Genomic DNA, 72,089 nt, shown 5'->3' with positions numbered 1-72,089 from the left:
CTTTGTTATGTCTTTGTGGCATATCTTCCTTTTGCAATCTTTGGGCCTCAATATAGTTTGTCTTCCTCCAAGTATTTACCGTTGGATGTGTGTATTGCATTCCACTCTCTTGTTGAGAAATACACAATTTATGGAGGACCACAATCTATATTGGCCCTCTAAGCTTTTCGCCCATTTTGGCAATCGATGCCAATGGGGGAGAAGTTTCAGAGAGTTTTGTGGAGAAGTTTTGGTTTATGTTTCCTTAGCTTTTGCATCTCATTCGCATGCATTATTGGTTGTTGCAGTGCATGGTGATGCATAATTCCTTGTACAAACTCTCTTGAAAGTGATTGTCATCAATTACCAAAATGGGGGAGATTGAAAGAACATGCGGTGCCCCCATGTTTGGTTTTGGTAATTGATGACAATCTCTATGGACTAATGGTTGCCTTGAGTTATATTTGAAGGTTTTGTCCATAGGCTTTTCTTGGAGTACATGTGTTGGTTTCAAGAAGAGTTTGTGTTGACCAAGGTGCTATTAAGGAATTATCCAAAGCTTGGTCATGTGAGAGTTGAGCTTATTGCAAGCATGTCTTGAAGAAGAAGATTGTGTGATCATTCATGTTTACCTTCAAGACATCATCCAAATGAAGAGAGTTGGAAAGATTCAAGGTTGATCAAGACTAAGTCAAGAGTGAATCAAGTTGATCAACTCACAAAGCGTAGAAGATGTACCGAGAGGGATCAAGTGATCCCATGGTTTGGTAAGCATTGTCCATTGTGTACTAACCCATGGTCTATATGAGAGTTCTACGTGGGGTTGGGTACGTGTTCATGGGCTTGTGTCAAGAGGAAGATATCACTCAACCCATGGAGAGGATGACATCAAGTGGTGATCGTCATCAAGATTGTCGTGTGCAAGTTCAAGTGGATCATCACGAAGAGATCAAGTGCTTGAAGCTTGCCGTCCATTGTGGTGACAATGGACTTGTGAAGATGTGCCGAAGAGTGGCTCACCCATAGTGGACTATGGGGGAGCAATCATCTAGTCTTCATCGAGCCAGCGCAATCAAGAAAGGTGTTCCAACTTGAGGGTGTCAAGATCGTCATCATCTAGCTCAAGTGGACCATGTGCAAGGCAAAGGTTTGCCCTTGATAGGTTTTCTATTTTACCGGTCTCATGGTGGTAGTTTGGAGACCGGGTTATAGGATCGTTTGTCGTACTATCAAGGGGGGATCTCATGTTGGTAGCTTGATCGTATCGTTAGTAGAGAGCTCAAACCATTGCATCCTTGCATCATCTTTCTTGGTGCTTGTTTGGTTCTCTTTGTGAGTCTTAGAGCTTATGGTCATCTTGATGACAAGCTTGAGTTCATCGAAAACGGAGTTCGCATGCATCTTCTATGATGTTTTCGGTGTTGGAGGTTTTACTGGTCTTTTCCGAGGAAGGGTTCTCACCATTTTCTTATGGGCCTTTTCTCATTTGCTTCTTATTGATATTTCTTTGAAGATTGTGTTAGCCCTTGTCGCTAGCTTTCCAACAAACTTGGTTTCATCGAATTCGGAGTCCGTTTGCAAAAGTTGTGGCAGTTTTGGTGTTCTGAAAAGGCTGCAGCGGTACTACCGCGAATTGGAGCGGATGTAATTTTTTACTATCGCTCCAGAGCAGTACTACCGTGGCTTCTACAGCGGTAGTATCGCTCCAGACCAAAAACTCGTCCCAAGTCTTGCGGTGGTAGATCCGGATGTATTTTTTTAGTACCGCTCGCAAGCAGTAGTACCGCTACCATTTGCGGTAGTACCGTGAGGTCGAGCGGTAGTACCGTGAGGACGAGCGGTAGTACCGCTCCGGCGGTTCTTCTGGCCTTTTGCCTCCTCGCTGTTGTTTTTCAAAGGGGTACTTCCGCCCTAGCGGTAGTACCGCTCTGTGCGGGCTGTGAGCATAACGGTTGGATTTTTTCCCCACCTATAAAAGGGGGTCTTCTTCCCCAATGAACCTTATCCTTTTAGCTCGTGTTCTTCCCCCATTGTTGACCTTCTTCGATCTTGCTAACTCTCAGTCCCTCCAATGATTCTTGCTAGTTCTTGAGGGAAAAGAGAGGAGATCTAGATCCACGTTTCCACCAATCACTTTCTCCTCTAAGTGAGGGGAACCCCTTGGATCTAGATCTTGGAGTTCTTCGTGTTCTTCTTTCGTTCTTCCTCTCATTTTCTTCCCTAGCATTAGTTGCTTTGGTGGGATTGGGAGAGAAGGACTTGGGCACTCCGTGTTCCCTTGCCATTGCATTTGGTGCATCGGTTTGAGTTCTCCACTGTGATACGTGGAAGTAAAGTTTGAGAAGCTTATTACTCTTGGGTGTTTGGGCACCCTAGAGCTTGTTCCTCTTGGGTGCCTTGGCGCCCTAGACGGTTGGTGGTGTTCGGAGCTCAATCATTGTGGTGTAAAACTCCGGGCAAGCGTCGGGGTCTCTAATTAGGTTGTGGAGATCGCCCCGAGCAATTTGACGGGTACCGGTGACCGCCCCCAAGGGTTGCCAAAGTGTACGGGTTCGGTGACCGCCCCCAAGGGTTGCCATTTGTACGGGTTCGGTGACCGCCCTCAAGGGTCCCTTAGTGGAATCACGGCATCTTACATTGTGCGAGGGCATGAGGAGATTACGGTGGCCCTAGTGGCTTCTTGGGGAGCATTGTGCCTCCACACCGCTCCAAACGGAGATTAGCATCCACAAGGGTGTGAACTTCGGGATACATCGTCGTCTCCGCGTGCCTCGATTATCTCTTACCCGAGCTCTTTACTTATGCTCTTTACTTTGTGATAGCCATATTGTTTCCTATCATGTATCTTGCTATCACATAGTTGTTTATTTTGCTTAGTATAAGTAGTTGGTGCACATAGGTGAGCCTAGTTGTTGTAGGTTCTGTGTTTGACAAATTAACCGCTAGGTTTATTCCGCATTTGTTCAAGCCTAAACCGTAATTATTTTAAAACGCCTATTCACCCCCCTCTAGGCGACATCCACGATCTTTCAGTAACTCCTACTTGTCGTAGAAATTCCTTGTCTCTATAATATAGGGGGAGCTTTGATCCTAGTATTCGTGTGCCGTGCAGTCCAAAGCACTCATCCAGGTGGCACACATCTAGGGGGAGCCCGTCTATATTCTAGAGAGGAGGGGTTTGCATTTATATTATTTTCCTTGTGCAAATCCCGTATTGTCATCAGTCCACCAACAAGGGGGAGATTGTAAGGGCATATTTATCCCTAAGTGTGTTGGTGATTGATGACAACGCATTTGCGGACTAATCGTGTTCCTTGAGTATTCCAGACACTTCATTGCTAGGCACAAGACGGTTGGGTGCCCCTCGAAGACTGATGAAGACGGCGTCTTTTCTACGTTTCTTTTTGGTGGATTTGAGTCATAGGAAAGCCGTACTATTAAGAGGGGGTCCGCGTTGGAAAGGTTTGGGTGGAATCATCACGTACACGTCTCCTTCTTGTCCCCTCCTTTTTCCTTGGAGCTTCCTCCGTTTTCTTGCCTCCCTTGTCTGGCTGCTGTGGTTGGTTGCGGTAGTACTGCTCCCAGGAAAACGGTAGTACCGTAGGCATCTGCGGTAGTACCGCAGGTGCCCACGGTAGTACCGCTCCCCTGGAGCCGCACTACCGCTGCCCACCAGGCTAGTGCCGCCCCTTTGCGGTAGTAGGGGCGGATGTAATTTTTTACATGCGCACCTACCGCGGTAGTACCGTTTTCGCCGAGCGGTAGTACCGCGCTATGTAGCCAGGAAGTAGTACCGCCCCTCGGCGGTACTACTGTGTCGGGTTTTTGCTACTTCCGTTTCTTTGCGGAAGTAGGCACGGAAGTTCCCTTCCCCCTGGCTGGGGGTTTTTGCCTTGCGGTAGTACCGCATGGGGGGCGCGGTAGTACCGCGCGTGCGGAAGTACCGCCCCCAGCTCCTACGTGTCTGTTTATCTTTACTGTCGCTGGGGTTGCGGCAGTACCGTGGGTCGGTACGGTAGTACCGCACAGCCATGCGGTAGTACCGCTTGGTTGCAAGCAGTAGTACTGCGCGGCCTTGCGGTAGTACCGCTGGCCAGGCGCGGTAGTGCATATTGAGATTCGGTATCACTTCATCCGGGATCACATTAGGCGAGGAGAGATCGAGCTCAACTATGTCAACACTCATGATAACCTTGCAGATATCTTCATGAAGCCCTTGGATGAAGCAAGATTTCGCGAGTTAAGGCATGAGCCAAATATCATTGATTCGAGCAATGTTGCTTGAACCCTTGCACACCCCACCATACTCAATGTGTTGTCCTGTTTATATGTAGGCATGGACATAGGGGGAGTGATGTTCTCTCAATGAACTCTCCCTCCCCCCCATTATGCATAAATCGATCAAGTCTTTCACATTAGCCATGTTTGATTGTACTTGTGCTTCAAAGACGAGTTTTGGTCATGGACCCAAGGATAATTCTTCGCGGTGCCATACCAATTGACTCAAACATAGGTGGCTACGGCCACCGCCCTCTCTTTGGAGAGGTGGTGTCTCGTGGTTGTTTCGTTTGTCGTGTGCCTTTCTGGCTTTGTGTGTTGCGTGGTCTTGTGGTGTCGTGTTGGCTCGGAGTGTTTGTGCAAAGACCCAGTTTTTTGTGTGCTCGAAACGTGCATCTTCTTGAGCCCACGGTACTACCGCGGCTGGCCACGGTACTACCACTTTGGGAGGCACGGTACTACCGCGCCACAGCACGGTACTACCGCTCAGGTGCGGTACTTCGGAAGTACCGCGCCGGGCGGTACTACCGCGTTGGGGCACGGTACTACCGCGCCGTCGAGGGAGCGTGGGGGTTATGACTCGGGCAGTGGAGTTCCAACTCCCCATACCCATTCATTTGTCTCTCTCCCCACGCCTCTCTCTCTCTCGCTCAAGAACGGCGCCGGAGGCCCTCACCGGATCTCCGTCTCTAGACACTCTCCTCGGATTCCGACCGGTGGGATCGTTCCCCACCACTTCCTCTTGCCATGGACCAAGGTTTTTCCCCAAATCCCTCTTTTTCTTGGTTGTTCTCTTGCTTCTAGGTTTTTGGGGAGAAACTTGTTGTTCTTGAGATTTTAGGCCAAATCTATGCAAGAGTAGGGTGTAGGAGAGTCGGGATGCGTAGGAATCATACTTGATATGTTGTCTTATGGTAGCTTTGTCCATCCGTAGTACCGCCGCGGTTTCGCGGGCTTTTCTCAGATTTGAACTCGTTCAGATCTGACGCCGTGCGGTACTACCGTGTCTGATCTGCGGTACTACCGCTCTTGCGGTACTACCGCCCGACAGGTGCGGTACTACCGTGCTAGCTTGTGCGGTACTACCGCTCAGCAGTACTACTAACTTAGCTTCACAACACTTGGCAGTACTACCGTAGGGATCAAATCTCTCTCTAGGCATTTATCATGTGTGCTTTCTGCTTGTTTCTCTTGCTTGGTTGTGGTCTTTGCATTAATCTCTCTTGGTTGTTGTGGGTGTTTTGCGTTTTTGTGTCTCAGGTGGTGGCTCTCGCCATTCCAATCCTAGTCGTGACACTGGCTCCAAGCGTCTGCGCAACCCCCAAGATGAAGCCCCAGAGGGCTCCAATGCCCCCAAGCGCAATGTCAAGATCACTTCCAGCAAGCAAAAGGAACCTGCTAAGGGCATGGACGAGATTTCTGTCTCTGGGTATGTTGAACGCCGGAGGATCAATCCCTATGTGACTCCTGGGGCTGTGCTCAGAGGCACCGAGATGTTCTGGAACAAGCAACAGGTTCTCATCTATCTGGATGTGATCAAGAGCAAGCAGAATACCTTCATGGATGTCAAGTGGATAGACATGCATCACATGCGGAAGGACAAGTTTCGTGATTATTTTGGAGAGGCTCTGGACTTGGTGGAGCAGTTTGCTATTGAGCCGGTGATATCCTTTCACCTTGACTATGACCCTGAGCTCATCTGTCAGTTCTTTGCCTCAGTGTACTTTCATCCCGGGGAGGAGCGGAGGATGACTTGGATGACCAACGGTCGTCAGCTGTCTGCTACATGGAAAGAGTTCATGTATCTGCTACACATTCCTGATGACGGGCTTCACACCCCCGTTGGCGTTCGCCCCCATGCCAACTCTGAGTCTGCCAATAAGAACCTGCTTCAGCCTTTCCTTGTTGAGAAGGTGCCCCCCAATGGCAAGTCAACTTGGGTGTTAAACTCCTTTCTGGATATAATGCATCGCATCTTCCGCAACACTCTGTTCCCACGCATTGGCGACAAGGACAAGGTCCATGCATATCTAGTGGACATGTTGCTCCTGTGTGCAGAGGCACGTTCTTCTCAGACTCAGCCACTTGATGTCTCACACATCATGTGGTGTGAGCTTCGGTTTGCGGTGTTCACTCGCAAGGTACCTATCTATGGACCGTACCTGTTTCGGCTGCTCTCCACCACTTGGGAGAAGATGTACCCTGGTGATGAGTTCCTTGCTCCAGACTGGATTCGCCATGAGTCCATCAGCCTCCGCGTCAAGCCCAACTGGGCCAACACCACTACCCGTGCTGAGGCCTCTTCTGCTAGGAGGGCTGCTAGTGAGGAGGAGGCTGCTGCTGAGAATGTTGCTGAGGACCGTGCTGCTAGGTCCACCACTCCTTCCTCTGAGCCGTCATGGACCAAGAAGCTAAAGGACAAGATGAAGACTCTCTTCTGCATGCAGGCAAAGGGACAATACAGGGCTCACGTGGCAGACAAGGAGAGTCGCCGCCGTGACAAGAAGATTATGAGGCTCTTTGGAGAGGATGTGTCTGGCGGGTCTGAGGACGTCATCACACCTGAGGCTGCCTGGATGTCAAAGCAGGGATACAAGTGGACCAATTCAGAGGATGACTTCGAGGAGACTATCCCCGCCGCTGAGTCTGACGAGGAGCACGAGGAGCAGTGGGACGACTTCTCTGCCTGAGCCACCCCGTGTATGTAGGTGTCCTCTCTGCCTTTTTGGCGTCTCGATGCCAAAGGGGGAGAGAGTGTAGGGATTTGCGTTGTGTCGTTCTTGGTGCGTTTATTTGCTTTGTCTTTTGGACCTCGTTTGTGCTTGTTTGCTCTTGTTTGGGTTGTGCTTTCGAGACCTTTCCTCATATGGTGTAAGACATATGCACTTTATCTATCGTAGTTAACTTATGTTTGTGCTATCTTGTCTAGTGATAGATATGCCTTGTCTCTATAATATAGGGGGAGCTTTGATCCTAGTATTCGTGTGTCGTGCAGTCCAAAGCACTCATCCAGGTGGCACACATCTAGGGGGAGCCCGTCTATATTCTAGAGAGGAGGGGTTTGCATTTACTTAATATTATTTTCCTTGTGCAAATCCCGTATTGTCATCAGTCCACCAACAAGGGGGAGATTGTAAGGGCATATTTATCCCTAAGTGTGTTGGTGATTGATGACAACGCATTTGCGGACTAATTGTGTGCCTTGAGTATTCCAGACACTTCATTGCTAGGCACAAGACGGTTGGGTGCCCCTCGAAGACTGATGAAGACGGCGTCTTTTCTACGTTTCTTTTTGGTGGATTTGAGTCGTAGGAAAGCCGTACTATTAAGAGGGGTCCGCGTTGGAAAGGTTTGGGTGGAATCATCACGTACACGTCTCCTTCTTGTCCCCTCCTTTTTCCTTGGAGCTTCCTCCGTTTTCTTGCCTCCCTTGTCTGGCTGCTGTGGTTGGTCGCGGTAGTACTGCTCCCAGGAAAACGGTAGTACCGTAGGCATCTGCGGTAGTACCGCAGGTGCCCACGGTAGTACCGCTCCCCTGGAGCCGCACTACCGCTGCCCACCAGGCTAGTGCCGCCCCTTTGCGGTAGTAGGGGCGGATGTAATTTTTTACATCCGCACCTACCGCGGTAGTACCGTTTTCGCCGAGCGGTAGTACCGCGCTATGCAGCCAGGCAGTAGTACCACCCCTCGGCGGTACTACTATGTCGGGTTTTTGCTACTTCCGTTTCTTTGCGGAAGTAGGCACGGAAGTTCCCTTCCCCCTGGCTGGGGGTTTTTGCCTTGCGGTAGTACCGCATGGGGGCGCGGTAGTACTGCGCGTGCAGAAGTACCGCCCCCAGCTCCTGCGCGTCTGTTTATCTTTACTGTCGCTGGGGTTGCGGCAGTACCGTGGGTCGGTACGGTAGTACCGCACAGCCGTGCGGTAGTACCGCTTGGTTGCAAGCAGTAGTACCGCGCGGCCTTGCGGTAGTACCGCTGGCCAGGCGCGGTAGTACCGCTGGCCGCGGGCTGGTTGGTGGGTAACGGTTGGATCCTTGTCCCACACTATATAAGGGGTCCCCTTCTTCCCCGTTGACTTACCTCTTCCACCCCCAAGATCCATTATTGCTCTAAGCTCCATTATCGCCCGATCTCACTCCCTAGCCGACCAAACTTGTTGATTTGCTCGGGAGTGGTTGAGAAGGCCTCGATCTACACTTCCACCAAGAGATATTTGATTCCCCCCACTAATCCCTTGTGGATCTTGTTACTCTTGGGTGTTTGAGCATCCTAGACGGTTGAGGTCACCGCGAAGCCATAGTCCATTGTGGTGAAGCTTCGTGGTGTCGTTGGGAGCCTCCAATTGAGTTGTGGAGATTGCCCCAACCTAGTTTGTAAAGGTTCGGTCGCCGCCTCCAAGGGCACCAATAGTGGAATCACGGCATCTCGCATTGTGTGAGGGCGTGAGGAGAATACGGTGGCCCTAGTGGCTTCTTGGGGAGCATTGTGCCTCCACACCGCTCCAACGGAGACATACTTCCTCTCAAAGGGAAGGAACTTCGGCAACACATCCTCGTCTCCACCGTCTCCACTCTTGGTTATCTCATGCCTTTACTTGTGCAAGCTTATTTGTTTCATTTATCTTGTTTGCTTGTGTTCCTATCCTTGTTGCATCATATAGGTTGCTCATCTAGTTGCATATCTAGACAACCTACTTTGATGCAAAGTTTAAATTGTTAAAGAAAAGCTAAAATTGTTAGTTGCCTATTCACCCCCCCTCTAGTCAACCATATCGATCCTTTCAACTCTGCAGAGGTTTGCGCACTTTTCCCCACAAGACTCGATCGTCTCCCTTGAAATTCTTGCACTGCCTGTCGTTTGAGAACAGGATGACCGAGACATAGTCTTTCGAAAGTATTCCCCCTTAACCCACGGATAGGCCGGTACGCCTACTCATTCTACATCTACTAGCCCATCCCGGAAGGGGTCACACTAACTACTCAACTAAGCCAGAGCCCATATTGGCTTGTGGCTGCACACGTAAGCTTCTATACATGAGAATACGATTGATCTCTTTGAGCTTGGGCGGCCGAGCACTAGTGGTGCACCACCATGGATTAACCATGCATGCTCCCACTGTACTTCGCCACCATTCAAACCAAATACCGCCCAGGTAGTTCATTTACAAGTCTTGGTCCTCATTACTACTTTTTCACTCATGTCTCACCATGTTCGCTTCCCAAACCACGTCTACATTTAGCAAGGCAAAAATAAACTTACACGGTGGTGACAAGGATGTATAGATCAGACCTATCTTAAATGAACTACTAGGTAACGACATAGCCATCCGACAACAATAAATCCTACCATGCAATCCTACCTCAAAGGACTAAGTGCATAATTAAAACATAGGTAATGGGAAGAATGGTCAAATGTGAACTTGACTTGATACTGGTGGTTAAATTCTAGAGATCGATAGTACTCGGCTTTGCACTCCGGACAGTCTATCGTCAAAGTAAAATAACATACATGAGCAATCATTCCAGAGAGCAATAACATGCAACACAAAAGACTCGGAAAACCAAATGGAAATCCCACACACATAACTTGCATGCAAATAATTCTAGGTGCTAACAAGAAGTGACATAAGGTGCAAAACCGTGATGTGATCCATCGTGCATACTTGGCATAGTAATAAAACTATCATGGAGAGATACTAATCGTGTGAAAAGTATAGTGACAAAGGTCTAGATGATAGGGTTTGGCTACGGTGACACGTGCAAAAAGAATCACATCAATCGGAGCTACAGTTTAGGAGATATGGCCAATTGAAGTTTGAATTCAAACCTGAATAAATTCAAATTTATAATTTTCCAAAAGTTTTCAAAGTTGGTTCTCTGGATAAAGCTATTCGGTACGAACAATTTGCCGTTGGTTTCATTGAATTTGGACCTACGGGTAAAAAGTTGTGGCTATTCTAAGTTTATGGACTAATCTGCTAATTACAGGGACTAAACAGTGAAGAAAACTATCGCAAACAGGTCCCTGACACGTGGCAAATTTCTACTAGCCAAAAGGTGTTCGCTGCAGAAGCTTACACAACGAACGACCGCTATCTAAGCAAAACAGCTACCGCGGTTTAATACAACAAAACCGAGATCGGTTTAACTAAACCGCACGATTTATTAAAAACCGGAGTTAACCGATCTAACACTAATAAAAATCGAACAGGGCAAACGGCTGCTTACCGACGACGACAGGAGACGGCGGCGCGGGTGTCGGGCGGCGGACGGGCGGAGGCTCCGGCGGTCCTCAGCGGCGGCGAAGTGGTCGGGGAGGTCGGGCGCGGCGTGGGCGGCGTGCTGGTGGGGTTGGTGGGTGGTGGGGTCGCCGGCGACGAGCGGAGGGAGGTGGCGGAGCTCCGGTGCTCCGGCGAGAGCGCGGATCGTCCAGGCAGCAGCTCCGGTGACCTAGAGGCAAAACCATCATGTCAAAATGGAGTGCGCGGATGTGGGCATTCGAGTGACGAAGAGAATTGGGGCCGGGGTGCTGCACGGGCAATGGAATCGACGGTGAGGCGGCTCGGCTCCGGCGAGATCCGAATGGGCGGGGCGGCGGCTACAGGCGATGTGGGGAGCAGAGGAGGGGCGGGATCGGACGAGGGCGTCTCGGTGCATTTATAGGCGCAGGCAGGGCGTCGGGGACCAGCGGATAAGCCTCATCCGTGGGGCTTCATCGGCGGTTGCGGGCGGGCGCGCTCGCGGCTTGTCCCGTGCGGCGCGGCGAGGCCCACCAGTCAGCGGGTGTGGGCCGGGCGACTGAGCGAGAGGTGAGGGCGATCGATCGGCGCGAAGCCCCCTTCGGGCGCTGGAGCAGGCCATGGGCCAAAACTGGCCATGGGCCGGTGGCTCCGTGAGCGCGCGCGTGTGTGTGCGAGCGTGTGTTTCTTTTTTTTAACATAAAACATATGTGGCCCAAAACAAATTCAAATGAATTTCAAAAAATTCCACATAAATTTATAAAATCACTATTGAAAATATATAGAATAATGAACATTAATTGCAGCACAGATAATTTTGAAAATAATTTTCTAATGCAATAAATGCACTTTAGGCCAATATAATAAATTCCAAATAAACTCCAAAAACTTCAAATGTTACTATAATGAATCTTCCAACTCATTTATGTTTGAGGAAGTCATTTTATCCCCTCTCCTTTATTTTATTTGAGTGAAAAAAATAACATTTGAACATTCGAGAAAGCTCCAACATGCGATAAATCATGAGATGCAAATGATTTCAAATATTATTTTAAAATAACGTCTATTGGTTTCATAATCCATTTCTTCTTTTCGATAATTGAAGGAGTCATATTTCCTTCTCTCTTTATTTGATTTGAATGAATGGAAATGTTTTTGAAACTCAAAACGGAAAACTTTCCAAAAGTGAACCAAATGAAATTCAAAAGTGCTCCTCATCACTCTCCACTCTATTTCATTTTTTTGAAGAAGTCCTGTTAGCTTCTCTCATGAAAATCCTTGAGTGGCATAAAGTTTCTGATTTGAAATATTCTCAAATGGAATTCAAATCATTTTCAAATTCTTTTTTATTTCTTCAAATGAAAGAAGTCATATTATCTTCACTCTAGATTCTTGCGATGAGATGACTTTGAATTCATGGAGATCGAGAAAAATGCAAGATGAAAGTTTGGGAAAGTTCTTTTTTCCCTCTCATTCAACTTTCAAAAAATAAAAATTCTATTTTCACTCAATTTCACACAACAATTAAACAAAGAATCATAATAATTTATTTAATATAACATTTCAAAATTTAGAATTTTGAGATGTTACATTATTATGCCGGGCGAAGATGTCTGGCCGTGTGCTTAAATCTAATACCTGCTGTTAGACCAAGAGAGCCGTCACTGTTTGTCCCTAACGCATGCATGTCACGGAACAATGACCACTTTGGAGCTTCAAACTTCTGTTTTTTTTAATGGGAGCTTCAATTATGAGGGTGCAGACTGCAGAGGCAGCTGCGCTGCTGCGAATAAACAACTGGCGCCAAGCAGCCGACATAAAAGTCGTCGAAGGTGGGAGCTTCTATTAGGCGCGCTATGCCCTTTTGTGACGGCCCATTCGCAGGGCAGAACGCATCCTGTTTTTATTTTATTAGTATTTTATTAATAATTTGAGATTAAAAAAGTTCGAATTTGGAAAAATCTTCGTGGATCAAAAAATAAAATTCATGATATTGAAAAAATGTTCGCATATTCGAAAAATGTTCATGAATTTGAAATTTTTTTTGAGAATTCAAAAAATGTTCAGAAAAAGCAAAAAGAATTGTGAGTTACAGAAAAAAGTCTTACGATTCAAAAATATTTAGCTAATTCAAAAATCTTTATTACTTTCTAAATATGTTCATCAAAAAGTTGTCATGAATTTTTTAAAAATTCAAAATTCAAAATTTTATGCCAATCAATAAAAAGTTCACTAATTTTTCAAACTAAAATTGTGAATTTACAAAATATTCACTATTTAGTAATAAAATGTTCACAAATTCAAAAAAAAGTTCATTGATTTTATTGATGATAGAAAAACAGAAAAAGGAAAGGGAAATGAACAGAAAAAATAACACTAAAAAGAAAAGAAATAAAGAAAATGAAAGAGCAAAAAAGACCCGAAAGGAAAAAAAATGGTCTGGGAAGGACCACAAATAGAAAAGGAGCTAATTGGGCCGGCATGAAATGTGTAGAGGGGATGAGGGTATGCGTCAGGTCGCTAACCAGGGGCACCCCTATATCTCGCTTATAGTGAGATGTAGGGAAGTCTCGCGTCAAGCCGAGCGCTAGATGGACTGGCCTAGGCGCGCGGGAGATCACAACCAAAAAATTTTCTTTTTTGTTTTCTTTTGAAATTTATTTTTTCCTCTAATTTATACTTCCAAATATTCTAAATAACTATATTACAAAAAATACATAAACCATTTAAAAAATGTTAATCAAGAAGTTGAAAAATGTTTAATATGTATAGAGAAAATGTTTGTCATGTATACAAAAAATTTTCAGTGTGTGTAAAAAAGTTGAACATGTATTTAAAAAATGTTAATCCAGGCATTTGAAAAGAAAATGTTAAACAAGTATTTCAAATATGTTAATCAAGCATTTGAAAAATATTAAAGGCGTATAAAATGTTGACCATGTATTAAAAAATGTAAATCAAGGGTTTTCATGAATTCCTTTGCTGTTGTACATAAAATCTTCTACCACTATATCATTCAATGGGCTATCCAATTTATTAGTTTGTGTTACAAAGCTAAATCACCATAATAAGAACTTACACTAATCCTAAAATAGTGGATATCCTCTTTAAATCTACAAAATATGTAAACCACATGTCGAAGCCAATCAACCACTCATACATACTGTCTCATAAATTAGCCCAATCCAGCAATTGAACTTGAAGAAGTGACTAGCATAAATATTGACCAACACGAGCTATCAATTGTCTATACTACAATATGAGATTAATAGGTTGTGCTCTCTATGTTGCCCGCAAACCAAAACCAACCAAGTCTCATCTATCAGCCAAATTGAATGATAAAACTTTAATTTGTTGTATAATTGTATCAGTACTCAAATCATGCAAAATAATTCTACATGATCAGCAATCGAATATACCTAGATCTTGGCCGTGAGGTAAATGAGGTTGCCCAACTGGGACTCGCCGTCCAGGCCGGGAGGCTTCATCCTAGTCCCGCAGTAGCCCGCCAGCAGTGAGAACGACACCCAAATGTGCAACCACCACTTTGGTCCTGGAGAACATGTATGGCATGAGCAAGATGTGGGCATAGAAGTGACGTGAGCTAGAGAACACAAACAAGCGTCGGGCGGGAGGAGGGGTAGCGGCTCGCCACATGGCTAGAGTTGCACACATTGAGGACTAGGGAGGTGGGATGGCGCCGAATTGATAGTCGGCGAGCGGTAGGCATGGCGAGGAAGGACAATGTCCGCTCTTATTCTTCAGTGAACAAGAGGTATGTGAGGGGATTCGGGTGGGGGCAAACTGGCGAAGTGGTAGATGTGTGAGGCAGACGCGCGGCTCCATCCTACCGGTAAGGGCTCAAACCCTAGCGCCGAGGTAGGGCGAGAATGGAGTAAAGGGAATGAAATGAATAAAATTCCTAGCGGAAATATCACTCAAATTGTTTTGAGAGGAACCACTTGATTTGTGTTGTTTTTTATCGGAAATGCCCCTTACGCCTTCATATAATACACGCTATGTTGTTATATAGCATCCAATCTGGACAATCAATCCGGTCTGACGGACGGCCCATTTTCGGTAGAGGCATCGTAAAAAGACTCATCGTAGAATGGAAGACCGTGTAGATGAAAGATCATTGTTGTTTGTTTTCCCGCGCCATGTCAGGCACTGGCCAGATCCTTGAGAGTGAATTTGTCTGGTACTCCCTCTGTTCCTTTTTAGTTCGCATATAAGATTTGGTCAAAGTCAAACTTTGTAAAGTTTGACTAGCTTTGTAGAAAAAGACATCAACATTCACACTATGAAATCAATACCATTAGATGCATGATGAAATTAATTTTCATAACATATAACTTTAGTATTGTAGATGTTAATTTTTTTATAAAGTTTAACTTTGACCAAATCTTATATGCAGACTAAAAAAAGGAGTACCTAATTTCTGAAAACTACGTTAAATTAGGAGAATCCTGAAGTGGACAGGATCGGGCAGACATGTCTCGCCGTTCATGGGGGCAGCGATTTGCTCTTCTGTCTTGAGCCATGGCGACTCTGCTGCAGCAGAGTGTACTAGCATAAGCCGGCGAGACGTCTTGACAAACGGCCAGTAGGTGATGGCCATGCTTTCCATTGCCGGACTGTTCATAAGGCTGACCTAGCCCAGCCAGTTGCTTAATTTTTGTGCTGAAGAGGTATCAGCGTATGCTAAAATCTGAAGATACTGCTGTTAGACCAGGAGAGCCGTCACCATCCTTAGGCCTTGTACAATGAGAAATGCTTAGAGAGGTGCTTAGAAAAATAAACCGAATTTTTCTGAAGCACCGGTGCCTATTTCTACAGGAGAGACGCTTAGTTAAGCGTCTATCCTGTATAAATAAGCATCAGTGCTTAAGGAAATCCTGGGTTATTTCTCTAAGCACCCATCTTAAGCACCTTTCATTGTACAAGGCCTTAGCGCATGTGACGAAACATCAACACACAATAGTTTGATACGGGTCTCCGTTGCGTGCACAAGCAGCAGGGGGGAAAGCGAATAACAAAATTGTTTTCTTTTTTGAGACAAACGAATAACAAATTTTTTTAGGGGGACCAACTTTTTGAGGGGTATCACCAAGTTTTATTGATCAAACTCCACATGGAGTGGCATTACAATCGGATCATGGGGTTGCAACAACCAAACATGTCTTCCCTGATCTAAAGAGTTTGAAAACTTGGCTAACCTATCGGCGTCGCGATTAACCGCTCGGCCTTCAAAAGTAAAAGTGCAGTTAAACAAAAGAGCCCTATTATTTATCTCTGATAAAATGGCTCCGTGTACACCATTGGCGCCATTATTGATCTCACCCACAATCTGCTTCGAGTCAGACGCCACAACAAAGTTCTGTAGCATCAGATCATCTGCCAAGGAGAGAGCCTCCCTGCAAGCAATTGCTTCCATAGTTGTAGCATTGCTTAATCCCTCGATGACCAGCGAGGAGCTTCCAACATAATTCCCATTAGCATCTCTGCACACGGCCGAGGCAGCTCCTCTGCTCTGGTTTCTTGCAATGCTAGCATCAACATGAATTTTCATGAAGCCCGGTGGGGGTGCTTTGGGTCGCTGTGCACCCGCCCCATTGACTTCCTGCTGAATGACCTTTTTAACTGAAAGGATATCAAGTTCTCTAATAAAACTGCATATAAACAAGTGAGTAGCTGAAGGACTCTGGAAAATTTCATCATGTATTGCTTTCCTCCTCGCCCACCAAATTGCCCACATGGTTACCGATAGCTTCACGGATGTTGCATGCGATAGCGTGTCTTTCATTGTGAATAACCACTGCTTAGCGCTAGGCTCGGTCGTTTCGCATAGATGTTCCGCCAGCTCCCCATCAACCAAAGCCCCGCATCTTGCCATCGAGCACTCGAGTAACGAGTGTCGCCATGAGTCCTCCGCACCGCAAAAGCTGCAAGCACTCGTTGTTGCCATATTCCTCTTCGCCCTCACATCTTCAGTTGGGATGGAGTGGTGTGCTAATCTCCACAAAAACATACGTATCTTCCCAGGTACTTGAGTTCCCCAGAGGAGTTTCCAAGATTTCTCATCTCTGTCAGTGCTTGATGAGCCCGCACTCCCATCCATCCACATGCCTCTTCTGTATTTTGTGTTCACCAACATCCTGTAGGCCGACCTGATGGTAAAACTTCCATTTCTTTCAAAGTTCCAAGCCCAGCTATCCGGGATATTTAAAGTGCAGATTGGAATTTGGACAATAGCTTGGATATCTATTGGTAGGCAAACTTCCTCCAACCTCTCCCAATTCCATGTAGCTGTTGTATGGTCGATCAAGGCAGAAACAAGATCGGGGGGGGGGGGGGGGGGGGGGTGGCAGATCTCCTCCCGTATGGCTTCATCATCACATCCCTGGGGATCCAATTGTCCACCCAGATATTGGTTGTCTCACCATTTCCGATGCGTCTAATCAGCCCAAGTTTGAGTATGTCCCGTCCCTCGATAATAGAGCGCCAAATTTGGCTGGGGTGACTTCCAAGTTCTGCTGATAAGATACACCCATTGGGAAAATAAATGCTCTTCAAGTTAGATTAAAAAGGAGCAGACACAAGTCCTTGCAGATGGGGGCCCGGTTAGGTGTATAGTTGGGCTGGGATTTTTTTGGCATCAAGGGCAAATTCCATTTGTCCATGTAGTTACTCAAGCAAAAACAAATGGAATAATTCTACACGATCCACAAGGAACATACCTAGATTTTGGCCGTGAGGTGGATGAGGTCGCCCAACTGGGGTTTGCCGTCTAGGCCGGGAGGCTTCATCCTAGTACCGCTGTAGCGCGCCAGCAATGAGAACATCACCTAGATGCGCAACCACTTTGCTCCCGGATGATATGCATGGTCAGAGCAAGTTGCGACCATGGAGGAGAGGTGAGCTAGAATACGCAAACAAGCACATGGTAAGGGGGGAAGACGTATCGAGTCACCACATGGTTAGAGGTGCACACATTGAGGATTGGGAGGTGGGATCATTGGCGGAGCTTAGTGTAGTGTTGGGGGGGGTGGCCCCCCCAATCTTGCATAATTCTCTGAAGAAAAATAAATAAAGGGCTTAGCTGGAAGAAATGCTAGTATTTTGCCTCCTTAAATGTTAATATTTTGTGTTCCACCCCCTCAAGAATTCTAGTGTAGCTCCGCCCTTTATTTATGGAGGCACTGAATTGATAGGCGACGGCCGTGGGATGGCACTGAATTGATAGTCGACGGGCGACGGCTGTGGCGAAGAAGGACGATGTCTGCTCTTATTCTTCCGTGATGAGGAGGTGCGAGTGCGAGATGGGATTCGGAGGAGGACGACATGGTATACGTGTGAGGCAAACGCGCGGCTCCATCCTGCTAATGAGGGCTCAAACCGTAGCGCCATCATAGGAGGGAACTTAAGAGCCGGAAATGAAATGAATAAAATTCCTACCAAAAATACCACTCGAATTGTTTTGGGAGAGAACCCTTGATTCGTTTGAATTTTATTTTTTAAACAAAAAATGTCCCTTGGGCCTTCATATAATACACGCTACGAGGGTGTATAGCTTTTGATGGACGGCCCATATTCGCGAGAGGCACCGTAGATGAAAGATCGTTGTTAAAGCTATCGCGTACGCACCCTAGCCAGTCGCCGCCTTAAAAAATCTAGGGTTTTCAGCCTCCCGCCGGCACCGTCGCTGGTCCTTCCCGTCTCCGGTGGTCTTAGGGCCATGGAGACGGAGTGGATCTCGGCCCTTGCCAGTGGGAGGGCTCCGTTTTTTTAAAAAAAATCGAGCTTTGTTAGGGTTTATGTCCTGTTCAGAAAGGCGAGACGACGGCTGCTTTTTGAAGATGGAATAAAGGTCTCATCGCCTAGCCCCCGTTCCGGTGATGCGTCTAGCATCGTCGATGGGCGTGTGGAGGTGTGTCTCTGACGGATCTGTCTTTGGTGGATTTGCTCGGATTTGTTCGTCGTTCGTCTTCGTTCGTGTGTCTTCAGGTTGGATCCTTTTGATCTACACTCTTCATCCACGGCGGTTGCTGTTCTGGTGCGTTGGTTCTATGTGGCCTTAGCACGACGACTTTCCGACTGTCTACCGCAACAAGGTTTGCCCGGCTCTGACGAGGGAGGCGTGATGACAGCGGCGCGCCTTCGACTCGCTTCAGTGCTTGTAGTCGTCGCTAGGTGGTCTACGAATCTATATGTAATTTTTATTATTATCAGTGTTCGTTGTACTACTATGATTGAACATGAATAGATTGAAAAAAATTCCTGCAAAAAAAAGATGAAAGATCGTTGTTGTTTGTTTTCCCGCGCCATGTCAGGCACTGGCCCAATCCTTGAGACTCAATTTGTTTGATACTCAAATCTGAAAACTAGGATAAATCTAGGAGAATCCTGATTTGGACAGGATCAGGAAGACATATCTCGGCCGTACCTTGGGGCAGCGATTTGCTCTTCTGTCTTAAGCCACGGACGATGGCCATGCTTTCCATTACCTTTCTGTTCATAAGGATGGCGTAGCCCAGCCAGTTGCTTAATTCTTGTGCGGAAGAGGCATCAGCGTATGCAAAAATCTGAAGATCCTGTTGTTATTGTTAGACCAGGAGAGCCGTCATCATCCTTGGCGCATGTGATGGAACTGCGGTGCACAATAGTTTGATGATACGGGTCTCCGTTGCGTGCACAAGCAGCACGGCTGCTGCAGCAAACTTCGAATAAACAATTGAGCTGGATGCCATTCTATGAGCTATAAAAAGTGTGATGGGGAGCTCCCGACCCAGCGACCAAGCTCCTTCGGCGGCGGCCACTCCGGCGCCGCCGCACACCTCCAGTCCTGCCTCTCCCCAGCCTCGGACGCCCCTGCCACCGCCCCCGTCTGTCGTGCCCGCAGGTATCCAGCCGCAGGTCTTCTCCAACCTTTCCCCGGCCGGCCGACCTGCTCTGGATCTGGCCGCTGCTCCGACGCTCGGCCTCTCTGCTGAGGTCGTCCCAGGTCCCCCTCTTGTGTTCCTTCGTCCGGGTGAGCTGCAGATCGACGGGCGCGCGCGCCAGACAGCCCCGGTCTGCTGCACAGCGCCTCCACCGGCTGGATCTCCGCCCTCTTCAGTGCTCGCGCCTGCTCCTGCCGCCAGCATCGCTCACGTCATGGGTGGTTGGGTTGCGTGCTTCTCCAACGCCGGGCCCGTATCTTCCTCGCCGACTGCTGTGGGAGGCGCCGGGCGCGAGACAGATTTGGCCAGCGATGGATGGCAACTGGTGTCATCTCGGCGAGGTCCGCGCGGTCTGCCTCCTGCTCCAGCACCCGCTCGGCGTCCTCTCCCCGCCTGGATGGCTGGGAGGTGCTGCCGATGCCTCGCCCCGAGTCATCGCGCTGCTCTTTGTAGGGATCCCTTCAGATGCTCCCACTACCTCCGGCCCGGCCATCGTGCGCGGGGATGCAAGAACGCTTGGCGCCCACTCAGCTCCCTGTCGCTGCAGCGGCGTCCGGTTGTTGCGCCTCCAAGGCCTCACGCTCGTGGGGCTGCCGCTCCCCAGGTTCCTGCTCGTGGATGGCCTACTCCTCAAGCTCCTCCTCAAGCTCAAGTGTGTCAGTTGCCGGCGCCTACAGTACCTCGGCCTGGTGTCACCTCTGGGATCGGGGTGATTACAGCTGCTTCAGAATTGCAGATGGAGGATGCTCTCGGTTCCACATGTGCGGCGGTCGTTTGGCTCACTGGAGCACATTCCAGTGTCTCATGTCAGGCCGCTGCTGAAACTCTCGCTTCTGCGATTGGCGCACGGGCCGCGGACGTCAAGGTCGTGTGCAAGCCTGTGCAGCAGTCCGGCGTCGTCGACATTGCGGAGTGCAGCCGCAACCAGTGTCATCAGAGACGCTCGCCATCCTCCCCAACCTCTATGCTGCCCTCGCAGGCAACATCCCCAAAGGACGGCTCCGGGTTGATGCTACTGCTCCATCGTGCTAGCCCAAAGGCGGCGGCGCGCATTGCAAGTCCGGTCAGGGCCAGCAGTTCCTGCGGCCTTACCCCGGAGCGCCCACTTGGCTTCGAAGCCTCCTCTGACGCCACGCCTGCTGCTGTGACGGCCACAACTCCGCTGAGTGATGTTCACAGTGCGCCCAACATCACAGTCATTCCACCGGTACCTACACTGGCAGCTCTGAAGATCCGGACGCCGTCACGCCTCGCCGGTCCTCTGCTGTCTTCATTGTGTGCGGACGCGGGCGAAGACCGTGAGCTACCTCCAGGTCTCGATTCCTATTATACGCCGGCAACATCGCCACTTGCACGCGACTTTGAGGTGTCGAACGACTGGCCGGAGACCTTAACGCCGCTCTTCGCGGATGGCTCGCTGACACGTACTCCCTTGCCACCTCGTCGTGGTGACGGCAGAGTGTTGTCCGGGTCGCTGTCCCCGGTTTCTTCAGAAAGGGTGTTGGCTGACGATGCCTTGTTTGTACCTGCACAATCACCTCTTATCAGCCCGGCGCCGGCGCCTCCACCTGCGAACAGAAACAGGAGGAAGACATTTGCTGTTGGATACACGGTGCGACGGAGCAGTATCAGGATCAAGAGTAGCCACCGGGGCATGCCCATAGCGAAGATGGCTGAGCGAAATTTGTGTCGTCGTCTTGGCATAGTGGATGGCGCGGAGCAGGTCACCGAGCATGCCATTGACGAGTTCGTCTGTATGTTCAAGCGGAAGCTCCCCTCTACAGCTGTGGCAGCCCCGCGTGCCCTTTTTCGCCTGGATTGTGAGCAAGCCGGGGCCATGGAGGAAGCCCTGATGCGCCGGGGTGGGCAGGACGCCCTAGACCAGGAGGTAGATGGAGATGATCCAGTGAGCTAATGTGTGCAGCTATGCTGTTGTTTGGGGTCGTCCAAGTTTCAAATGTTTGTACAACATACTATGTATGTGCTAGTGAGAACGCCCAAGTCTGCTGGACTGATGCTTTTGTGCTTTGGGCTGTGTATGGATGTATTATGTCTCCTGCTCTGTTTCGCCCAAAGCAAGATTGCCCGTGTTACTTTGTTCTCCTTGTCGTTGGCCTGTTGGTGCACCACCAAGTTTCCCAATGAATGACGACGATCTTTCTATTGTCAACTGGAACATCAGAGGTCTAAATTGTCCAGCCAGGCGGACTGCAGTACATGAGTCCATTGTCGCATCGGCTTGCAACATTGCTTGTCTTCAGGAGACAAAATTGCAGGACTTGGACGCGGCAACATCAGCTTATCTCGGCGGTTTTAGGATGAGAGGATTTGCACAGAGGCCGGCAACCGGCACTAGAGGAGGAATTGCAATTCTCTGGAATGATGATCTCTTTCGCATCTCGGACATCATCATGGGTATCTACTGCCTCTCTCTTACAGTTACCACTGTTCGGGAGGAGAGCTCCTTTCGCCTCACCTCCGTGTACGGCCCAACTGAGAGCAATCAAAAAGAGATTTTTTTTCGAGGAGCTTGTGGCTCACAAGCCGGGGCATGCAGGAAAGTGGCTTGTAAATGGGGATTTCAATCAAATTTACCGTGCAAGAGACAAGAACAAGAGGAACGTCAACCGCAATCATATTAACCGGTTCCGCGCCACGCTTCATGGTTGTGATCTACGCGAGATTCACCTTCAAAATCGTCGTTTCACTTGGAGTAATGAGCGGCAAAATCCCACCATGAGCAAACTTGACAGTGTGTTTTGCAACACCGAATGGGACATTGAATTCCAAAATCACATCTTGCATGCCTTATCTTCGTCCCTGTCTGACCATTGTCCCATGCTGCTGGCACCTATAATTGGCCCCAAAAAGCCTAGAAGCTTCAAGTTCGAGAACTTTTGGATCAAGATGCCGGGTTTTCAAGAGACTGTCTCTGATGCTTGGGCTGCTTCGACCCCCCACTACGAGCCTTGTCAAATCCTCTTCCATAAGCTTCGGACAACCGCTGTCCGGTTGAGAAAATGGAGTCAATCCTTCTCCTCAAATGCAAGGCTGCACCTTCACATGGCACTTCAAATTATTCTTAGATTGGACATCGCTCAGGAGTCGCGCTCCCTCTCGCCGGAGGAGTTTGACCTTCGTAAGCGGCTTAAGAGGCGCGCCATCAGTTTGGCGGTTCTTGAGAGGGCTAGGAAAAGGCAGTGTGCCCACATCCGTAACTTGAAGGAGGGGGACACCAACACCAAATTTTTTCACCTGAAGATTAATGGGAGGAGGCGCAAGAACTTCATACACAAGTTGTGCAACGGGGCTAGTTGGGTTACCAAGCATGAGGATAAGGAGAATATTATGTACCAGCACTTCACCACTGCTTTGAGCAAAGGGCCACGCAGAACCACAGACTTCAATTGGCAACTCCTCCACTTTACAGATTGTGATCTTTCCAGTCTTGGGTATGAGATGACGGCCGAGGAGGTGATTGCAGCCATCAAGGCTATGCCTAGCGACAAGGCTCCCAGGCCTGACGGCTTTACTGGGGCATTCTTCAAGAGCTGCTGGCCAATTATAAAGGACGATCTTATGAAGGTCATCTCCGCCTTCTCGAGTTTGCATGCGGACAATTTTCACTGGCTCAACTCCGCAAATGTGGTTCTCTTGCCAAAGAAGGAGGGGGCTGAGGCGATCACGGACTTTAGGCCTATCAGTTTGATCCATGCCGTCGCCAAGCTTGTGGCCAAGGTGATGGCGATGAGGCTCACCCCTTTTATGAATATCCTCATATCCCGTGCTCAGAGTGCCTTCATCAAATCTAGGTGCATCCACGACAACTTCATGTATGTTCGCAACTATGCTTGCCGACTCCAACGAACAAACACGCCATCACTCCTGCTCAAGTTGGACATCAAGAAGGCTTTTGATTCAGTTAGATGGGAATATCTTCTCGACCTGTTACAGAGGAGAGGTTTTCCTTCGAGGTTTCGTGAGTGGATCACGGCCCTTCTTCGGACGTCTACATCGAGGGTTCTTCTCAACGGTGTTCCTGGCAATCCTATCCAGCATGGGCAGGGCCTCCGGCAGGGGGACCCAGTGTCTCCCCTTCGGTTTGTCCTTGCTATTGACCCCCTTCAGCAAATCTTGGACGTGGCAACAGAGAATGGAGACCTACACAGATTACGTGGCCGTGGTGCCCGCCTTCGCACCTCCCTATACGCGGACGGCGCTGCCATATTCTTGGCGCCTATCAAGGAGGATGTGGATATGCTTGCCACCATACTTCAAAGCTTTGGAAACGCCACCGGCCTAGTTACGAATATTAACAAGAGTTTGGTGGCCCCTATTAGATGTTCCAATGTAGACCTTGACATGATTCTGGGTGCCTTCCCAGCGGTCAGAGCTAAGTTCCCCTTGCGATACCTCGGCCTTCCGCTATCCATTCATCGTTTGCGGGTTGTGGACTTCCAACATTTGCTTGATAAGATTGCTGGAAAGATCATGATTGGTCAGGGAAAGTACATTACGATGGCTGGGAGGAGCACGTGGGTAAAGTCGGTTATCACTTCGCAGGCCATCCATCACCTCACTTCGCTTGTGGTGCCCAAAGGAATGATGGCGTCCACCGTCAAGCTGCAGCGGGCTTTTCTTTGGGGAGGCACGGATAAAGTTTCTGGAGGCAAATGTAAGATAAGATGGGAGAAAGTTTGTACACCCAAGGACATGGGAGGCCTAGGCATCCTGGACATGGAAAAATTCGCACGTGCCTTACGGCTCAGATGGCCTTGGTTGGTTTGGAAGGACGCGGAAAGAGCTTGGGTTGATTTGGGGCACCCGTGCGATGAAGAGGACATGTCGCTGTTTTATGAGTGCACTTCCATCACTGTTGGCAACGGGCAAAGGGCCTCTTTCTGGCACTCCCCTTGGCTTGGGGGTCGCAAGCCTAAAGACATCGCTCCCTCCATTTTTACAATTTCCAAACACAAGAATGACACCATCCATAGGGCTTTGGATCTCAACAAGTGGATTGCCAACATCAACACAAATTCTGGGCTCACAATTCAGCACATCCTTGAATACTATGAGCTTTGGGTTGGATTACGAGAGGTCTTCCTTGATGAGGGGGCGGATTATGAGATTGTTTGGAAGCTTTCGCCTTCCGGTGAGTACACGGCATCGTCGGCTTACAAAGCTCAACTCGACGACTCCACTGCATCGAAAATGAAGTCTGCAGTGTGGAACAATTGGGCGCCGCCAAAGCACAAATTCTTTGCTTGGCTTATCATTCAAGACCGTGTTTGGACGGCGGACAGGCTTCAACGGAGAGGATGGCCAAATTGCGGCCTATGCCAGTTATGCAAGAGGGAGCCAGAGACAGCGGCACACATCATCTTCCGCTGTCGATACACGGTACGCATTTGGAGGGAGATCAAGACTTGGATGGGTTTGACCGGTGTGGACATCACCAACTGGAGTAGCTTCAATAGCGTCAACGATTGGTGGCACCACATGGTAGGCGTCGATGGTAATGTGAGAAAGGGCCTCGCGTCTCTCGTCATGTTGGTTTCTTGGGAGATTTGGAACGAGCGGAATGCCAGAGTATTTAGGATGGTGTCCTCCATGCCAAATGTAATCACGTCTAGAATCAAGGCGGAGGTCAGACTTTGGGGGTTGGCAGGGGCCAAACGTCTGAGTTCTCTTATGCCGCGAGAGTAGCCTTATCGGTTTCGGGGCGTCTATGGGCGGTCGGTCATGTAATTCAAAACTATTCTTAATTAATGAGATGAGGCAAATCTTTTGCCTCCGTTTCAAAAAAAATAAAAAATTGGATTTTTCTTTTGAGACAGACGAATAAACAATTATTAGATTAAAAAGGAGCCGACACAAGCCTTTGCGGATGGGGGCCCGGTTAGGTGTATAGTTGGGTTGGGCTTTTTTCGCATCCAGGCCAAATTCCATTTGTCCATGTCGTTACTCAAGAAAAAGAATATATATTAGAAAAACTAAAGAAAAATACTGTAGAAGTGTACTCTGTGGCGCATCCTTGTCTCTATTTTGTTTTTGCATGACATGTGCACTGGCTGGCGGCTGCAGTCCATGTCTACTGACCTCAACCACATCCTCCTCGAAGAAAACATCAACAAAGATCGATTGTACGTAGCTTAGATTCTTATAATCAGCTGACATTTTGTTTTTTTGCGGGGCTTGATTAGCTGATGCTACACGCGAAAAAAAAAGCTGATGCTTGACAATGTGGAAATAAATTAAAGAGTGAGAGAGATAGGTGAGCGTCTTGTGTCTGTGTGTGGCATTCTTTGTGAGTTAGTGCTGCCCTTCGATTTTTTTAACAGGGAAGCATCATATTTTTTTCTTAACGAAGGCAGAAAGTTTGCCACATTCATTAATTGAGAAGGATGCAGAGTTTACTTTTGTGTTACAACATCCCCAAAACAGTAAACATGTTATTACTCTCATTGCATGATCGTTTCCAATTTCTTATCGCCCCTGAGGATCCAAATGTGCGCTTCATTTTGGATGTTGGTAAGAAAACAACTGTCGGCGGAGCGCTCTTGCTTTGGAAGACACAAGCAATTCTTTCATTTCAAATGGTCCACGAGGTGAGCAGAGTGAGGGTAGGGTGATAGCCATGGCCTTTCTATTTGGGTTGCTTGTGTCGGATGGAACATGATCGTTTGACGTGGGGCCACTGACGTGTGGGCCCGGGGCCACCTGTCAGTGTGCCAACGGCACGTCAGGGGAGCCGCGTCCGTGTCGGATAGGCCTAATCACCACTCCTTGGGGGATAACCTCAAGTGCCAATTGAAGTCGTCAATGCACTCGAGTTGAAGTCAATCTTTGATCATACCCCATAGCAAAATGGTGAACCGACATTTTAAAATAAGGGGAATCGAGAAATGTCATGCTCAATCTAGACGTGCCAGTTATATCCTCTGCTCTTCTATACTAGCAAAGTAACCACCGAAAAATAGCATTCCAATTGAGCCATTGTCAACATGTGTTAACTCCCAATATATAATATGTAATCACCCAGGTCTTAGAATACAAGAGGCTAGTGTCAGGTTTCAGATAGCCAAGCTGGTACATTTATTCTTCACTCACACTAAATTGTAACAGGATATTTGTATGTCAAAGAAAGTGCAACTTCTCAACAATGTCAGATGTCGGACGATGAGTTTCACACATTCACAATGCGTCATCTAACCCAAAAAATGGCATGAGATGGCCGATTTAGGACAACAAAATTGAGCACCTTTCCAACCCTCTCACGCCGTCGGCAATTTTGGGCGTCAGATCATCTACTTGGATTGTCCCTAATTGTCTAATCTAATCTACATCCTACGTTTTCGCTTCATGGGTCGGGTGTCCTGGGAGCAACATTTTGGGGGGGGGGGGGGGGGGGGGGGGGGGGGGGGGGGGGGGGGGGGGGGGGGTGTTGGAGGTTGCTGGTTGATTGGGTTGTTGGACTAAAGGGACCGACCGTTCATCCCCTTCCTAAACTTCGTCATGCCCATGATCTTGTGTCTAGCAAAAATGCTAGGCATGTCGGCCTCCACCATCGCCCTTCGTCTCGCATTCCTCTTGGCGCTATCGACCATCATATCGATCGTAGCCACCCTCTTACTCCCATCTAACCCTAAGTACTGACAGGAAATTTGAGGTGAAGTGGACAAGTGGCCAAAGTAGTATTGGCATGCCAAAGGATTAGCTATGCTCCCAAGTTCCAACGAAGAGTAAAGCGTTTGGTCATGACCAACGTATTGATAGGAGCATAGGACCTTTGGCCACACAAACATACCCATAATTTTTCTCTCGAAGAGGGCACAGTGTGCCCTCAAATCTCAAGCTCCGTTTCCTCAGTTATAATATAAAAAAATGACAATACCAAAATAATAATCTGATGCTCCCGCGGTTAGACAAGGGGAGCCGTGTGCCTGTCTCTATCCTCAACGCATGTGATGGAAGGAACAGCGATGCCCCATGACTGACCTGATTGAGCACTCACCTGCGAATAAACAACTTTAATTTAAGCAAACTGCGAGTAAACAACTACAATTTTTTTTTGAGACACAACAACTACAGATTAAAGGAGCCGACATCAGTCGTTGGAGATGGGGGCCCGGTTAGGTGGGCTGGGCCGTTTGGGCTTCCAGAACGAATTTCATTGGTGTGTGACGCGCCCGGGACTGTTTTTTTTTTTTGCTTTTTTTTCGGACTGTGCTAACGACCAGTCGACTGGTCGTTAGCAACAGATCCGCACAACTAACGTCTGACTGTACCGAACGATTGCCCCCTGCCAGCATCGCACATGTCATTTTCAGTGCAAATTTGCATGCATACGGTGGCTCACCGGTACTAGTTCTAAACAAGACAAAAATTGCTGACGTCAACCAAGATTTCTCTGAAATTCAAATTTGAAAATGTTTTGTAGTTCAAACCGTTGATCCGATTGAAAAATTGTTTTCACATAAAATTTTTGTCACGACGAGATCTTCGAAACTAGATCCCATGTTGGTATGTTCCAATGATTTTTTTTGGGGGTCAAAAGTTACCATGCATATGCATAAGCTATCAATCTATTTGTTGGAAATATGCCTTAGAGGCAATAATAAATTGATTATTATTATATTTCCTTGTTCATGATAATCGTTTATTATCCATGCTAGAATTGTATTGATAGAAAACTCAGATACATGTGTGGATACATAGACAACACCATGTCCCTAGTAAGCCTCTAGTTGACTAGCTCGTTGATCAATAGATGGTTACGGTTTCCTGACCATGGACATTGGATGTCGTTGATAACGGGATCACATCATTGGGAGAATGATGTGATGGACAAGACCCAATCCTAAGCCTAGCACAAAGATCGTGTAGTTCGTATGCTAAAGCTTTTCTAATGTCAAGTATCATTTCCTTAGACCATGAGATTGTGCAACTCCCGGATACCGTAGGAATACTTTGGGTGTGCCAAACGTCACAACGTAACTGGGTGGCTATAAAGGTACACTACAGGTATCTCCGAAAGTGTCTGTTGGGTTGGCACGAATCGAGACTGGATTTGTCACTCCGTGTAAACGGGGAGGTATCTCTGGGCCCACTCGGTAGGACATCATCATAATGTGCACAATGTGATCAAGGAGTTGATCACGGGATGATGTGTTACGGAACGAGTAAAGAGACTTGCCAGAGACAGGGATTCAATCTCCTTCTTAGCGCAACCCTACCCCTCTCCCTCCTCGTCTCTTGCGGTGCTTGGCGAAGCCCTGCTGGAGTACCACGCTCCTCCACCACCACCACGCCATTGTGCTGCTACTGGATGGAGTCTTCCTCAACCTCTCCCTCTCTCCTTGCTGGATCAAGGCATGGGAGACGTCACCGGGCTGTACGTGTGTTGAACGCGGAGGTGCCGTCCGTTCGGCACTAGGATCTCCGGTGATTTGGATCACGACGAGTACGACTCCTTCAACCCCGTTCTCTTGAACGCTTCCGCATAGCGATCTACAAGGGTATGTAGATGCACTCTCCTTCCCCTCGTTGCTGGTTTCTCCATAGATAGATCTTGGTGACACGTAGGAAAATTTTGAATTTCTGCTACGTTCCCCAATAGTGGCATCATGTGCTAGGTCTATTGCGTAGATTCTATGCACGAGTAGAACACAAAGTAGTTGTGGGCGTTGATTTTGTTCAATATGCTTACCGTTACTAGTCCAATCTTGATTCGGCGGCATTGTGGGATGAAGCGGCCCGGACCGACCTTACACGTACTCTTACGTGAGACTGGTTCCACCGACTGACATGCACTAGTTGCATAAGGTGGCTAGCGGGTGTCTGTCTCTCCCAATTTAGTCGGATCGGATTCGATGAAAAGGGTCCTTATGAAGGGTAAATAGCAATTGGCATATCACGTTGTGGTTTTTGCGTAGGTAAGAAACGTTCTTGCTAGAAACCCATAGCAGCCACGTAAAACATGCAAACAATAATTAAAGGACGTCTAACTTGTTTTTGCAGGGTATGCTATGTGATGTGATATGGCCAAGAAGAATGTGATGAATGATATGTGATGTATGAGATTGATCATGTTCTTGTAATATGAATCACGACTTGCATGTCGATGAATATGACAACCGGCAGGAGCCATAGGAGTTGTCTTTATTTATTGTATGACCTGCGTGTCATTGAACAACGCCATGTAATTACTTTACTTTATTGCTAACCGGTAGCCATAGTAGTAGAAGTAATAGTTGGCGAGCAACTTCATGGAGACACGATGATGGAGATCATGATGATGGAGATCATGGTGTCATGCCGGTGACAAGATGATCATGGAGCCCCAAGATGGAGATCAAAGGAGCTATATGATATTGGCCATATCATGTCACTATTATTTGATTGCATGTGATGTTTATCATATTTTTGCATCTTATTTTCTTAGAACAACGGTAGTAAATAAGATGATCCCTCATTAAAATTTCAAGAAAGTGTTCCCCCTAACTGTGCACCGTTACGACAGTTCGTTGTTTCGAAGCACCACGTGATGATCGGGTGTCATAGATTCTAACGTTCACATACAACGGGTGTAAGAAAGATTTACACACGCGAAACACTTAGGTTGACTTGACGAGCCTAGCATGTACAGACATGGCCTCGGAACACAAGAGACCGAAAGGTCGAGCATGAGTCGTATGGTAGATACGATCAACATGAAGATGTTCACCGATGATGACTAGTCCGTCTCACGTGATGATCGGACACGGCCTAGTTGACTCGGATCATGTAATCACTTAGATGACTAGAGGGATGTCTATCTGAGTGGGAGTTCATAAGATGAACTTAATTATCCTGAACATAGTCAAAAGGTCTTCGCAAATTATGTCATAGCTCGCGCTTTAGTTCTACTGTTTAGATATGTTCCTAGAGAAAATTTAGTTGAAAGTTGATAGTAGCAATTATGCGGACTAGGTCCGTAAACTGAGGATTGTACTCATTGCTTCATAGAAGGCTTATGTCCTTAATGCACCGCTCAGTGTGCTGAACCTCGAACGTCGTCTGTGGATGTTGTGAACATCTGACATACACATTTTGATAACTACATGATAGTTCAGTTAAACGGTTTAGAGTTGAGGCACCGAAGATGTTTTGAAACGTCGCGAAACATATGAGATGTTTCGAGGGCTGAAATTGGGATTTCAGGCTCGTGCCCACATCAAGAGGTATAAGACCTCCGATGATTTCTTAGCCTGCAAACTAAGGGAGAAAAGCTCAACTGTTGAGCTTGTGCTCAGATTGTCTGAGTACAACAATCATTTGAATCGAGTGGGAGTTGATCTGCCAGATGAGATAGTGATGTTTCTCCGAAGTCATTACCACCAAGCTGCTAGAGCTTCGTGATGAACTATAATATATCAGGGACATATATGATGATCCTTGAGATATTCGCGATGTTTGACACCACAAAAGTAGAAATCAAGAAGGAGCATCAATTGTTGATGGTTGGTGAAACCACTAGTTTCAAGAAGGGCAAGGGCAAGAAGGGATACTTCATGAAACGGCAAATCAGCTGCTGCTCTAGTGAAGAAACCCAAGGTTGAACCCAAACCCGAGACTAAGTGCTTCTGTAATAAGGGGAACAGCCACTGGAGCAGAATTACCCTAGATACTTGGTAGATGAGAAGGCTGGCAAAGTCGATAGAAGTATATTGGATATACATTGTGTTAATGTGTACTTTACTAGTACTCCTAGTAGCACCATGGTATTAGATACCGGTTCGGTTGCTAAATGTTAGTAAACTCGAAATAAAAAGCTGTGGAGTAAACGGAGACTAGCTAAAGGTGAGCTGGCAATATGTGTTGGAAGTTTTTCCAAGCTTGATGTGATCAAACATCACACGGTCCCTCTACCATCGAGATTGGTGTTTGCGTTGAGCATAGACATGATTGGATTATGTCTATCGCAATACGGTTATTCATTTAAGGAGAATAATGGTTACTCTGTTTATTTGAATAATACCTTCAATGGTCTTGCACCTAAAATGAATGGTTTATTGAATCTCGATCGTAGTGATACACATCTTCATGCCAAAAGATATAAGATAGTAATGATAGTACCACCTACTTGTGGCACTGCCACGTAAGTCATATCGGTATAAAACGCATGAAGAAGCTCCATGTTGATGGATCTTTGGACTCACTCGTTTTTGAAAAGTTTGAGACATGCGAACCATGTCTATTGGTGTATATGCATGAAGAAACTCCATGCAAATGGACCGTTTGGACTCACTTGATTTTGAATCACTTGAGACATGCAAATCATACCACATGGGCAAGATGACCGAAAGCCTCGTTTTCAGTAAAATGGAACTAGAAAGCAACTTGTTGGAAGTAATACATTTTGATGTGTGCAGTCCAATGAATGCTGAGGCGTGTAGTGGATATCATTATGTTCTTACTTCACAGATGATTTGAGTAGATGTTGAGTATATTTACTTGATGAATCACAAGTCTGAATTATTGAAAGGTTCAAGTAATTTCAGGGTGAAGGTGAGAGATCGTCGTGACAAGAGGATAAAATGTCTATGATATGATCATAGAGATGAATATCTGAATTAAGAGTTTGGCACAGAATTAAGACATTGTGGAAATTGTTTCACAACTAATACAGCCTGGAACACCATAGTGTGATGGTGTGTCCGAACATCATAACTGCACCCTATTGGATATGATGCATACCATGATGTCTCTTATCGAATTACCACGATAGTTTATGGGTTAGGCATTAGAGACAACCACATTCACTTTAAATAGGGCACCACGTAATTCCGATGAGATGACACCGTATGAACTATGGTTTAGAGGAACCTAAGCTGTCATTTCTTAAAAGTTTGGGGCTGCGACGCTTATGTGAAAAAGTTTCAGGCTGATAAGCTTAAACCCAAAGCGGATAAATGCATCTTCATAGGACACCCAAAAAAGTTAGGTATACCTCCTGTCTCAGATCCGAAAGCAATAAGGGATTGTTTCTAGAATCGGGTCCTTTCTCGAGGAAAAGTTTCTCTCGAAGGAATTGAGTGGGAGGATGGTGGAGACTTGATGAGGTTATTGAACCGTCACTTCAACTAGTGTATAGCAGGGCACAAAGAGTTGTTCCTGTGGCACCTACACCAATTGAAGTGGAAGCTTATGATATTGATCATGAGACTTCGGATCAAGTCACTCCCAAACCTCGTAGGATGACAAGGATGCGTACTACTTCAGAGTGGTACGTAATACTGTCTTGGAAGTCATGTTGCTAGACAACAATGAACCTACAAGCTATGGAGAAGCGATGGTGGGCCCGGATTCCGATAAATGGCTCGAGGCCATAAAATCCGAGAGAGGATCCATGTGTGAAAACAAAGTGTAGACTTTGGCAGAAGGGCTCGATGGTCGTAAGGCTGTTGAGTACAGATGGTTTTTTAAAAGGAAGACGGACAATGATGGTAAATGTCACCATCAAGAAAGCTCGACTTGTCATTAAGATGTTTTCCGACAAGTTCAAGGAGTTGACTACGATGAGACTTTCTCACTCGTAGCGATGCTAAGAGTCTGTTGGAATTATATTAGCGATTATTGCATTGTTTATGAAATCTTGCAGATAGGATGTCAAAAACATTGTTTTCTCAACGATTTTCTTGAGGAAAGGTTGTATGTGATACAACCGGAAGATTTTGTCAATCCTGAAAGATGCTAATAAGTATGCAAAGCTCCAGTAATCCTTCTAAGGACTGGAGTAAGCATCTCGGAGTTGGAATGTATGTTTTGATGAGATGATCAAAGATTTTGGGTGTATACAAAGTTTATGAGAAACTTGTATTTCCAAAGAAGTGAGTGGGAGCACTATAGAATTTCTGATGAGTATATGTTTTTGACATATTGTGGATCAGAAATGACGTAGAATTTCTGGAAAGCATATAGGGTTATTTGGAAAGTGTTTTTCAATGGAAAGCCTGGATTAAGCTACTTGAACATTGAGCATCAAGATCTATAAGGATAGATCAAAACGCTTAATGGTACTTTCAAATGAGCACATACCTTGACATGATCTTGAAGGTGTTCAAGATGGATCAGTCAAAGAAGAAGTTCTTGCCTGAGTTGTAAGGTATGAAGTTAAGACTTAAAGCTCGACCACGGCGGAATAGAGAGAAAGGACGAAGGTCGTCCCCTATGCTTAGACATAGGCTCCATAGTATGCTATGTTGTATACCGCACCTGATGTGTGCCTTGCCACATGTCTGGCAAGAGGGTACAAAGGTGATCTAGGAGTGGATCACCAGATAGCGGTCAAAATTGTCCTTGGAGTAATAAGGACATGTTTCTCGATTATGGAGGTGATAAAGAGTTCGGCGTAAAGGGTTACATCGATGCAAGCTTTAACACCTATCCGAATGACTATGAGTCGCAAACCGGATACGTATAGTGGAGCAACCATTTGGAATAGCTCCAAGTGGAGCGTGGAAGCAACGTTTATAATATGACCTAGAGATTTGCAAAGTACATATGGATCTGAATGTTGCAGACCCATTGACTAAAACCTCTCTCACAAGAAAAACATGATCAAACCCAGAACTCATTGAGTCTTAATCACATGATGATGTGAACTAGTTTAGTGACACTAGTAAACTCTTTGGATGTTGGTCACATGGCGATGTGACCTGTGAGTGTTAATCACATGGCGATGTGAACTAGATTATTGACTCTAGTGCAAGTGGGAGACTGCTGGAAATATGCCCTAGAGGCAATAATAAATTGATTATTATTATATTTCCTTGATCATGATAATCGTTTATTATCCATGCTAGAATTGTATTGATAGGAAACTCAGATACATGTGTGGATACATAGACAACACCATGTCCCTAGTAAGCCTCTAGTTGACTAGCTCGTTGATCAATAGATGGTTACGGTTTCCTGACCATGGACATTGGATGTCGTTGATAAAGGGATCACATCATTGGGAGAATGATGTGATGGACAAGACCCAATCCTAAGCCTAGCACAAAGATCGTGTAGTTCGTATGCTAAAGCTTTTCTAATGTCAAGTATCATTTCCTTAGACCATGAGATTGTGCAACTCCCGGATACCGTAGGAATACTTTGGGTGTGCCAAACGTCACAACGTAACTGGGTGGCTATAAAGGTACACTACAGGTATCTCCGAAAGTGTCTGTTGGGTTGGCACGAATCGAGACTGGGATTTGTCACTCCGTGTAAACGGGGAGGTATCTCTGGGCCCACTCGGTAGGACATCATCATAATGTGCACAATGTGATCAAGGAGTTGATCACGGGATGATGTGTTACGGAACGAGTAAAGAGACTTGCCAGTAACGAGATTGAACAAGGTATCGGGATACCGACGATCGAATCTCGGGCAAGTATCGTACCGCTAGACAAAGGGAATTGTATACGGAATTGATCGAATCCTCGACATCGTGGTTCATCCAATGAGATCATCGTGGAACATGTGGGAACCAACATGGGTATCCAGATCCCGCTGTTGGCTATTGACCGGAGAACGTCTCGGTCATGTCTGCATGGTTCCCGAACCCGTAGGGTCTACACACTTAAGGTTCGATGACGCTAGGGTTATAAAGGAAGTTTGTATGTGGTTACCGAATGTTGTTCGGAGTCCCGGATGAGATCTCGGACGTCACGAGGAGTTCCGGAATGGTCCGGAGGTAAAGATTTATATATGGGAAGTCCTGTTTTGGTCACCGGAAAAGTTTCGGGTTTTATCGGTAATGTACCGGGACCACCGGGAGGGTCCCGGGGGTCCACCAAGTGGGGCCACCAGCCCCGGAGGCTTGCATGGGCCAAGAGTGGGAAGGGACCAGCCCCTGAGTGGGCTGGTGCGCCTCCCACAAGGCCCAAGGCGTAGCTAGGAGGAGAAAGGGGAAACCCTAGGCGCAGATGGGCCTAAGGCCCACCCTAGGGCGCGCCCCCCTCTCCCCCTCTTGGCCGCCCCCCTCCATCCCATCTAGGGCTGCCGCCCCCTAGGGGTGGGAACCCTAGAGGGGGCGCACCCTCCTCCCCTTCCCCTATATATACTTGAGGTTAAGGGGCTGCAACACAGACGATTTGATCTCTCCCTGGCGCAACCCTACCTCTCTCCTCCTCGTCTCTTGCGGTGCTTGGCGAAGCCCTGCTGGAGTACCACGCTCCTCCACCACCACCACGCCGTTGTGCTGCTGCTGGATGGAGTCTTCCTCAACCTCTCCCTCTCTCCTTGCTGGATCAAGGCATGGGAGACGTCACCGGGCTGTACGTGTGTTGAATGCGGAGGTGCCGTCCGTTCGGCACTAGGATCTCCGGTGATTTGGATCACGACGAGTACGACTCCTTCAACCCCGTTCTCTTGAACGCTTCCGCATAGTGATCTACAAGGGTATGTAGATGCACTCTCCTTCCCCTCATTGCTGGTTTCTCTATAGATAGATCTTGGTGACACGTAGGAAAATTTTGAATTTCTGCTACGTTCCCCAACACTATTCACACCAGACTTATCAGGCATCAAATTAAACAGGAAGTTTTTGGCAACGTTTCAATGACTTATAGGTCGAATGTTCTTGATTCTGTAAAGAGTTACCCGAGCTACCCATATTGTTCATATGTTTTTTTACTGGCAACATTACATCGGTTGTTTGAACTACTCATGGACAATTATCAATTCGAATACTAGATATTACCGCAACCACCCACGTAACTACATCACTACTGTAGTGTTTTTGCTACTACCTAGCAAGCTGGGTAACCTGCATCATGCCATGGTGAGAATTTAGCATAATCAATCTGCTAACTATGTAAAATTCTTCCTAAACCTAGAGATATGATCACATATGCATGTCACCACAAAATCACAAGGGTAGAGTTAAGCATGCTGACATACTATAAGTTATCAAGCCGAAGCAATGTGAGTTATGAGGCCAAAGCAGTATGAATTATCAGCTAGAACCAATTTAAGTTACCATGCTGGAAAAAAAGAATGAGTTGAACAAGCTAAAAGAGTGTGAGTTAAACATTCTGGCACTATATAAGTTATCAAGTTGCATAAAGCTCTCATGTTGAATGTAAAAATAAAGTGTTGAAAGCAAAATCAAATTAAACAATACACACGGTATAATTTATCAGGCTAAAGCAATATGAATTATCAGGTAGTGTACCATGCCGAAAAAATAGATTCAATTAACCAAGCTAACCAAAAATGGTTGTTATGATGCTGAAATACTTGAAGTTACCAGGCTCTAGCTGCCTATGTCATCAAGATGAAGTAAAACATGAGTGTTGAAAGCAGTCCGAGTTAAACATTGTAACACATCACAGGTTATCACGCCGACATTTTGTATTCATCAGGCTCAAGTCACATAAGTTATTTGGTTGAGGTAAAATTATAAGTGTTGAAAGCGGTTAGAGTTATACATGCTGACATAATGTAATTTATCAAGCTAAATCAATATGAATTATCAGGTGGAAACAAAATTGGAGTTGCCACACTAAAAAACAAAATGAGTTAAATAGGGAAATAAAAGTGAAAGTGGAAGTAAAGACATGAGTGTTGAAAAGTAGTTCAAGTTAATCATTCGGACACATCACAACTTATCAGGCTGACATATTGTAACTTATCAGTCTCAAGTTACATAAGTTATCATGTTGAAAAAAAAATTAAGTGTTGAAAGCGGAACAAGTTAAATTGCTACACACAGTATAATTATCAGGCCAAAAAGGTATGAATTATCAGGCTAAAAAGTATGAATTATCATGTAGAAATTGTTTAGGGTACCATTCTGAAAAAAAAGAATTAATCAAGCTAACAAAATTGGTTGTTATCATGCCCACATACTTGAACTTATCAGGGTGATACATAGTATATTATAAGTTATCAGGCTCAAGCTGCATAAGTCATCAAGATGAAGTAAAAATATGATTGCTGAAAAAAGCAGCCCGAGTTAACCATTCTGACACATCACGACCTATCGTGCTGACATATTATAATTTATCAGCATCAAGTTGCATAAGTTATCAGGTTGAACGTAAAGTTAAAGTGTTCGAAGCAGATCAAGTTAAACTACCACACATGGTATAATTATCAGGCCAAATAACATATGAATTATCAGGTAGAAACAATTGAATTACCATGCTGAAAAATAAAATGAGTTAAAACATGCTATCAAAGTGAGTGTTATTATGCTGATACAGTAGAAAGCTACCAGACTAACATCATATAAGTTATCGGGCTCAAGCTGAGTGGAAACAAATTCGAGTTAAAAAATATGAATTGTCAAGATAAACAGTTTAGATACCATGCTGAAAAAAGAGCCAAACAGGCTAACACATTACAAACAAAATCATACAGATTTTGCTAAGCAAAGTGATGCAAAGTTGAACACATATCATGCTGACACACTAGAATCTGCAAGGCTAAACAACGTATAAGTTACCAGGCTAAACATTGCCACAAAATAAGGAAACAAGGAACAAAACACCTGGTCCAGAAAAAGAAACCTGATATTATTGCCACTCATTTTCCCCAACCTCACATTCGTACCACAAATTTCCAATAACGCAAAACAAACTATAGTACTACATCAGAGAATGGAACTATAATTGATGTTTGTCCTTGTTAATTATAATCAGTGAAGGTTGTAAATCCCACACTTACAGTGAATCAATCTACATGGTACAGTAGATGCATAGTGCCCGGTATGTTAGTGGGTTCTGGGAACAACTACCACCCACACTATTCTAGCAGTACAGAAAACAAATCGCACCTGATGCATACATCACTCCAAAGTCTTGATAACAGACGAACTGGACGAGGCGCTGCTCCTCCGCGGCGGTGCAGGAGGCATGTGAAGGACGCGATGGCAGACGGGGCTCGTAGCAGCGTGGATGGACAGATCCGAGGAGGGGCGACGTAGATCCGGTGGTGGGGAGCTCTGGCAGGGTGGCGGCGTTCTGGGTCGAGCTTGGCTCCACCGTAGATGGCGGCTGAACTGGAACTTCCTTGGGCTGCCATGGCTACGAGAAAGAATACGAAAGATAAGAGATGGAGGATATGGAAGGAGGAAGTAGAGGGACTGGCGGAGGAGGAGCTACTCACCGGTGGGCTCCGGTGACCAACGAGCGGTTCAGAGGGGGACGCGCAGCTCGGGATCGAGCTTCACCTGGCGACGCGGGCGCTGGATGGTAGGAGCGACGCGAAGGCGCTCGGGAGCGAGTACCACGGGGCGGCGGCTGCTGTGGGAAATGGATGGACATGGATAGAATAAGCATTCCAATTTTGCCATCGTCGATTGCACTCAAACATACAACACCGAAACTTCGTCGGCCAATGCGCAAATTCTCAATTTCTCATCAATGTCAGATGCCGTATGACGCCGAGTTTCACTCACTCATTCATTCACACACACACACACACACACACACACACACACGCACACACACACACCGCGTCCTCCTCTGAGAGCCCCACGCTCATACCATGATGACACCAGCCCGAGAGTACGTACGTCCTCCTACAAGGCCAGACTTTACGGGCTCCGTCACAGCGTTCAGTAGTCAGCAGCGACCCACCCGCCAAAAACTAATGCAAAAGCCACACACCAGCCAAATAATACCACGCCCTCTTCCTCCGCACGAACAACGTGCCCCGACCCGACCCAACCCGACGCGGTAGATGGCGTCGAGACAGCGTAACAACTCTCCCCAGCCTCCACTCACTCCCCTGCTACTTGAACCCACCAAAATATCGCACCTTCCTCCCCCAATCCGAGCTGAGCCAAGCTGGGTCGACCGAGAGAACACACACACACGAGGCCAGCTGACCTTTCCCCTCTCCTCCCCACGGTCTCCGTCCCCACGCAGCTCAGCCACGCCGATTGATTCTCCCATCGTTCCATCCCCACGCAGCTCCTTGGGCGATCGATGAAGTCCATCGGCAGCCGGGACAAGCTGCAGGCGGCGGCGGCGGCGACGGGTCCCCGGCGGGTGCTGCTGCTGGTCTTCGCCTCCTGCTTCGCCTTCGCCACGCTCCTCACCTTCCTCTACACCTCCTCCGGCTTCGCCTCCGCCGCGTCCTCCGGCTCGCGCCTGGGTTCGTCGTCCTCGTCTAACGCGGCGGCCGGCTCCGGGGCGGCGCTGCCGCTGCCGGTGTTCGACGCGCTGGTCCACTACGCCTCCTTCTCCAACGCCACGCACCGGATGACGGACACGGACATCCGGGCCATCTCCGCCATCCTGCGCGCGCGGGGGCCCTGCAACCTGCTCGTCTTCGGCCTGGGCGCCGAGTCGCCGCTCTGGCTCGCGCTCAACCACGGCGGCCGCACGGTGTACCTGGACGAGAACGAGTTCTACGTCAAGTACCTGGAGCCGCGCCACCCGGGGCTGGAGGCCTACGACGTCTCCTACACCACCAAGGTGCGCGACTTCCGGGACCTGCTGGAGGCGGCCCGCGGCTCCCGCGCCGCCGAGTGCCGGCCGGTGCAGAACCTGCTCTTCTCCGAGTGCCGGCTCGCCATCAACGACCTGCCCAACGAGCTCTACGACGTGCCCTGGGACGTGGTGCTCATCGACGGGCCGTCCGGGTGGAACCCCAACTCCCCCGGCCGGATGCCGTCCATCTTCACCACGGCCGTGCTCGCCCGCTCCGGCGCCACCGCCGCCAAGGGCCCCACGGACGTGCTGGTGCACGACTTCAACTTCGAGGTGGAGCAGGTGGTGAGCAAGGAGTTCCTGTGCGACGAGAACCGGGTCGCCGGCAGCGGCACGCCCTCGCTCGCCCACTACGTCATCCGCTCCGGCGGCCCCGCCGACGCCTTCTGCGCCGCCGGCCAGGACGGCCGGGCCACGTCCGAGGAGAAGACCCGCCGCAAGTAATCGAGACCCGCACTTTGATTAATTAGCCGCCCCCCTCTCCTCTCTAATTCTTGTTATTATCATTTCTTTTCTTCTTCTTTTTTGTGACATATACGAGTAATATATGTTTGTTGTTTTTTTGGGAACAATAATTGTAACAAGAAAGGCTCCTTCGATCAAAAGTGTAACAATCAATCGTGACGGCATGATTGATCGCCTCGAAAAAAAATTGAAATAGTAGAGGTTAATTTACACTTTGACAGATTGCTTGGGATCGATTCGACATGTGCTGGTGGGTGGGTGGATCCATCCATCCATCGATCGGGTTGCTTTTACATTTTCCTTTGCCCTGCCCGGTTGCGTGCGTTGCTCGATAATAAAGGTGGTGGGATCATATTCATCTGCCCGTCGTATTTTGGTCATTAATGAGCGAGGGCGTCGTTGCTTTGATCTGATCTGATCAAGAAGTGTCTCGGATCGGCAGTCAGTTCATTGGAGTCGCTGTCGTTGGGCTGATGCGCCGTTGGATCCGTGGAAGATGTCCATGTTTCGCAGCAACGTCCGACGGCTCAACGAACTGGGGGCATAGCGTATCCTCGGCTTGACCCTTTGTGGTATGCCAACATGGGCAACATGTGCAGTCTACGTGGCAGTGATCAGACACCAACCATGATGCCAATACAAATGAGCACATGTGTGATCTCTGCTAGACTAAAAGAAACTTGATATTGGGACAGTGCTACAGATCAAAAGCAATTTTTCCCAACTTGATTGACTGTGCTGCCCGCCGCCGCTGCGGCGTCGTTGTCGCCGGTCGCTGACGCTGGCGCCGGCAGGTACGGGGGCGGCGGTTAGTGGTCAGCTCGGACGTGCTGCCTGTCACCGGCTTGCGCCTGTGCGCGATCGTGTGTGCCCAACAGCTCATAGGACGATCATAAATTGGATTTGGTTAACTTCGCAGGGTATGGAAAAGAAGGAGCGTTGGTACAGCCTGCCCCACGTGCCGTCGGTCTCAAGAGACTTTTTTCTTCTTATTAGCCGGAACGGTCGATCGGGTGACGTGCCACCCACCCTCCCTCCTCCTCCGGACACGAACCGTGAGCGAGCGACGGAGCGAGCGAGCACTAGTGCTGGTTTTCTGGTACCAACCCACCGATTAGAATAGGAGAATTAGGAGCGAAATGCTGGTGCAGCGATCAGATCAGAGGCTGATACTCCTGCTTTAGCACTTTTCATTTCCCCTGGAGAATAATGTGGTAGATGGTGTCGTGGTTGCCAAGGGTAATTTCCGTTGAATTCCCATTGACGGGTTCTCGCACGGAAAGACTGCATGTAATGTAATTTTGGTGGACGCAGTCGGTGATACGTACGTAGCAGCTAGGAATTGACGCGTTCGGTGGATTTCTGCACGGACCAGAGTACGGGTAACTACGCGTTTCTACCTCCGGCAGTTTGTCAATCTGTCAGTCCTTTGTGACTATATAAAACTAGTGCGACGAATTGGTTGGTTCTTGAATAGCTATGTAAGCTACGGACATGTACTCCTACTGCAGTATTGGTGCGTGAAGCAAGCAGTGGCCCTAGTTTGGCGATTTCCGGTCCAACTTTTCTGAGTTCGTTCGTTCGACGTAGCGATCGAGCTAGAGGAAAGAGTCTTCGCTTGTTGCTTCCTTGGTCAACGAGCTAAGCTAGCCTTGACAGTGATGAGTTCCGAGATTGCTCGTCCGGGAGCGAGCCTTTGAGCCGTATTTTAGTCGGCTTCCGTGTGTACAGGCTCCGTGACGTGCTGAAAAAAAGCTAGGCCCGCATGGCCGACCGACCGAGTTTTGACGTGGGAGTGGGACGCGCTCCATTGACCCCTCACCGACTGGTCCCGTTCCGTTTCTTGCGCGGGGCTCGACTCGATGGGTCTCCAATAATCTAAGCATCTGTGCGCCTCAAGAGAAGTCGAATCCAAGGCACACTGGCAGTACTAGGACTAAACTGCTGCTCTGTGTTTGTAGTTGAAGCCAGATTGGTGGATCATAATCGCACCAAACGTTGTGGGTTAAACTAAACAGGGGGGGGGGGCGCTCCTCTTAGTTAGAGGGCACGTTTACATCGAGCAGTTTTTTTTAAAGCAGCAGCTTACTTAATTTTTTTTGAAAAAGCAGCAATTTACTTGTTTTGTTTTTGATTTGGGCGCATTTGAGCTTTTTGTTTTGAGCGCATCAGGTTGAGCGGTTTTGTTGTTGTTGTTGTTGTTGTTGTTGTTGTTGAGGCAGATCGGGTTGAGCAATTGCCAACTTGCCGTGCCCGTGGGAGGTCCAGAGCGGAAAGTAGTGGCTGCGCCCAAGTTCAGGTCAGCCCAAATCGACCATTGAAAGATCCAAGTATTCGATAAAATAATAATGATTACTGAACAAACATTCTCTGACGACTTTTCCAAACAAACAAACAAATAAAGGTATCTCCAACGCTATCCTCTAAAACGGACATAGTATGCGTCCATGGACATATCCGGACGCGTCTGCGGACAATGATATAGGAGCCGACATCCAACGGAGACCATTCACCCCATCCGGAGGGCACAGAGGGACAAACGCGCTACAACCTTGGCCTCCTCGCACATCACTGACTAGTGGATGGGCATGTCTACGGCGAGCAAGGCGGCCATGGTCGTGAAGGACCCGACCTTCGTCGACCAGCAGCTCTTCGAGGTTGCGTGCCGGTTACAAGGCGATGGTGGCGTAGGCGGTGGCAGTTGAGGACAAAGACACTCCAACCACTATCATGAGTGTCTCCTCGTTCGCGCCAGCCCGCGACGACTGTGAAGCGGGGCTGTCCAGGTCAATCATCGACCTGACCGCCACCAACAAACATCGGCGACCAGGCAGCGGACTTCGGCGAGGAAGAGTGGGAGGTGGGACACGGACGTGCCCCCATGTCCTGCTCTTCCTCGCCGGACGTGGGAAAGAACAGGATGTGGAACTCAGACATTTCCACGGCCGGTGAAGATTTAGACTAGGAACTTTTGCTCTATTGAAAAATCTCATGTCCGCTTTGTTTAATGAAATATGTTAATTTTTTCATGCATTTCATCTAGTTTGATTGAAGATTGTCCAGTTTGCATGAAATTTATCGTGTTTGTTCATGTAACGTTTGAAAAGCGGGCGGACGGACAACCGGCTTCAATGCATTAGAAAGTTTTCCCATCAACATACGGTACGTCGCTCTGGCATTGAACATGTGCGAAAACTGAGCAGACGCGGCGCAGACGGTGTTCTCGGATGGCGCGCTGCTTCAATGCTGGCTCCAGTGACCGATCGTGTCCGCTTTGGGTCGGTATGAATACGGTGCGGGAAGCGAAGCTGCCGGGCGGGAGAGGACGCGGGCGTGGGATATGGTTTTGGGTGGGATCATCGGACGCGTATGTGGCGACGGTCTGAACGCCTGCAAAGCTACATCGGGACAGCTTGATCCGGATGTTTGCGGCCTATTTGAGAATTCATGCTGGGATGCTTTAGGTATTTGTCGGTTGCCACATTTTAGTTAGTCTTACCATGAATCATGTACACAAAAATATTCATCTGAGGTTCTATTCTGAATCCAAAACAGTGACATTTGTGTTCAGCGAAATACCCTCTCTCTTTGTCTGTTCACCACAGCGCAAGCCTTCACCACTTTGCAACTGTGAACCTAGTCCAGTGATAATAATAGACTCGTAATTGCAGATTACTAAGTACAGACTATCTTTGGATAACTTTCTGACGATGAAAATGCAAATCCATGGTATTATGCTGCCGGTGCAGTGCACCTATATGGGGTGTTAGTAGCAGTGTCAATTTCAGAACTAGAGCATGTTTAGTAGAACTCTCAAACCCTCAAATCTTTAAAGCAGTTTTAAAGGTTGAGAAGTGCTAATTTTCGGCGCTTTTAAGGATTGAAAAACAGGGGCAAAGACTAGGACCCTCAAACCCAACCCTTAAACTGCTTTAAGGGTTGGGTTTGAGGGTTCTAGTCTTTGCCTCAACCCCAACCTTTAAATCTATCATTTAACATCTCACAATTTATGACTACAAAAACACAATCAACCTCTAAACATACTACCAAATGACAATCATTGATGCACGGTTTAATAGTTTACATCACAAAATCATCATCTTCCCCCTCTCATCGGCACCATCACCAAACAGTTGCACCTCGGCGCCGTCTCCTAGACCACATACGGGCTCCATCAAGCATCTCCATAGGCGCCGGTGGAGTCGTCCACACCGCCATCGCCACAACTACTCATCGGAGTGTCACCTCGAAAAGTAGAGGATGCACCACGGAACATCCTCTTCCTCTCCGCGATGTCCTCCTTGTAGTCCTTCCACCATTGCAATTGATCTTCATCCTTGTCCTTCTTGGACATCATCATGTGCTCCTTCTCTTCCACCATGAGTTCTTTCCATACCTTTGCCTCTTTGAGCTTGATCATCCTCTCCTCCAAGTCGGCCTTGCGCTTTGCTTTAACTTGTGCAAGCTTGACCTCTTTCTTCTTCTCGGTGATAAGAAGCTTCGTCTCAAATGTCTTCGTTGTCAATTCCTCTCTTGCCTTCATCATGTGCTCCATTTTCTCCCTTAGGCTTGACGCCTCTCCTTCCATCTTCACCCTTAGCTTGCCCTTCTTGGTTCCCTCGGGCTTTCCCAAGTTCCTCTCCTCCTCATCTTCACTATCATCCATCCTAAGCATTGCCGACTTCTTGGGTGCGGTCTCTTGATCCCTCAACTTCCACTTGTCAAAGGTTTGAAGAATTGCCCAAGCATGCTTAAATGGGAATGGCTTGCCCTTGAAAGCGGCCATCTCCTTGTACCTCATGCCGGCAATTGTCTCCTATCAACCACACATAATCACATAAGAACCCACCAATAGCATAGTACACACACATAATCAAAATAGTGAAGAGATATGTACTCACATAGTCACTCTCCACGGTTCCACTAGGTGGTGCATCCCTCACTTGGTCCATGGCCGCACTCCAACGAGCACAAGCGGGCTTCATCAACTCCCACCGGCCTTGAAGCGACCGGTAAGTGCGAGAGATGAACCCACTATTCTTCGGCTTGATCCTACAATAGTTGTCCTCGATTCTTTGCCAATACCGTTTACCGGTTTGATCGGTGCCGGTGCTTGCATCCATCCCCACAGCTGTCCAAGCATGAACCAAGAGGATATCTTCCGCCTCGGTGTAGTTTGTCGACCGCGCGTGTGGGCGGGAAGTGGCGGTTAATGCCTCCTCCCCTATCTCGGCCACCTCCTCCTCGTCATCCCCTTCATCCTCCTCATCTTCCTCCAAGTCGTCACCAACCCTAAAGGGTTCTAGAGGCGGAGCCCCGAGGTCCACCTCCGCATCTTGGAGGAGGTCCATGAACGAGGATGGGGTTGCCATTTCCTCGAACACCTCGTGCGCGGCGGGAGGAGGTTCGGCGACGGCGGCGGGCGGGGCCGCGGGCTTCTTCCGCGGCTTCTCACTAGTAGAAAACAGGGCTTTGGTCCAGGCCGGGTCAGCCCATTAGTCCGGTTCAGTCCAGAACCGGGGCCAATGTGGGCATTGGTCCCGGTTCGTGAGCTCAGGGGGCCGGCCGGGCCACGTGGGCCATTGGTCCCGGTTCATCTGAACCTTTTGGTCCCGGTTGGTGGGATGAACCGGGACCAATGGGCCTCGCTCCTGGCCCACCACCATTGGTCCCGGTTGGTGGCTTGATCCGGGATCAAAGGCTCCCCTTTAGTCCCGGTTCATGTCACCAACCGGGACCAATGAGGTGCCTATATATACCCCTCGCTCGCGAGTAGAGCACCCCAGTGCTCTGTTTTTCTCTGGCCGAGGGGGAGAGGGCTTGGTGGTGCTCTAGCTCACCTCCTATGCACACAAGGTGTTCGATGGAATGCCCGAGCCACACTACTTAAGCTTTCTCCTCTCCAAACTCGACCTCCAAGCTCCATTTTCCATAATATTTGTCTAGGTTTAGGGGTCCGTCACGCCCCGTCCCCGTCTTCACCGCCGTCGATCACCCGCGCCAAGCTCATCGCCGGCACCACCGTGGTGAGCCTCTTGTTCTTATCTTCTTTCTGAAAGGAAAAATATTCTTACTTGTATGTTTACATAGATACTTGTATTATTTTCTTACTTTTATTATTGCATCTTATATAGTGTGATGGTTTTGGTATCCGCCCCCGTCGGCCCTCGTCCTGTCTATGATTCGGATGTGGTATATATATTATCTTTATAACTATTGGTTCATTTATTGTTTATGAAAATTATGCCGACCAACGTGACATAGATTTTATTTATGTAGGATGTATGTGAATCGGAAATGCCAACCGACCCTTTTGTCAAGAGGTTAAATTTAGTTGAAGAAGAAAACAATTTGTTGAAGGAAAAAAAAATTGAGGAGGAGAAGATGATATTGGAGTTGCATGTTGCGGATGTCGTCGATGATCACAAGATCAAGATGGATGCAATGCGCTTGAAGATTAGAAAGATTATAAAATATGCCATTCATACCGAGGCTTGGTATCATTATGCCGTTGGATCAATTGTTACCTTGGTTGCGATTATGACCGCATTTGTTTTCGCATTGAAATGTTTTACATAGTTTCAATGTATGGTTTAATTAATTAGATGCTCTGGAGAGCTATATGTTGTTAGATGAGAACTATGTATGCACTTTGGTTTTAATGTGATGATGAACTTCTATTAATTTGGACACTTAATTATATATAATGCACGCAGATGAACCGACAATGGATGTACGGTGACAGACACACCTGCGAGTACATTAAGGGCGTGCATGAGTTTCTCGATGCGGCTGAGGCAAACAAGCAGAATGGTTTCATGTGTTGTCCATGCACTGAATGTGGGAATACGAGGTCTTACTCTAACCGGAAAATCCTTCACTCCCACCTGCTTTACAAGGGTTTCATGCCACACTATAATGTTTGGACGAGGCACGGAGAAATAGGGGTTATGATGGAAGACGGCGAAGAAGAAGAGTACGATGACAACTATGTGCCCCCTGAATACGGTGATGTTGCAACGGGGGGAGCTGGTGAAGATCAAGAGGAACCAGACGATGTGCCCAATGATGCTGCAACGGGTGAAGCTGCTGAAGATCAAGAGGAACCAGACGATGTGCCCGATGATGATGATCTCCGCCGGGTCACTGTCGATGCAAGGACGCAATGCGAAAGTCAAAAGGAGAAGCTGAAGTTCGATCGCATGTTAGAGGATCACAAAAAAGGGTTATACCCCAATTGCGAAGATGGCAACACAAAGCTCGGTACCATACTGGAATTGTTGCAGTGGAAGGCAGAGAATGCTGTGGCTGACAAAGGATTTGAGAAGCTACTGAAAATATTGAAGAAGAAGCTTCCAAAGGATAACGAATTGCCCGACAGTACATACGCAGCAAAGAAGGTCGTATGCCCTCTAGGATTGAAGGTGGAGAAGATACATGCATGCCCTAATGACTGCATCCTCTACCGCGGTGCATACAAGGATCTGAACGCATGCCCGGTATGCGGTGCATTGCGGTATAAGATCAGACGAGATGACCCTGGTGATGTTGACGGTGAGCCCCCCAGGAAGAGGGTTCCTGCGAAGGTGATGTGGTATGCTCCTATAATACCACGGTTGAAACGTCTGTTCAGAAACGAAGAGCATGCCAAGTCGATGCGATGGCACAGTGAGAACCGAAAGAAAGATGGGAAGTTGAGAGCACCCGCTGACGGGTCGCAGTGGAGAAAAATCGAGAGAAAGTACTGGGATGAGTTTGCAAAGGACCCAAGGAATGTATGGTTTGCTTTAAGCGCGGATGGCATTAATCCTTTCGGGGAGCAGAGCAGCAATCACAGCACCTGGCCCGTGACTCTATGTATGTATAACCTTCCTCCTTGGATGTGCATGAAGCGGAAGTTCATTATGATGCCAGTTCTCATCCAAGGCCCTAAGCAACCCGGCAACGACATTGATGTGTACCTAAGGCCATTAGTTGAAGAACTTTTACAGTTGTGAAATGGAAACGGTGTACGTACGTAGGATGAGCACAGACAGGAGGAATTTAACCTTAAGGCGTTGCTGTTCGTGACCATCAATGATTGGCCCGCTCTCAGTAACCTTTCAGGACAGACGAACAAAGGATACCACGCATGCACGCACTGTTTAGATGACACTGAAAGTATATACCTGGACAAATGTAGGAAGAATGTGTACCTGGGCCATTGTCGATTTCTTCCGACCAACCATCAATGTCGAAAGAAAGGCAAGCATTTCAAAGGCGAGGCAGATCACCGGAAGAAGCCCGCCATGCGTAGCGGTGATCACGTACTTGTTATGGTCAATGATTTACACTACGTAATCTTTGGAAAGGGTCCCGGTGGACTAGCTGTTCCGAATGACGCTGAGGGACACGCACCCATGTGGAAGAAGAAATCTATATTTTGGGACCTACCCTACTGGAAAGACCTAGAGGTCCGCTCTTCAATCGACGTGATGCACATGACGAAGAACCTTTGCGTGAACCTGCTAGGCTTCTTGGGCGTGTATGGGAAGACAAAAGATACACCCGAGGCACGGGAGGACCTGCAATGTTTGCACGAAAAAGACGGCATGCCTCCGAAGCAGTATAAAGGTCCTGCCAGCTACGCTCTTACGAAAGAAGAGAAAGAAATCTTCTTTGAATGCCTGCTCAGTATGAAGCTTATGACTGGCTTCTCGTTGAATATAAAGGGAATAATAAATATGCCAGAGAAAAAGTTTCAGAACCTAAAGTCTCATGACTGCCACGTGATTATGACGCAACTGCTTCCGGTTGCATTGAGGGGGCTTCTACCGGAAAACGTCCGATTAGCCATTGTGAAGCTATGTGCATTCCTCAATGCAATCTCTCAAAAGGTGATCGATCCAGAAATCGTACCAAGGCTAAGGAGTGATGTGGCGCAATGTCTTGTCAGTTTCGAGCTGGTGTTCCCACCATCCTTCTTCAATATCATGACGCACGTCCTAGTTCATCTAGTCGACGAGATTGTCATCCTGGGGCCCGTATTTCTACACAATATGTTCCCCTTTGAGAGGTTCATGGGAGTCCTAAAGAAATATGTCCGTAACCGCGCTAGGCCAGAAGGAAGCATCTCCATGGGCCATCAAACAGAGGATGTTATCGGGTTTTGTGTTGACTTCATTCCTGGCCTTAAGAAGATAGGTCTCCCTAAATCGCGGTATGAGGGGAGACTGACTGGAAAAGGCACTCTTGGAAGAGACTCAATAATATGCAGGCACGGATATTCTTGGTCTCAAGCACACTACACAGTTCTACAGAACTCTACCTTGGTGATCCCGTATGTCGATGAACACAAGAACAGTCTGCGCTCCAAACACCCGGAGCAGTGCGATGACTGGATTACATGTGAACACATCAGGACTTTCAGCAGTTGGTTGGAAACACGTCTCATAGGTGACAACACTGTTTGTGATGAGTTGTACTTGTTGTCCAAGAGACCATCTTTGACTGTATTGACTTACAAAGGATACGAGATAAATGGGAATACATTTTACACGATCGCCCAAGATCAAAAGAGCACCAACCAAAACAGCGGTGTACGCTTTGATGCAGCAACCGAGAGCGGAAAGGACACATATTATGGTTACATAGTGGACATATGGGAACTTGACTACGGACCTGATTTTAAGGTCCCTTTGTTTAAGTGCAAATGGGTCAATCTGTCAGGCGGCGGGGTACAGGTAGACCCACAGTACGGAATGACAACAGTGGATCTGAAAAATCTTGGGTACACTGACGAACCGTTCGTCCTAGCCAATGATGTGGCACAGGTTATCTATGTGAACGACATGTCTACCAAACCGAGAAAAAGAAAAGATAAGGAAGCGAATACATCATACGATGAGCCAAAGCGCCACATAGTTCTTTCAGGAAAAAGGGACATCCTGGGAGTGGACGGCAAGACAGACATGTCTGAAGATTATGAAAAAGTTTCATGAAATTCCTCCCTTCAATGTCAAGGCTGACCCAAGCATCCTGATAAACAATGAAGATTATCCATGGTTACGGCGCAATAAGCAAATGACACAAGCGAAGAAAAAGTGAAGACTTTCTCCCGCAACTATTATGATGATACCATGCCAACTTTGTAACACACGAACATGCTATCATTGTCCGTTTTGTACATGCACATGCTATGTAGGTGAAATTATGATACCATGCCAACTTTCAACTTTTTCAGAGTTCATTTGAAATGCTTTCATGTCTTATGGTTCGGCCCTCGTAATACCATGACCATTAGTCCCTGACCCATGCCAACTTTCAACTTTCAACTTTCTAAAACTAATGGCACTAACAGAAAGTTTATAATTTTGCTCCTCGCCCCTGGCCCATGACCATTAGTCCCGGTTTGTGCCACAAACCGGGACTAAAGGGTTGGTCCTCGTTGCGGGCAGAGTTTAGTCCCACCTCGCCAACCGAAGGGGGCTCACACCGGTTTATAAGCCCTTCCCTATCTGCCTTGTTGAGCTCCTCTCAAAGTAAAAATAGATGCCCTAATAGAGAAAAGTTTAACCTAAATTCATAGTGAATTTCTCTGAAATTCATAGAAATTTACTATGAATTTAGGTTGAATTTTCTCTATAAGCGCATCTATTCTCATTTTTTAGTAAGTTAATCATAAACTTGTGATTCAAACAATTTTCAAAGAATTCAAATTTTAACTATTCAAATTTGAAAACTAATGGCACTAACAGAAAGTTTATAATTTTTCTAAAACTAATGGCACTAAAAGAAAGTTTATAATTTTGCTAACCTAAAAGCAAACAGAATTAAAAATTAAAGCAAAAAACAAAAGAAAATAAATAATGCAAAAAACAAATAAAAAAACAGGAAAAAAACTATTTTTATAGTAAAGTTAATCACAAAATAAAATGGCACTAACAGAAAGTTTATAATATTTCTAAAACTAAAAGCAAAAAGAATAAAAAAATAAAGCAAAAAACAAAAGAAAATAAATAATGCAGAAAACAAAACAAAAAACTGGAAAAAATAGCAACAATAAGTATTTTGTTGTAAGTAGAAACAAAATAAAATAAATAAAGCAACAAAGAAAATAAAAAAACAAAAAAAGTGTTTTCAAATTTGAAAACTAATGGCATTAACAAAAAGTTTATAATTTTTCTAAAACTAAAAGCATAAAGAATTAAAAAATAAAGCAAAAAACAAAAGAAAATAAAATAAATAAAGCATCATCGGGAATGAGGGTCATCGAGGGTCACCGAGCGGTAGAGGAGAAACCCTAAATAGAAAGTATCGTCGGTGTGAGATACATGTACCGTCGGTGTTGGACACTACATCCACGTCCCACAAGTGGCGCGGGCTTCGACGCCCACGTCACTTGTGGGACGTGGATGTAGTGTCCGACGCCGACGGCCACATGTATCTCACACCCACGATACTTGCTATTAAGAACTCCTCTATTCTTTCTTCTCCTCTTTTTTTCTTCTTCCTCTTCTTTTTTTATCCTTGAAGCGTTGTCGAGGCCACCCCAAACCCTAGAGAAGCAGCGTCGAGGCCACCCCAAACCCTAGAGAAGCAGCGTCGAGGCCACTAATTAATATTAGTTCTATGTTTGCCACTAATATATCCATCTGTCATGTTTGAATAATAATTGCCATGTTGTCATTATTTGTAGAAACTATGGACACCGCCCGAGACGAAGTACAAGAAGAGTTGTTGGGGGACATAATCGCACGAGGAAGTGATGTCGTCGTCTCGTTGTTTCTCAACAACACCGATGGTCTGGAAGCAGCTGGCTATGATTATGATGGCTCCGGTGACCTAATGCCAGTGCAAGAAGGAGACCGTGAGGACGGCTCCGGTGACCTGATGCCGGTGCAAGAAGGAGACCGTGATGACGTCTCCAGTGACCGAACCGAGTCCGGCCAGGTATATATATTAGTTAAGCTTCTGCTGACTAGCTAATTGATGCATTCATTGTTTTGGTATGTACACATATTAATTAAGTCTTTGTTCTTTTTTCTAGCCCTCTGGATCGAGCACAACTTCGGTAAAGAGACGAGGCCCGAAGAAAAAGTTGAGCTCGGATGAAAAGTTTGAGATCATAGCAATCGCGCCCGACGGCCAACCGATTGAACCCCTCCGGACAAAGAGCGCATTTGTTGTTCAGTGCGGGATTTTGGTTAGGGACAAGATCCCGATCAGCATCCAACAATGGTTAAAGCCGGCTACAGAAGACCCTGAGGTGTCTTATGTCAATGATATGCAGAAAAATGATCTTCGGACTGAGCTGAAGTCAAATTTCACCCTACCGCCAGAGGATGATCCAGAGAAGCCAGTTAAAGAGCAATTAATCAAGTCTTTTGCTCTTCAGAGGATGGCAGAACTATTCAGGAGGTGGAAGAAAGAGATGAATAAGTTTGTCGAAAATAAAGAGACACCACAATTGGAGATCACTGGCCCGCATTTGTGGCCCACAAGACATCGGAAAAGAGTAAGAAGATGTCGGCGACAAACAAGCAAAATGCTGCGAAGAAGAAGCATCACCATCGCACGGGGTCAGGTGGCTACCTCGTAGCCCGGCCTAAGTGGGCCAAGACTGAGAATGATCTGGTTGATAAAGGGATCGAACCAGAGACAATTAACTGGCCAGACCGTTGCCGGACTTGGTTCTTCGGGGCTGGCGGAACCTTGGACCCTGTAACAGGGAAGTGCATTTGGACAAACGATCAAATGGACATACCAGTAAGGAAGCTTCAGCAGTATATCGAAGCAGCGCAGCAAGGGACGTTCTTTCCAGATAGAGAGAACGACGAGCTCACAATGGCCCTCGGGAATCCTGAGCACCCTGGACGGACACGAGGCACGCCAGGCTCCATTCCGTGGAAGGTTGGGTTTCCGGACGCAGGCGGTTACAAATCCCAGGAGAGGAGGAAAAAATTGCAGCAGACCCAAATGCAGGCGCTGCAAGCAAGGGTAGACGCGATAGAGGAACGAGAAGCAAATCGCAGCAAACGTACTGCTGAAGCTTCCCCCGAAGCTACCCCGCCATCTCAGCGGAGAAGCAGCGTGGCTTCCACCGAGCTGCTTCAGCCGGAGCATGCCTTGACGGCTCTTGCCAGCTATCCTGTGGATGCTATCACGGAGTCTCAAAATTGCCACCTTATGACGCAATGGATGAATTTGAAGGTCAAGGCGGCTGTTGGCTCTGTTTATCCTACTGAACCCGGCGCAACTTTTCACTGCCGGCCGATTCTAGAAGGATATGCTAGGGTGATGGTGGATGAAATAACGGAGGGATTTGAGGACCTCCAGCTTGACCACCCTACCAGTGAAGGGGAGACTAGGCTGGGGTCTGCTCTGAAGACTCCATGCCTATGGCGGAAGGAGCTCATCAACCTTCCGAACTGGACGCCTCCGCCTCCTCCTTCTCCTCCGGCAAGTCAGGGCACTCCGCCTCCTCCACCGCCTCCTCCTCCGGCGAGTCAGGGCACCCCGCCTCCTCCATCGCCTCCTCCTCCAGCGAGTGACGATCAGGGCACTCGACCGGCTCCTTCTCCGGCGCGTGGCGGCACTCTGCCTCCTTCTCCGCATGCGCCGACGCGCCCGATCAGCCAGCCTCCTCCTTCTCCGCCTCGTCAGCAAGGGCGGAAGAGACCTGCTGCCGCTCCGGCTGCTCCGGCGCGTCGTAGTCCTTCTCCTCCGCCTCGTAAGCAAGTAAAGAAGACAACCGCTCCGTCTGCTTTGCCGGCGTCTAGCAGTACAGCCAGAGGCGGGAGGACATACAGATTCGGTCCTTCTCTGAAGACTCCAGAGAAGTTACCATACAAGAGGACCCCGGAGGAGAACGCCGAGATCGCGCGAGAAGAATTGAGGAACTTCTTTGAAGGGGTGAAAGCAAAGAAACATCCACCTCCGGAGGAGAAGGTAGATCCGGTGAAAGCGAAGCGCACTCTGGCTGCCCTGACAAAACCACCCAAGTCTTCGCCGAAAGGAAACTACGAGCGCATTATTGGAAAGGAATTTGCCGAAGCGGAGCGGTCGGGAAGTACTGTCAGTGATCAAAGGCTGAAAGAACGACGAGCTGGGAAACAAATTGCCCAGCTCGGCGAACAAGCGAAGCAATCGTGCCCCCCGCTCAAGGTGCCTAGCGACAACGTCGCTAATGATCCGAGGATGGTGCCCGGTTATAGTAATCTTGGCGATTACCTGCCCGACGATGTACATTATGAACCCATGGAGGTGCAGATACAAAGATACGAGTACGGAAAGCCTCTCGTCAAAGATGAAATATCTCTATCAACGATGATGCGAAGATTGCATGATTGGTACTTGAAAATCTGCAGAGACTCTGGGGGGAGGAGTACTTTGTATGTGAAAGTTAAAAAGGAGCATGACCTCGTTGGAATTGAACTGTTGCCTGTTCCATTTGAGGAGTTCTTTCAGTTTTTCAATCAATTGGCCCTCGATAAAACAACGGTCACCTGCTACTATCTGTAAGTAGCACTACTTCTGTCATTAAGTCTCTCTATATAGCTCGGCTCTTTCATTGCATGTATTTATAATCATCCTCACTATATTATGCAGATTGAAGATCGCCGAATTGAAGAAAAGACAAGTCGGTGATATTGGGTTCATTAACACATATCTCATAGATGCAACTCAGGTTAGATTTCATGCGACAGATACCGAGGCCAACTTGCTACGATCGTTGGTAATAAATGAAAACAAAGATATAATACTCTTTCCTTACAACTTCAAGTGAGTGTTACTGTCTTGTGCGTATTCGGTCTCCCTTATATATTAGTCAAGGTTATAGTAATGTAATTGATGAGTTATGCATGTGTGTGCAGTTACCACTATATTCTCCTAGAGATTAAGCTTGAGCAGGGACTAGTAACTGTCTTAGACTCAAGACGAAAAGATCCCCAGGACTATGCGGACATGACTCAAATGCTCGAGAAGTAAGTTAAATCGATCATTATCCACCATATCAGCAACTTTGTTCATTTCCTGATATATCAAGTAATTGTTTTCTTTGTCTGGCAGGGTTTGGAAAAAATTCTCCAAAAAAGCTCCAGGACTCCCGAAGAAGCTGCAATTTAGACACCCAAAAGTAAGTACTATAGTAGCATGTTCCGCGCATCTCCTATTGATTTGACATTCTTGCTTATCAGTTTGATTGACCTCTATTTCTTGTAAAGTGGTTGTGGCAGGAATAAGGGAATGATTTCTGTGGATACTACGTTTGCGAGTCCATCCGCCACACGACTTGTGAGCGGGGCTACACTGACGAACAATATGAAGTACGTAAATAACAACATTCACAATTTTATTTTATTACCATCATTTGTGATGAGTTTCATTCATTCACATATATATATATATATATGTATTGATCACCTTCTTCAAATTAGATGTTTCGGAAGCGGGATGAGCTCCTAGCACCAGCTCGCATGCGAGCAATTCAAGAGGAATTGGCGGCATTCTTTCTTGACCACGTGATCACTGAAGACGGAGAATACTATGTGGACCATGAGTCCGTAAGATTATATTTGTAAGAGATAATTATTGTATATATGTAGCCGGTAGTGTCGGATAGATATACGAGAACTTCTTGTTCGACCAATCTCTCGGAGAAGGAGAGGTGGTCGATATCACTTCTCTCTGTATGCATATATGTTCATGACGGTCTTCTGTTTCCTTCGTTTGCTTACTAGCTAGCTAGCGTGTCTTATCCTCTCTATACGTATGTATAGTACGTAGCGTCGACCAAGCACGGACATAAGAGAGGACACTTCTCTCTATTAATCATAGCTAGCTAACACAATATATGAAACACCTAAATTAACCCCCCAAAACCCCCAACCCCTCTCCTTTCAAAAAAAAAAACAAAAACCCCGGCCACAGAAATGCTGACGCGTGGATGCCTATTGGTCCCGGTTGGTGCCACCAACCGGGACCAAAGGGTCTCCTGCCTGGGCTCCGCGCACAGGCCACGTGGAGGCCCATCAGTCCCGATTTTGAATTGAACCGGGACTAAAGGGACAGGGCATTAGTACCGACCCTTTAGTCCCGGTTCAGGAATCGGGACAAAAGGCCCTTACGAACCGGGACAACAGGCCCTTTTTCTACCAGTGTCTTCACGGCCAGAGACGAGCCGGCGACCTTGGAGGAAGCCCCTCGCGGCCCACGGGAGGCCGCCTTCGGCCGGCTCTTCTTGGGGGCGGGCGCGGCGGTGGGGACGGGGGCCGGGGCGGGAGCCGGGGAGGCGGGAAGAGGCGGTGCGAGGCCCGCCCGCCGCCGCTTGGCCCCGACGTGGGTCGCCGCCACCACGTCGGCCACGGTCGGGTGCCGGGTGGGTGCGGGTGCGGGTGCGGGGGCAGGGGCGGGGCCCGAGTCGGGCGGGGCGGGCGCGGCGGCGGCGGAGGCCTCCATGGCCGGCGCGGGAGGAGGAGGCAGGGAGGCGGGGATGAAATTTCCCTCCCGCGCGAGAGGAAAGAGGAGTGCAGGTTGGGAAACAGTTTGAGGGTTGGACCTCTATTTTTTTTACGGATTTGAGAGTTTAGAGGTCTTAGTCTACGGTTTTTTTTCAGCGAAAACTGTAAAAAAATAGTTATTTTTAAGGGTTTGAGGATTTGAGAGCTCTACTAGACTTGCTCTAACGCACACTTCTATTTTTGGCGAAAGAAGACGTAGAGAATTACAGTAAGGCACCGCTTGGAAGGGGGGTAATTTTATACACGTGTATTTATTCTACAGGTGTAAGTTACAGGTCAACAGTTAAGATCAGCCTGAAATGAAAACGAACCAGAGGAGGTCCGTATCTTATACCGGCCAGAAAACGAGCAGAAACGCTAATCCAAACAGGGCCTACTTCAGTTCGCAGAGTATCTACATCCAGGACCAGGTGGCCTACAAGCTTAAAATTTGTTGGTATCCGATGATGCTTATTGCTCATATGGTTCATATGCTGGATTCAGTGCCTTCTTTTGCTTGATGTGTGTAGCTCTTGGAGCAAAGCTTGCCCATGAAGTTCAGACCACTGAAGAACTCTGAACATGGGCACTTCAGTCTGAAGAAATCGACACCCCTTGTGTCGCAGCTCAGTGATGCTGGTAATGAAGATCCAACGGCTGGGAGCGTCGGTGTTTCCAGCATCTTAAGCAGCTACAGGTCTGCTGTTTTCGCGCCTAATCCTGCAGCTCGTCCATAGTCACCACTGTCTGTATTTATGCCTACGTACCAACCTAGCTGCTCTCGCATTCCTCACTCCTCAGTCCACGCCAAGTCCACTCTCCACTCCAAGCTCCGTGCCCTAGCCCGCCGTTCCGTACGCCGCCGCCTTCTGCCTTCTGCCCAGCTTCCCACCGGTGACAATCTGGGAGAGGAAGCTGGAGGCCGCCCCCTCCTACAGCCTAGCACTGTAGCTGGTGAGATCTCTTTATGAGCTGCTCCTCACCGCTCCAGACCTCCAGTCTCCTCTAGATCTGAAAGTAGCCTCGGTTCTTTGGTCTGCCATTGTGATTTGCAGATCAAGCGGATAGTTGGAGGCGCGACCCAGCTTCTTGGTTGCTGCTCGTGGGCTGAGGGGGTTTCATCCCGGCCATGAGCGGCGTTGGGGGCGCCATTGCGAGTGCTGTGGGGAAACAAGTCGTCAGCAAGCTCGGTAGATTCGCGGCAGAGGAGATCACTCTGCAATGGAGGTTCAGAGAGGACGTGCTGGACATGGCAGAGAAGATGAACGATATGGAGGCCTTGTTGCTAGACGCCGACGACCGACGACTGTTGGAGTTGTGTCGAATATAGTGTACGAGGTAGGTTACAGTTGGACTTGTAGTTGTATTGTGTTTAGATATGATATGGAGTCGTGTTCAAGTAGGACACTTGTATCCTAGGCCTCTCATATATAGCGAGGCTAGACACACGATGTAAATTATGCCAACATAATAGCACAGACGCGCAAGGGGGAGCCGGCGGCGTGTGCCGGCGCCCGGTGGGCAGGTGCAGTATTGGGACGGTGTTACGGGGAGGAGCGCCCGTAGTCAAGCTCCGGAGATATAGGCATATCGGTGAACCTCGTTAACAAATTTCGGTGTCGTGCTCGTGTGATTGCTTGGTCCTCGGATAATCGATGGAGTGCCTCGGATTAATTCTAATAAGTAGTATCATGAGCAAAGTTTGAGAAGGCTACGGAATTGATCTAGAGGATGAGAAGTGCTCGACATGGATCAACCTTGTTGTTCCTATGAAGGTGGTCGCCGTAGAGCGACTTGTGCGGACGTGGACAGATCGGAGTCAGCGTTTTCTGGAATAGCAATCGGAAGCGCAGCAGATCGGCGAAGCGTGGTCCAGGAGCGGCTCGGAGTAGGAACGTGTGGGCTGTGGCATGCGCCAGGACGTGGCCCACTAGCTGGGAATCTGGGATCGTGCGTGCAGTAGCAAGCAAGCCCAGGCGGGGCTGTTGTGCTATTGCAAGGACTAGCGGGCGTACATGTTGACGAACGAGTATGCGGACGGACCGAGGACGAGGTGCGTGGCGCTTGGAGCAAGCCGGAGATTTGTTTGTTGAAAAAAGGGAGCGACCAGGTTCACGTGTGTGTACAAAGAGCAGTTTTGGTTGGATCAAGTACGATCTGTTTTCTGCTATAAGATGCACGGAGAAGCAATAGCAAAGAGTGACAGGGAAGAAGAAGATTTGTGCAATTTGCATGGAAGTTTTTTCTGGGTCAGTTTGCTGAGATTGCTTGGAACACGTGGATAGGCTGCGGAGGCGCGTGGATAAGTGCGTCATACAGGATCATGCATACACATGGCGTCTAAGACATGCACAGATGTGCGGGCGGACACGACGCATGGTGGAGCATGGTTGCAGTCGGATATATTCGGCTGGGTTGGACTAGACAGTCTGACGGATCGACGTGAATCGATTAGTACAGAAGACGGTGGTGGGATCGGCAACGACGACATAGGTGCGTGATGCTGATGGTGACCAACTTCTGAGGTGTGGAAACACGTGTGCAGGCCTGAGGGCTTGTGTGACTCCGACAAGACTATGGCACGGGTTGATTCAAGGTGATGTACACACGGAGCTTGAAGTCGACGGGGGCGCAAGGGTGGACTTATCATTTACCATGGAGTCATGTTGAAGGTGGAGCTGGATTGAGGGGCTACGGTGTAAGGATCCAGGGAATCAAAGCCTATTCAGCAAAGGGAGAAAAGCGAGTGACACGTAGTTCGGACTGGAGCCCAGTGGTCTGATGGAAGCGTGAAACTCGTCATCGGTCGGTGATGATCGATGGTACTCTGCAGTGGGGGTTGAGTGGTGTGGTTTCGCGACCCTTGAGACTCGACCGGGACAGCGGAGGCTCGACGCGGTAATAGCGGCAAGGCGTGCGGTACACACGGGACATGGAGACGGGCCAGGGCTCTGGTGGTCATACGTGTGGTGAGACAACTACGAATTTGACCCGGGATGACTACAAACAATGGTGAAATTCCTTCAAGTTTCAGACAGGCGGTCAAGAAAGGAGCGGTGATGTTGAGTTCAGGTAACTCTTATGTGTCACACCCAATATGTGAGTTGTTCATTTTCACGCAGGTCAGTGATCAGTGCGTGATGCGTTGAACGAAGCTCTGGAAGTTGGGAACATACCCTAGAGTAAAAATGAACTTAATTTTGCTCGAGTGTTGACAGTGGTCAAGAAAAGAAGGGACTACAAGTTGCAGGTGGAGTCATATGGAGTCTATGGAGTTGCAGCGGTGCTCATGGAATAAACTCAAGTCCAATGTACATGAAAGTTTGATGCATGGACAAATCCAGGGTGGTGGAGTATATTCGCCAAGGTGGAGTTTGTTAGAGTTGTGTCGAATATAGTGTACGAGGTAGGTTACAGTTGGACTTGTAGTTGTATTGTGTTTAGATAGGATATGGAGTCGTGTCCAAATAGGACACTTGTATCCTAGGCCTCTCATATATAGCGAGGCTAGGCACACGATGTAACCTATGCCAACATAATAGCACAGGAGCGCAAGGGGGAGCCGGCGGCGTGTGCCGGCGCCCGGGTGGCCGGGTGCGGTATTGTGACGGTGTCACGTGGAGGAGCGCCCGTAGTCAAGTCCCGGGGATATAGCCATATCAGTGAACCTCGTTAACAAATCTCGGTGTCATGCTCGTGTAATTATTTAGTCCTCGGATAATCGACGAAATGCCTTGGATTAATTCTAACAACGACAAGTCGCGCCGAGTAGGAGAAGGTGGAAGGGTCTTTCAGCGGTGGCTTACAAAATTTCAGAGCGTCGCCTATGACGTCGAGGACGTGCTGAATGAGTTGGACGCTGACGAGCTCATCAGGAAGAGCCAGTCCAAGGTATTCGTTCAAACAATGATGATTCTTTGGTTATCCTGTTTGGAATAAGTTTCTTTGTGAATTTGATTATACCATAGCCCGTATTTATCCAATATGCAGCTTTTTTTTCTACATCCATGTATGTGGTTGCTCCTGCGCAGATGGGAGTCTGAAAATAATCTAAAAAAAGACGTGCCTAAAAACTGACGTTGACTTCAATTTTTATGTATGCAGACCAAGGTATGGTTTTCAAGAAACAATCAACTCTTCCAACGAATAAACATGCCGCACAAGATGAAGAACATGAGGAAGAAAATAGACGAGATCGAAAAGGAGGGCAAAAGGAAGCTCAATCTTGTGCCTCAGGAAGCAAGGGCAGAAGGGAGCAGAAACAATGAAACTTTTGCAGCCAACAATGGTGAAAGCATGATAACCGAAACGGTGGGAAGGGAAATCGAGAAGGTGAAGATAATCAGAGTGCTACTGACAAGTGAAGCTAACCAGGATATTTCCATCATTCCTATTGTTGGCCTTGGTGGTATAGGCAACATTGATTGAATCAGTTCTCGCAGACAAAAGGGTCACTGTTGAGCGGAAAATTGGGTGTGCCATCCTGAAAAGGATGAACAGCAGTATCAACCTTGGCAATTGTAATTTGCAGTTTCTTCACGATAATCTGAAAAAAGAACTTGATAATAGAAAATACTTGATTGTTTTGGATGATCTTTGGGAAGAAGATGGATATAAACTGGAAGAGCTGAAGCGGATGCTGAAATATGGCTGCAAGGGAAGCCGGATTGTAGTAACTACCCGAAACCTAAGTGTAGCGCAAAGACTGCGTACAGGTTCACTTGCAAATGAAAGGAAAATTTGCCCTGTGCCTGAGTCTGATCAAATAGATTTGGGTGTTTTATCATCGGATGAGTGCTGGAAATTAATGAAACAAAAGGCATTTGGGCCCGATGATGACCACCATAGCTTGGAACAAATTGGAAGGCAAATTGCGGAAAAATGTGGAGGTCTACCGCTCATGGCAAACGCTCTTGGGCAAGTAATGTCAGAGCTAAGGACTGTGAGGGCATGGGAAGATATAAGAGACGCAAAGGTTGATTTGGGTTTGAGAGAACAACATCAAAAGAAAACATTAGAGAGTCTAATGCTGAGCTATTACTACATGAAGCCAGACTTCAAGATGTGTTTCACGTATTTGGCAGCCTTCCCCAAAGGCTTTATCATGGATGGCAATCGTCTAATCCAGCAATGGAAGGCACTTAGATACATCTGTTCAGAGCATGATGGTCAAAGGTGCATCAACTACCTTTTGGGGATGTCCTTTCTTCAGATTCCAAACTCCTCTTTGGTTAGTATTTAAACACCATTTCTTTTGTATGGTTCTGTGTGGACACACATCTAGCCCAGTGGTAGAAGCGTGGTTGTGCGTCTTCCCCTGTTGGTCTAGTTTCTTTTTGGTATGGTTCTATTTTTTTAATTTCATGTTTTGTTTAACTTTATATCCAGGAACCTGCTTTCATAAATTATACTCTATTACGCTTCTGGATTGTCCTCTACATTTAGTGTTTTAGTTTAGTAAATGCAGTTTTATATATGCATTTCTAAATTTTAAATTTGTTCCTACACTAAAGATTTCATTTTCTACAACTGAACATATACTTTATCGTACATACCGCCAAAACACATACATACTGCCATGGAGAAATGAGATATGGACAGACGACGGAACGTTGTTGCACCCGGCTGTGGCGAGCACAGTGTGGGCCAGCAACCTAACCTCGGTTCAAACAAGCATGTGTCATGCTCGTCACCGTCGTATATGTCATCAAAATCGTTGTGAGGGTACACCCTCTAGTTACACGTGGCTCTGACCTCACCCCTTCAACAATCACTCGTTTTTTATTGGCGTGATCGTTTGGGTAACCTCTAGTCAGTAAATAACTTTGATATAGTTTAAGATTAGTCGAAACTTGTTGAACTAGTTTGTAAATAAGTCAAACTAGACATCCAAAAGAAATTCGAAAAATTCCCACTGCTCGTATACAGCCTATGCTTATGAGTCATACTCCTTTATCAACTTTATTTACTCTGAGTGTTATCCAATTTTTAATGGAAAGGAAATAGTTTCTCGCCCATGGTTTCTAGCAAAAACAATTGTGTAGGAAAATTGTTCTGTACTCATTGGAAGTATCACATGAGTAAATAAGCATACATATACATATAGGGTATATAAATCGCTTACTTTCACAATATAAGCGCTCAATAGATTTTTAGGAAGGTGCAATTTTACTAGATCTTACTGACTACTGTATTATCTTAACTCCGTTTTAACATTTCCTGTTTTCAAGGGGTTTTTCTTTTTTATTTTGAAACACTCTTACTTACTTTCACAATATAAGGGCTCATGAGATTTTGAGGAAGTTGCAATTTTACTGGATCTTACTGTATTACCTTAACTCCATTTTAACATGTCTTATACTATATTGATAGTAGTTACCTCTACAGGTTAGTCCAAGTTCATTGCACACCAAAGCTTCTCTAGAACTCATCATGCATGATTTGGTGCATGATCTTGCATTAGCAATTGGTGGTGATGAATTCGTTGATCTGGATTTTACCAAAAGCATCGATTGGTACAAAGCTCGATACTGCCGACATGCACAGTTAACCAACTACAAGAATGATCATGTGGTTTTCAAATATCTTCCAGGCAAGGTCAGATCCCTCCACTTCAAGGATTTAGGGGGACTGCAACTCCCCCAAAAGGCATTTACTAGATCCAAGTATACACGTGTCTTGGACCTAAGTAGGCGTTCACCTAAAGGACAATCTGCTACAAGCAACATAGTGCTCCCATCTTCGGTCCATCAATTGAAGCTACTTAGGTATCTTGATGCCACAGGCTTGCCAATTGCATCAGTTCCTAAGCATTTTCACACACTTCAAAACATGGAAACTCTTATTCTGTCCAATTCCTTGTTTGAAACCTTGCCTCACAGTATTTGTAGCCTTCGCAAACTTTGCTATTTGGACCTTTCTGGCAATATCAGCCTTAATAAGCTACCCGCATCACTGGGGGACCTCTCTGAACTATCTTTTCTGAGTCTATCACGGTGTTCTATGCTCCAAGAGTTGCCTGATTCAATCTGTGAGCTTACATACTTACATCACCTGGGCATGTCAGATTGTTGTGCTCTCCAAAAGCTCCCTGATAAATTCGGCAGCCTTCCTAAGTTCTCCTTTTTAAACATGTCTGGCTGTTCCAAACTCACCAAACTACCTGACAGTGTTACTTTTCATTCTTTAGAGTATCTCAAACTATCAAGTTGCCATGAGCTAGAAAAACTACAAGAAGATTTCAGTGATCTTCAAAAACTTGAGTTCGTGAATCTCTCTGGTTGCTATAAGGTTTCAATGCTGCCAGAATCATTTTGCAAACTCAACTGTTTGAAATACCTAGATCTTTCAGATTGCAATAACCTCGAAGAACTGCCCGAATGTTTTGGTAACCTTTTTGAGCTGGAATATTTGAACCTAACTAGTTGTCTTAAGCTCAAACTATTGCATGAGTCGCTATGCAAGTTGTTGAAGCTGAGGTGTCTCTATTTGTCATACTGTCTGGGCCTCAAAGAGCTCCCCTCCTCATTTGATGGCCTTAAGCTTCAAATACTGCACATGAATTGTCTTCGATCTTTGTGTGACTTGCCTAATAGCATTGGTGACATGACTAGTCTCACCCAGTTTGTGATGGACACTGTAGCTGATGCTTTGGTTGAAAAGAATCTAGCAATCAGAAGGCGTCTAAATGTGTTAGACAGAGTAGAGCATCATGTACATGAGATAGAGGGCAGATGATGTAGCAGTATAGTGGATCTTGCGGGCTTGACTTGTTCAGACCTGATACTTGCAGACCTTCAGAATGTCAGGCATATGGAAGATGCGGAAAGAGTCAAACTGCGTGATAAATCAGATATTCGAGTACTAGCTCTTTTATGGGAAAAAGATGGAAGCAAATCTCTCTGGACATGCTCATACCTCCTCGGACTCTTGAGCACTTCGTGCTATATGGGTATACGAGCAAGGATTTCCCATGTTGGATGTGTGACATCTCTTCCTACCTCCCTTTTCTCAGGGAACTATCTCTTAGTAATTTGGAAGCGTGTGATTGTCTTCCTCCATTAGGGGCACTACCAAATTTAAGAAGCATGCGTTTAGAAAACATTCCCAACATCAGGAAAATTGGCAAAGAATTCTATGGAGAGGACGAACCTTGCATGAAACTAAGAGTACTTGAATTGAGGTTGATTGAGAATTTGGTGGAATGGTGGACAACTAAGTCAAGTAGAGAGAACGAAGAGTTTCTGATGCCTAATTTGCATCTTTTGGGTGCAAAGAACTGCCCAAAATTGAAGTTCCTACCATATCCCCCAAGAAGTATGACGTGGTGGTTGGGAAACAACGATCTAGTTTTGCCAGAAAGAGGATTTGGGAAGCTTTCTTCTTCCACCCTTCCTTCTAAGATGAAGATAACTGACTGCAGTTTCTCTCAAGACAAGTGGGATAGACTTCAACATTTCCCCACCCTTGAGAATGTTGAACTTGTCTCCATCAGTGGCTTGAGGACTTTGCCAGAGGTCATGCAATGCTTCACCTCCCTCAAACACCTATATTTGAAGTCGTTGGAGGACCTGGAGATACTCCCGCTATGGTTGGGGCACCTCGGTTCTCTAGAACTCTTTGACATCCGAGATTGTTGCAATCTGACATACCTCCCTGAAAGCATGAAGAACATCATCGCTCTTAGAAATCTGCATTTGATAGGGTACAAAGGCGTAGAAACATTACCAGGGTGTTTGGGACAGCTGACTTCCCTAAAAAAGATTTACATCCAAGATTGCCCCAACCTGATATCTTTGCCTGAAGGCATGAAGAACCTCAGCGCTCTAAGTGTCCTGACTATGAAAACGTGCAAATGCCTACAAATGATTCCGGGATGGTTGGGACAGGTCACATCTCTAGACGAAATTTACATTGAAGATTGCCCAACCTGACATCTTTGCCTGAAAACATGAAGAACCTCAGCGCTCTTAGAGAGTTGACTATGATAAAGTGCAAAGGCCTGGAAATAATACCGGGATGACTGGGACAGCTCACATCCCTAGAAGAAATTTACATCGAAGATTTCCCCAACTTGACATCGTTGCCTGAAAGCATGAAGAACCTCAATGCTCTTAGAGAACTGACTATAATAAAGTGCCAAGGCCTAGAAATAATACCAGGATGGCTGGGCCATGTAAGTTCTCTAGAACTCTTTGATATCCAAGACTGTTGCAATGTGAAATATCTCCCTGAAAGCATGAAGAACCTCACCGCTCTTAGAAAGCTGCATTTGATAGCGCGCAAAGGCCTAGCAATATTATCAGAGTGGTTGGGACAGCTAACTTCCCTTGAAGGAATTATCATCGAAGATTGCCCCAACTTGACATTGTTGCCTGAAAGCATGAAGAACCTCAGTGCTCTTAGAGGTCTGACTATCAAAGAGTGCAACGGCATAGAAATAATACCGGGATGGTTAGGACAACTCACATCCCTAGAAGAAATTTACAGTTGTGATTGTCCCAACTTGACATCGTTGCCTGAAAGCATTAGGAGCCTCACCGCCTTGAAGAAACTCAAAATTGTGCTCTGTCCAAGTCTGTTTGCGAGGTGCATAGGGGAGGATGCTCAAAATATTTGTCACATCCCCACCGTCCAGATTTACAACTTTATTAAGCAGGTATCAAACTCCGGAAAGCGCAATGAATAATCTATGTTTTCCAAAATGGCTGTGACAGGAGTCACTATGAAGCAATGTGCTGATCTGTCCATACAAAATTGTTGTTCTCTTATGCAGGGATGGGAAACACTTAGCGAAGCACAGGAGAGGGAGAGGTCTGGATCGTCCTTTGATGCAGAAATGCTGTTTAGATTATGCAAAGCCTTTTTATGCACCGAGGAGATGCAGAGGGCTGAGAGCAACAGCGTGGAAACTATGGATGTGGCTGAAGTGATTCCATCCAGATGCCCTTTGGCCAGAGGACGAGGAGGTGGAGGTGCGCAGCAAGGACCCCGACTTCGTCAGCTCATTTTCCGAGGACATCGTCGCCGGCTCCCCGCTCACCTCTCCATCTTTCCTCCTGGTTGGCGTCACGCTCTACTCCATACTCACCGACAAGGACGAGCCCGTTGAAGGCTCCAAGGTTCTTCGTGATGTGTTGGAATTCAGTGAAATGTCTCTCTGGCCGTGCCAAGTGTTGTCTCCCTGTACGTGTCAAGGAGCATCATGGGTCTCTCCGACGAGCCACTGCTATTCCTGGTCAGCTCTGACCCCATCCCAGGCCACCGTAAAATTATTTCATCTTTTCTGAACCATTTTTTGCATTACTTATTTCATGCATGTAATTTGCCTATTGCATTACTACTTATACATCTCCCTGCATTCTGTGCTATCATACTTCTAATGTGGCTATTGTCTTCCAGATAGTGCAGATCTTTGGAAAATGCTACCGAGTGTGCTAGCTTTACTGGCGCCTTCAATGGCTCCATATAAACCTTTTATGATGCTTCTCTGATGTATGCAGTTTGCCTATTGTATTACTGCTGTGACTTTCTGTGCTATAATACTTGCTCACATGGCTCCTGTTTCTCAGACAAGGTTGATCTTCGAACCGCCCGCCGAAAGTACAACAGGGTGTGCTGTGTCAGCATCACTGATCCTGGTCCGTTGCTGTATAAATTGCTCCTGTTTTTTTCCTTTTCATTCGCCCCCTAGTAATATGTACTGAATGATTACTTCATAATGTTTCAGGTGTCGGACATCATCAGTGCGACACCTGGTGCCCAGTGAAGATGACACAACTGCTGCATCTTCAGTTATGTAGGGGGTTCGGTTTATCTTGCAATGCCTAACAAATTTTGCTATGCTGAATTGGGAGCTGCCATTAGAATTCATGGAGCAGAGTAGCTCTGTTTTTTGTTCTCACTTGGCATCCCCTACGTGTCAGCTGGCGACTGAATATTACGAGTTTGCGTGTGGATTGTGAAGTGTGTGGTTTATCAGCTATCTATAAATCCGTCGCTTAAAGTTCCTGCAGATTTATATTTCACTCTTCACTGACGGATGATTATGAAATTTTGAACAGAGCATCATATAATGGACCAGTACTAAGCATGAACTATTTAATAGCATAATACTGAAATAAGTTTACTTGTGGCTAAACTGATTTACAAAGTATCAAAAACTGGGCATCCCACGGCTACATCTGAATCGAAACGAAAGGGGGAGGATTCCCGGCCAAACCACGAGAAAATGAAAGCAAGAAAGATGCATGTACGACGCGGTGCTGCTGCTGCTGTCCCATGGGTGCCACCGACATAGCCACCGCCGGCATCCGCGTCACGTGCGCCGCCGACATAGCCGCTGTCCCATGGGTGGAGCCAAGATCCGGTTTGGCATCGGCCTATCCTTACCGGTCGTCCATTTGCGCTGAGACGCTGAGTCCTGAGTGGCGGCATTGCAGGTGACTGAAGGAGGTAGCGACGTGGAGAAGCGAGGCGGGCAAAAAGGGATGGAGATAGAGGAAAGGGCACGCTGAGGATAAGCAATGGCGGCGGCGGCGGTGCGCAGACCTCGGGTTCGCCGGGAGGACGGGTCGATCCCGGTGGAGCGACTAGCCCAGTTCACTGGTTTATTTTTTTGGACCGGCTTAACCAACAAACGTTCGCTGGGAAGCATGACAAGCACACACATTTTTAATTGTAAATTCGGGCAAACAAAGGATTTACTGCAAATATTGCCATGTTCGTTTGAAGGAATTGTCATATTCCCGACAACATAAATTGCCATAAAAAATCATTCGTTTTGCCATGCTCCCCGTTGAACACTCACTGAATAGCATCACTATCTTTTTTACTATATAATTCAATGCCACGAGTTGGCGTTGGCTCTTGGATCTTTCTCTCTCAAGCATTGGTCTCGCTTTATAAATAAGGCCACACGATCTAACAATACAAACTATTGAGAAATCCCTCTTACAAAATGAATAGACAAAAAATCAGACAACAAACACAACAATCCAAGAAAGTGTACAAAACATGCACTACCAGCCGCCGCCAACTGCCCCTCCCCCCAAACATGAACACAAGAGTATCTGCACCATAGGAAGAAGTGCCAGCAGGCACCAACGAAAGGAAGCCTCGCCACCTAAAGGAAGTACCGCGTCGCCACATCGTCACCAAACTATCATTGGAGAGGAACCTCTGCCCTCCTACTACAGATCGAGGAGGGCTAACCCTGCCATTGAACAATGAGGAACCATAGCATGAATGATGCAAGAATATAGGTTAGAAGTCATCGCAACACACATGAAGGACCTTAGATCCCCGATGACGCCCCCAAAAAGGTCATGACGTAGTGCGCTGCTGACGTCGTGTCCGACAACGCGGTCATGGGTTTTCACCCTGCACGGGGGAGAAAGATCACCGTGGCCACCTTAAAGAGGGACACACCATTATTGAACGTTCGGATTTTCAAGTCGCTAGGCACCAAACGCACAAACCATATTTACAAGTCCGCTGCCTCCATCGACATGCAAAAAGTTAAAAAGCTGCGAGGATTTGGGGACAGAGGGATTTGAACCCTCACAACTTATAAAGTACACGAATTTTTCTTTTACTAGAAATTTCATTGTTGTCTGTATTGACATGTAGAATAGGACTCTCTCTTTGTCCTCGTACGATTAGTCTACTTTTTTTAAAGATCTCTGAAACTTTGAATTTGAATTGAAGAATTTGATTATTCAATATTTGATTGGAGTGGATTCACAATAATCAAAACTTTTTATGATATGGGTTTTTTTCTTTCATAATCATTTTTAAATTCATTTGAGAGAGAGAGAAAAAGTAATCATGCGAGGGAGAGAGAGAGTACTAGTACTAATCTTACATTATTAAGAAGTTGATCCCCACTATTATCTATTCTCTCAACATGCAGCCCATCCACATCATCATCTATCCACCTCAGCAAATTTCACCCACGTCACTTCATTTCTTCATTATTATTTTTTCTTCTCCACATCCACAGACAGTAACAGCTATGCATGTGCCCCTTCAGCAGAAAAATAATAATTTTTTAATTAACAAATCCTCCACCTCATCCAAATTTAAAATAAAAACCAACAAATCTAGGAAGATAGACAGCCATACTAAGAGCATCTTCAGCCGCGCCCCCAACAGGCCCCCAGGCCACTTTTTCGGCGTCGGCGCTGAAAAAATGGCCCAGTCGCGCCCCAGGAACCCGTTTTCCGCCGGATTGGGCCGGAATTGACGCCGGCGTACCCAACTCGAACTCGGCGCGCTGGGGGTCGCCTGGGGGCGCCGGACGGACCGTTTTTGGCGCGAACTGTGATGGGCCCGCCCTGTCAGCGACGCGCCGCTTCGTCGTCCACATCGCCTCGTTTCCCGCAGGAATCAATGCCAAAGCTGCCGCGCTGCCGCGCCGTCGCCTCCATTGATGCCGCGCCTGCCGTGATGCAGTGCGCCGGTCAGCATGCCCATTGATGCCGCGCAGTGAAGCGTCGCGTCGCCCAGCGCCACGGCCGTCCACCACGCGTCGCCTGGCATGCGCCTCCCGCCGCCCGAGCTCCGGCTATAAAAGCCGCCCGCCTCGCCGGTGTACGCCACACCGCAGCACACCGCCTCCCCCCCCCCGCTCGCACACTCCACTCCCCCGCCGACGAGCAATGGTAGCGCGGTACCCAGGCAATTCCGCGGCGAAGAACGGCTTCGGCCGCCGCCACCTCCACGAGTGGGAGGCGCGCCTCCTTTTTGAGGCCGACTACCCGGCTCCCCCGGACATGAGGGTGCCGGGCGCGTGGCGTTTGAGCGCCGGCGGCGTGCCGGTGCCACCCGCTCCCACCGGGGCGGACCGGCGGGCAGAGATCGCCCACATTAGGTCGTCGCTGGCGGAGGAGCAGTGGCGAACGCCGGCGTACTCCCCCGACAACAACGCGTTCTGGAGGATCTACTTCGACCACCGCCGCGACGGCCTGATCGCCTCCACCAACGGCGTCGTGCCTCGCGGCCGCCACAACGCCGAAGGGCGGCGTGACTGGTGGGGGTGCCCGGCCGCACCCTCGAGCACGTCCTCGACTACATCGAGGCCGGCAACACGCCGCGCCTCGAGTACCCCACCCCCGCACCCCGTTCTTCTCTCGCCGTCGTGGCAACTCGTGGATGCCGCGGCGGTTGTCGGACGCGACGACCTCCTCCTCCTCGGGCGGCTCGCCGGCGGCCTTCGCCGTCAAGCCCGAGCCGCAGGACACGACGGGGGAGTCCCCGCTAGGGCGCCGCACCCGCAACGGTGCCCTGACCATCCCCGAGGAAGGCCGCGGCAGTCGCATGCGCCGCGTCCGGCCGAAAACCGAGTCGGAGCCTCCCCTGCTCCCGGTGAAGCCGGAGCACCTTGCGATGGCCGCCGCCGCCGAGACAGCCATGAGGTGGGCGAGGGAGGACTACGTCCGCGAGCAGGTGGCTCGCCAGCGCCACGCCCTCGAGGAACTCAAGGCACGCCACCCTTGCCCCGTCCGCGAGGTGGACGGCGTCCTCTACCTCGACAGCGACGAGGAGGAGGCCGGGCCATCCCGCGTCGGCGACCCTGGACAGGGCTGTAGCAGGGACGGCGGCGGGTGGCAGGGCGAGGACGACGACGACGACGGCGGAGACTACACCGACTTCTACAAGCGCCTAGGCATGTAGATGTCGGACGGCGGCGAGGCGCAGCGAGGACGGCGTAGCTAGGCCGTGTTTTTTTATTTGTTTGTACAAATTTGAATGAATGTCGCCGAGTGTTTTAGAGTGATTTAAGATTACCTCATAAGAACTATTTCCTCATAAGAACTACTTCAATGCTAAATTACCTTCAGTGTTTTAGAGTTCTCTCTTAAAGGTATAACATTCCAAACTATTTTCTGATTTCAGATTAACAATGCTATGTTCATTCCCTATTGTTGTGACCTCCATGGTTATTATTGCGACATAATTCTAGCAAATAATCATCGGTTATCTATGGTTCTCTAGCTGTAAATGGTTCGATATCAATTCACTGAGTTTTTTTGCTATATTCATATGTAAATTTCTGTCCAATATATGCAATTTTCATTTTTCTATCGGTGCAGACTCATGAGGTTATTCAATTTTTCTAAATGTGATGGTCGATTTGCCCACCGAGGAGTAAAGTGGGTGCTCTAATCTTCCTCTTTTTTAGATCTGACATCTCTTAGTAATGTTCCCTTTCTACTGGTGCCAAAGTGGG

General features: G+C 47.5%; 1 protein-coding gene and 1 pseudogene across 1 annotated transcript; both read left to right on the top strand.

Moving 5' to 3' along the window:
- The first annotated feature begins 39,122 nt into the window (after positions 1-39,122).
- On the top strand, positions 39,123-40,591 carry LOC125540041 (protein IRX15-LIKE-like). Its single transcript, XM_048703613.1, has one exon. The coding sequence runs from the start codon at positions 39,405-39,407 to the stop codon at positions 40,353-40,355; it is 951 nt and encodes a 316-aa protein (XP_048559570.1). The 5' UTR covers positions 39,123-39,404; the 3' UTR covers positions 40,356-40,591.
- Positions 40,592-57,659: 17,068 nt separating this feature from the next.
- LOC125538119 lies at positions 57,660-67,625 on the top strand (annotated as a pseudogene).
- The last annotated feature ends 4,464 nt before the right edge of the window (positions 67,626-72,089 follow it).

Source organism: Triticum urartu, chromosome 2, assembly GCF_003073215.2.
Source record: "Triticum urartu cultivar G1812 chromosome 2, Tu2.1, whole genome shotgun sequence".
NCBI classification, from domain to species: domain Eukaryota; kingdom Viridiplantae; phylum Streptophyta; class Magnoliopsida; order Poales; family Poaceae; genus Triticum; species Triticum urartu.
The sequence above is the reverse complement of the archived record's forward strand: the minus strand, read 5'-3'. Positions and strand labels throughout refer to the sequence as shown.

What these genes read in the sequence shown, in the direction of transcription:
- LOC125540041 (XM_048703613.1), top strand. Translation starts at nt 39,405, where the DNA reads ATGAAGTCCATCGGCAGCCGGGACAAGCTGCAGGCGGCGGCGGCGGCG.